General features: G+C 35.1%; 2 protein-coding genes across 2 annotated transcripts; both read left to right on the plus strand.

Annotated features, from left to right (window-relative positions):
- The first annotated feature begins 29451 nt into the window (after positions 1-29451).
- On the plus strand, positions 29452-48781 carry LOC139889550 (pleiotropic drug resistance protein 2-like). The gene is made up of 20 exons (XM_071872495.1): positions 29452-31306; positions 31658-31775; positions 32276-32523; positions 33187-33250; positions 35391-35938; positions 36274-36362; positions 36451-36535; positions 36631-36921; positions 37062-38053; positions 38347-38507; positions 38607-38710; positions 38837-39002; positions 39091-39254; positions 39566-39898; positions 46309-46599; positions 46755-46838; positions 46924-47057; positions 47162-47389; positions 47731-48157; positions 48387-48781. The coding sequence occupies exons 1-20, from the start codon at positions 29759-29761 to the stop codon at positions 48654-48656; spliced, it is 6345 nt and encodes a 2114-aa protein (XP_071728596.1). The 5' UTR covers positions 29452-29758; the 3' UTR covers positions 48657-48781.
- Positions 48782-52026: 3245 nt separating this feature from the next.
- On the plus strand, positions 52027-53173 carry LOC139889551 (uncharacterized). Its single transcript, XM_071872496.1, has 4 exons — positions 52027-52195; positions 52521-52631; positions 52747-52827; positions 53099-53173. Exons 1-4 carry the CDS (start codon positions 52058-52060, stop codon positions 53171-53173), a joined length of 405 nt encoding a protein of 134 aa, XP_071728597.1. The 5' UTR covers positions 52027-52057.
- Positions 53174-72089: the final 18916 nt, after the last annotated feature.

Below are 72089 nucleotides of genomic sequence, written 5' to 3' on the forward strand. Positions count from 1 at the left end.
GAATTAAGAAACTCGAAACGATATATATAACGATTATCGTTATAACAACGTCTTACTAATTACATATGAATCATATTAAGATATTGTTACACTATGTTTAATCATGATAAATGATAAGTAAACATGTCATTATGTATATTAACAATGAACTACATATGTAAAACAAGACTACTAACTTAAGAATTTCGAAACGAGGCATATATGTAACGATTATCGTTGTAACAACATTTAACTGTATATATATCATACTAAGATATATTAATATATCATAATATCATGATAATGTAATAATTTAACATCTCTTTAGATATAATAAATAATGGGTTAACAACATTTAACAAGATCGTTAACCTAAAGGTTTCAAAACAACATTTACATGTAACGACTAACGATGACTTAACGACTCAGTTAAAATGTATATACATGTAGTGTTTTAATATGTATTCATAAACTTTTGAAATACTTCAAGACACTTATCAAAATACTTCTACTTAACAAAAATTCTTACAATTACATCCTCGTTCAGTTTCATCAACAATTCTACTCGTATGCACCCTTATTCGTACTCGTACAATACACAGCTTCTAAATGTATGTACTATTGGTATATACACTCCAATGATCAGCTCTTAGCAGCCCATGTGAGTCACCTAACACATGTGGGAACCATCATTTGGCAACTAGTATGAAATATCTCATAAAATTACAAAAATATTAGTAATCATTCATGACTTATTTACATGAAAACAAAATTACATATCCTTTATATCTAATCCATATACCAACGACCAAAAACACCTACAAACACTTTCATTCTTCAATTTTCTTCATATAATTGATCTCTCTCAAGTTCCATCTTCAAGTTCTAAGTGTTCTTCATAAATTCTACAAGTTCTAGTTTCATAAAATCAAGAATACTTCCAAGTTTACTAGCTCACTTCCAATCTTGTAAAGTGATCATCCAGCCTCAAGAAATCCTTATTGTTTACAGTAAGATATCATTCTAAATCAAGGTAATACTCATATACAAACTTTGATTCAATTCCTATAACTATAACTATCTTAATTCGAGTGATAATCTTACTTGAACTTGTTTTCGTGTTATGATTCTACTTCAAGAACTTTCAAGCCATCCAAGATCCTTTGAAGCTAGATCATTTCTTGTCACTTCCAGTAGGTTTACCTACTAAACTTGAGGTAGTAATGATGTTCATAACATCATTCGATTCATACATATAAAACTATCTTATTCGAAGATTTGAACATGTAATCACTAGAACATAGTTTAGTTAATTCTAAACTTATTCGCAAAAAATGGTTAATCCTTCTAACTTGACTTTTAAAATCAACTAAACACATGTTCTATATTTATATGATATGCTAACTTAATGATTTAAAACCGAAAAACATGAAAAACACTGTAAAACCGGATATACACCGTCGTAGTAACACCGCGGGCTGTTTTGGGTTAGTTAATTAAAAACTATGATAAACTTTGATTTAAAAGTTGTTCTTCTGGGAAAATGATTTTTATTATGAACATGAAACTATAACCAAAAATCATGGTTAAACTCAAAGTGGAAGTATGTTTTCCAAAATGGTCATCTAGACGTCGTTTTTTCGACTGAAATGACTACCTTTACAAAAATGACTTGTAACTTATTTTTCCTACTATAAACCTATACTTTTTATGTTTAGATTCATAAAATAGAGTTCAATATGAAACCATAGCAATTTGATTCACTCAAATCGGATTTAAAACGAAGAAGTTATGGGTAAAACAAGATTGGATATTTTTTGATTGCTGTAGCTACGGGAAATATTGTAACAATTCTATACAAATCATATCCTAGCTAACTTATATTGTATTATACATGTATTCTAATGTAATCTTGGGATACCATAGACACGTATGCAAATGTTTTGACATATCATATCGACCCATGTATATATATTATTTGGAACAACCACAGACACTCTATATGCAGTAATGTTGGAGTTAGCTATCCAGGGTTGAGGTTGATTCCAAAAATATATATACTTTGAGTTGTGATCTATCCTGAGACATGTATACACTGGGTCGTGAATTGATTCAAGATAATATATATCGATTTATTTCTGTATATCTAACTATGGACAACTAGTTGTAGGTTACTAACGAGGACAGCTGACTTAATAAATTTAAAACAGTAAAACATATTAAAAATGTTGTAAATATATTTTGAACATACTTTGATATATATCTACATATTTGTTATAGGTTCGTGAATCGACCAGTGGCCAAGTCTTACTTCCCGACGAAGTAAAAATCTGTGAAAGTAAGTTATAGTTCCTCTTTTAAAATCTAATATTTTGGGATGAGAATACATGCAAATTTATAAATGTTTTACGAAATAGACACAAGTAAATGAAACTACTTTATATGGGTGAATGATCGAAGCCGAATATGCCCCTTTTTAGCTTGGTAGCCTAAGAATTTGGGAACAGACCCCTAAATTGACGCGAATCCTAAAGATAGATCTATTGGGCCTAACGAACCCCATCCAAAGTACCGGATGCTTTAGTACTTCGAATTCGTTTATATCATGTCCGAAGGATTTCCCGGAATGATAGGGGATATTCTTATATGCATCTTGTTAATGTCGGTGACCAGGTGTTCACCATATGAATGAATTTTATCTCTATGTATGGGATGTATATTGAAATATGAAATCTTCTGGTCTATTATTATGATTTGATAATATATAGGTTAAACCTATAACTCACCAACATTTTTGTTGACGTTTTAAGCATGTTTATTCTCAGGTGATTATTAAGAGCTTCCGCTGTTGCATACTAAAATAAGGACAAGATTTGGAGTCCATGCTTGTATGATATTATGTAAAAACTGCATTCAAGAAACTTATTTTTGATGTAATATATTCTTATTGTAAACCATTATGTAATGGTCGTGTGTAAACGGTATATTTTAGATTATCATTATTTGATAATCTACGTAATGCTTTTTAAACCTTTATCGATAAAATAAAGGTTATGGTTGTTTTAAAAATGAATGCAGTCTTTGAAAAACGTCTCATATAGAGGTCAAAACCTCGCGACGAAATCAATTAATATGGGACGTTTATAATCAATATGAACGGGACATTTCAAATGTTGTCATGGAGTGTGCTTGAATTTGGTGGATTGATGAAAAGTGAATTAGGTAATGCTAAAGAAGCCATTCGTTGGGCTACTGATTATTTACTTAAAGCTACTGCAGTTATTTATGTTCAGGTACATTTACAAAATCTGTACATAAACTTCATTTTATTTTGTTATGTTATACATTATTATTATTTGTATTGCTATACTATATATATATATGTGGTTTTAATTTTAAAGATTTTTTGTTATTAAAATAAAATAAAAAGGTCGGTCACGCCACTAAGGACCATGCATGTTGGGAGAGACCTGAAGATAAGGATCAAAATTTTTGCCCGTTGACCAATATTTCGTGAGCAAGCTGCTGCTCTTTCTAATCTTCCTGGCCGAGTTTGATCTTCTTTTCATTTGTTGTATACCCATTTGGTTACTGTGAAGGGGTGTAATGACAGCCCATGGTTGTATTCTAACAAATCATTGAAGTAAAATGGATCATTTTTATGTAGAAGGTGTCAATCTGGGTTATGGGATCATATGTAGGTTTTAAAAAGGATCACTTTTTGTACATTTTAAGTGATATGTAATAATAGGATCTTATGTACATAGAAGGTGTCAATTTGGGTGAAGGGCTCTATTAGTTACAAGGCTTACTTTTTGGTACATCATGTAAGATTCAAAAGTTTAAAGTGAATAAAATGTTTGGTTTAAAAAGTTTATTATGTAGATTTCTTCGTCAACCCGTAAATATCATTACAAAAAATTTCTTTAAAAACCCGTGAATTCACAGGTCTTTGCACTAGTAATATCCATTTATATGATGATGTTAGACCAATCCCAACCATGACGCATTCCTCAACACTTCATCAGTGCCACGTCAGCTTTCTCTCTCCTTCTTCCTCACCACTTCCTCCCATAACACTCACATAACACACCATTGCCAACCATGACATACTTCCTCCCAATCACATACCCCAAAAATTAATTAAATAAGTAATGTACAAGTTGTTTATGCTAAAGTACAAGTAAATAAAGCAAAGAAATAAAGAAATAGAAATTGAATTCGTGCTGGCAAGTTTTTTCACCATGACAAATTGAAGGGCGAATCTTGTGAGGGCTTGATGAGGGCTTGGGAGGGTTTGACATTGCCAATGGAGCCCTCGGAGGACATGCTTGATGACATGGTGGAGGACTCACCACTGGGATTGGTCTTACAAAAACACAAAATAAGAATTTGCATGGTGAAATATAAAATGAACATTCATATAAATAATAATTTGTATATAAATGTCCATGTTACAATCAATAAAAAGGCTAAGATACATTTTATATAATTTCTTTAAACCAAATTAAAAATAAAACTACTTAAAATATCCTTTCTTTCTCATTTTATAGAGGCGTTCATTCTTCCGCATTTTTAGATACATTTTTTCGTTCTTTGTATACACCCTTCATAAAACTGATAAATGTTGGTGACAAACGCAAAGTCGCACCTACGAGTTGGTTGGAGACGTCGTCAGTGACATTGTTGCGGAGCGGGGTTATGACGAAAAGTGGTGTCCCAGTTAAGAATATTGTGTGTGGAGCGGAATATTGTCTATTCTTATTATCACAATACAATTAAACAATGCATATATAGAAATTTTAAATATTACTTTTAAAACAATTAAAAATATCTGTTATTATCATTATCATCATATCCCTTAATCAATAACTTATGAGGTCTACTTTATATTATATTAAAACAAAAATCATGTCTGTTAAAAAAAATGGTTAAGGATATCAAATAATTTTATACTTTTATTTTTGTTCTAATGTATGCTATATATTCAGAAAAATACTAGTATGTCACATACTTTCAAAAAATGTTCTAATGTAGGCTATTCGGGATCGGTTAACAGCGTGTGCAGTCTTTGAAGCTAACGAACGTTAACAAAGTTGAGATTTAGGCATTTTTAGGATACGATTTCTTCATGAAGTTGTTCTAATCTCATCACCTAACACTTGTGAACTATAATCAAGACCACCTGAAAATTTGAGAAACGGTCCAATTGAATTGTTGATCAAAATCTCATAAACTTTGACAATTTGATCTGCAGTTCAAAAATGAATTCTAACACAATCTGATGCAACATGAAGCTTGAAGGAGTAATTAGGAAGATGAAACTCTAATCAATTCGATCTATGAATGTTTCTTGTTAACGTTTGTTAGCCCTAAAGACTGCACACGCTGGTAACCGATCACAAATAGCCTACATTAGAACACTTTTTGAAAGTATATGACGTACACTGGTATTTTTCTGGATATATAGCTTACATTGAAACAAAAATAAAGTATAAAGTTATTTGGTTGCCTTAACCTTTAGAAAAAACTACATACTTAACAAAGGAGCAATATCAACAAGACTATAACTACAAGGACTATAATTTTGAAAGCATGTCAAACTTGAGTACCAAAATGTAAATTTCAACAATATTTGATGAATCGTGGATAAAAACTCCAAATCTATATATCCTTTTTTGTTAAGCATTTACGTGACGAGTATATTACTCCATCCGCCCCATATTAATAATTCAGTATTTCATTTTGGAATGTCCCAAATTAATAGTTCACTTTCATAAATATAAAAGAATAAGAAGCTTAAGTTCTATAATGTTTTTAATGTATGTGGATAGGATTAAAGGAGAAAAAAAGGTAAGGGTAAAACTGAAAAGTAAACATAAAGTATAATACCTTTATGACATTTTCTTAAACTGTGTATTTTTTGTGTGTGCACTATTAATATGAGACGGAGGGAGTATTAGATTTCATGACGTTATATTCGTTAACCCCGTTAAGTTAAGCACGTGATAGTAACATGATTGGAATGTAACGACCCAACTTCGTTTTACCAAAAACACGTCTAAATTTTTTTTTTTTTAAACAACAGACCATCTGGACGGCGTCCAGACCTCTAGACGGCGTCCAGTAACAAAGGACAGGACGATGTCCAACAATCAAGATGGCGTCTAGTAACACTAAAATGTTCTGTGACTGAACACACCCAACCCACGTTATACTGGACGGCGTCCAGCAGACCTGATCAGCTCCATTTCATTCCAGACCACACTTAACACTTTAAATCAACAACCAAAAGCTTTGTAACAACCCAATCAAGTTTTACATCAATCAAGACGTTAAATAAAAGTGTTTACACCACATATACGGGTTAAGAAATATACGGGTTAAGACTCCATAACCCAACCCAATACCAAGAGCATAATCTCGGGGACTACCAAATCCCCAATCAGCGTCCATATCTCCAAAAGCTACCCCCGTTGAGCCCAAGCGCTCCTATGCATCTAGCCTAACAACTAGCTAGCTTCATAATCACAATACCTGTAAAAAAAGTAAACAACGAGAGGGGTAAACATAAAGCTTAGTGAATGCAATAATTATACATATACATATATAACCTACTTACTTGCAATCACTTACACAATTACCGCATACACGCTAGCAATATAATTAGCATACCATCGCAAAGTATAATGCTAAATCTCCAATACGCAAGCTAGCACAAACAATAGCATATAACTCGAACAATATAATATGCTACACTACAGCACATAACCATGGTTAACCAATCGTACAAAGGGAACGGTTCTCGCGAATGAACCGCTAGCCACGCAGACGCCACTAGTATGCATCACTAGTCCCTTGGGTGGTATCGCATACCCGAACTTAAAACCCACACTTCACGCCCGTACACACACATGATGATGAGGTATCGCATACCCGAACTTTAAACCCTCATCCCACGCCAACACGATGTGGTATCGCATACCCAAACATAAAACCCACATCCTATCTCACACAAGTAAATACATTACATACACACATGTATAATTATTCCACTCACCTTGGAATGCCCGCACAAGTCATGTATAACATGATCTCCGTCCTCAAATCCGAACAAGTAACCACCTATATCACACATAGGTACAATATACACATAAATACACATTCTCTAAAAGAGAACCCGAAACAAGCATTCCCTTAGTCGAGGGATCAAACCTTGCTCACCAAAACCCGCCCATTTAACACCTAATGGACACAAACCAATTACCACTTCGGGTGGTAATTCAAACCCACTCTACAAGTACAATTTAACACTTAAAGCACTTGATCTTACAAAACCAACCCTTAAGTGCAACTTGACCCAAATTGCACTTAACCATTAAAACAAGTCAAGTTCGACCCATAAGCACCATTACTAGTGATTATGTCATAAAATCACCAATTTAACACTTGACACAAAAGTTTGACTTCCCATTGACCAAATTAGGTTTAGCTCACTTTGACTTGTCAAATTACACCCAAAACACCTATAATCATTAACAACTAGTGATTGTGTCTCAAAATCAAACATTTGACACCAAAAATCAAGAACACTTAACCCATTTCAACATAAAACCCATTTTGACCCATATTAGGGTTTACACCCCAAAATCAAGTCAACACAACACCAAAATCACTAGTACACAAGTTCTCTAAGGTTTAACCAACTCATGCAAGAACCAAACATACAATTTTATCAATCGAAACCCTAAGTCACCCATTTAGGCTTACTTACATGAATCTTACCCAAAAACCCCCAAATTTCACAATAAATGAGTTTATAACTCTAACTAACACAAACCCTAACTCAAACAAGAATCAAACATTACAATTCGGATTAGGGTTTACCTCAAGCACTAAAAAAAGCTCTAGTAGCTAGAAACACCAACAAGCACCAAGAACCACTCTAATTTGGGCAAAAATCACCACATTCATCACCATTTGAAGCTTCCTCTCTCTAGAACTCTCCAATCTCTCTCTCTCTAAGATGTGATGAGAGAGTTGTGGATGTGAAAATGATCCAAAAGTGGATCTAAAACTGATATTAAAGCCACAAATCAGTCCATAAGTGAAAAGACCAAAGTACCCTTTTTAATTTAAGTAAAATGCAGCTCCTGGCCCGTCAGGCCAGTTGGACGGCGTCCAGAATGGCTGGACGGCGTCCCAATGAACTGTGACTGAAACTTAAACTTGTTTTGGTCGTAACTTTCAAACCGTAACTCCGTTTTTGATGAATCAAATATCGTTGAAAACGTAATAAGATTTACTTTCCAATGGTAAGGTTTTAGAACACTAACTCAAACTTTATTTAGGGTCCAAATATACGCTTAGATGCCTCGTAATTCGAATGACGCCCAAAATAACGCATAACAGAAAAACGGGGTGTTACAACTCTCCCCCACTTAAATTGGATCACGTCCTCGTGATCCACACCCACACTAGACGTTAAGCACTTCTTGTAGTGACCCGAACTTTTCCATGTTTATATATATTAAATGAAATTGATATTTACATGATTAAGTATTTCCAACATGTTAAGCAATCAAACTTGTTAAGACTTGATTAATTGAAATAGGTTTCATATAGACAATTGACCACCCAAGTTGACCGGTGATTCACGAACGTTAAAACTTGTAAAAACTATATGATGACATATATATGATTATATATATAGTTAACATGATATCATGATAAGTAAGTATCTCATTAGTTATTTTAACAATGAGTTATATACATAAAAATGAGACTATTGAATTTAAGAAACTCGAAAACGTTATATATAACGATTATCGTTATATCAACGTCTTACTAAGTACATATGAATCATATTAAGATATTGATACACTTGGTTAATTATGTTAAATGATAATTAAATATATCATTAAGTGTATTAACAATTAACTACATATGTAAAAAAAAGACTACTAACTTAATGATTTCGAAACGAGACATATATGTAATGATTATCGTTGTAACGACATTTAACTGTATATATATCATACTAAGATATATTATATATCATAATATCATGATAATGTAACAATTTAACATCTCTTTAGATATAATAAACATTGGGTTAACAACATTTAACATGATCGTTAACTTAAAGGTTTCAAATCAACATTTACATGTAACGACTAACGATGACTTAACGACTCAGTTAAAATGTATATACATGTAGTGTTTTAATATGTATTCATACACTTTTGAAAGACTTCAAGACACTTATCAAAATACTTCTACTTAATAAAAATGCTTACAATTACATCCTCGTTCAGTTTCATCAACAATTCTACTCGTATGAACCCGTATTCGTACTCGTACAATACACAGCTTTTAGACGTATGTACTATTGGTATATACACTCTAATGATCAGCTCTTAGCAGCCCATGTGAGTCACCTAACACATGTGGGAACCATCATTTGGCAACTAGCATGAAATATCTCATAAAATTACAAAAATATGAGTAATCATTCATGACTTATTTACATGAAAATAAAATTACACATCCTTTATATCTAATCCATATACCAACGACCAAAAACACCTACAAATACTTTAATTCTTCAATTTTCTTCATCTAAGTGATCTCTCTCAAGTTCTATCTTCAAGTTCTAAGTGTTCTTCATAAATTCTATAAGTTCTAGTTTCATAAAATCAAGAATACTTCCAAGTTTGCTAGCTTACTTCCAATCTTATAAAGTGATCATTCAACCTCAAGAAATCTTTCTTATTTACAGTAAGATATCTTTCTAATATAAGGTAATACTCATATTCAAACTTTGGTTCAATTTCTATAACTATAACAATCTTATTTCGAGTGATGATCTTACTTGAATTTGTTTTCGTGTCATGATTCTGCTTCAAGAACTTTCAAGCCATCCAAGGATCCTTTGAAGCAAGATCCATTTGTTGCTTTTCTAGTAGGTTTATCCACAAAACTTGAGGTAGTAATGATGTTCTTAACATCATTCAATTTATACATATAAAGCTATCTTATTCGAAGGTTTAAACTTGAAATCACTAGAACATAGTTTAGTTAATTCTAAACTTGTTCGCAAACAAAAGTTAATCCTTCTAACTTGACTTTTAAAATCAACTAAACACATGTTCTATATCTATATGATATGCTAACTTAATGATTTAAAACCGGAAAACGCGAAAAACACCGTAAAACCGGATATACGCCGTTGTAGTAACACAGCGGGCTGTTTTGGGTTAGTTAATTAAAAACTATGATAAATTTTGATTTAAAAATTGTACTTCTGGGAAAATGATTTTTATTATGAACATGAAACTATATCCAAAAATCATGGTTAAACTCAACGTGGAAGTATGTTTTCCAAAATGGTCATCTAGACGTCGTTCTTTCGACTGAAATGACTACCTTTACAAAAATGACTTGTAACCTGTAATTCCGACTATAACCTTATACTTTTTCTGTATAGATTCATAAACTTAAGTTCAATATGAAACCATAGCAATTGGATTCACTCAAAACGAATTTAAAACGAAGAAGTTATGGGTAAAACAAGATTGGTTATTTTTGCTTGTTGTAGCTACGTGAAAATTGGTAACAAATCTATATTAATCATATCCTAGCTAACTTATATTGTATTATACATGTATTCTAATATATTATGTAATCTTGGGATACCATAGACACGTATGCAAATGTTTTGACATATCATATCGACCCATCTATATATATTATTTGGAACAACCATAGACACTCTATATGCAGTAATGTTGGAGTTAGCTATACAGGGTTGAGGTTGATTCCAAAAATATATATAGTTTGAGTTGTGATCTAGCCTAAGACATGTATACACTGGTTCGTGGATTGATTCAAGATAATATATATCGATTTATTTCTATACATCTAATTATGGACAACTAGTTGTAGGTTACTAACGAGGACAGCTGACTTAATACACTCAAATCTTTAAAACATAATAAAAATGGTTGTAATTATATTTTGATCATACTTTGATATATATGTACTTATTTGTATAGGTTCGTGAATCGATCCGTGGCCAAGTCTTATTTCCGAGGAAGGAAATATCTGTGAAAGTGAGTTATAGTCCCACTTTTAAAATCTAATATTTTTGAGGTGAGAATACATGCAGGTTTTATAAATGATTTACAAAATAGACACAAGTACGTGAAACTACATTCTATGGTTGAATTATCGAAATCGAATATGCCCCTTTTTATTAAGTCTGGTAATCTAAAAATTAGGGAACAGACACCCTAATTGAAGTGAATCCTAAAGATAGATCTATTGGGCCTAACAAACCCCATCCAAAGTACCGAATGCTTTAGTACTTCGAAATTTATATAATATCCGAAGGGTGTCCCGGAATGATGGGGATATTCTTATATATGCATCTTGTTAATGTCGGTTACCAGGTGTTCACCATATGAATTATTTTTATCTCTATGTATGGGATGTGTATTGAAATATGAAATCTTGTGGTCTATTGTTACGATTTGATATATATAGGTTAAACCTATAACTCACCAACATTTTTGTTGACGTTTAAAGCATGTTTATTCTCAGGTGAATATTAAGAGCTTCCGCTGTTGCATACTAAAATAAGGACAAGATTTGGAGTCCATGTTTGTATGATATTGTGTAAAAACTTCATTCAAGAAACATATGTCGATGTAATATATTTCTATTGTAAACCATTATGTAATGGTCGTGTGTAAACAGTATATTTTAGATTATCATTATTTGATAATCTACGTAATGTTTTTAAAACCTTTATTAATAAAATAAAGGTTATGGTTGTTTTAAAAATGAATGCAGTCTATGAAAAACGTCTCATATAGAGGTCAAAACCTCGCAACGAAATCAATTAATATGGAACGTTTATAATCAATATGAAGGGGACATTTCAGTTGGTATCCGAGCGTTGGTCTTAGAGAACCAGAAAATTGCCTTAGTGTGTCTTATCGAGTTTGTTAGGATGCATTAGTGAGTCTGGACTTCGACCGTGTTTTTCTTCAAAAATGATTGCTTAACATTTTTTGTTGGAAACTATATATTATTAACATGTAAATATTATGTGATATATTAATCTCTTAACGTGTTTGATATTGTGTGATAGATGTCTACCTCTAGTACAAATCCCATTGATTCACCTAATAATAATGAAGAGTCGAATATATTTTGGGAAGATTCACAAATTCCCGAAGAGGAACCGGAAGAAGAAGAACCGGAAGAGGAGGAACCGGAAGAAGATGAACTAGAAGAGGAGGAATCGGAAGAGGAGGAACCAGAAGAAGAGGTTCCAGAGGAAGAAATATTGATACCTATAGTAAATCGATTAAATAAAAGAAAATCCTCAACCAACAGACCAAAGTTAATAATGGTTAATGGTGTTTTCGCCGAGGAAGCAAAATATTGGGAAGATTACCAATTTTCTGATGAATCGGATCCCGATGAGGATTCCGATGATGTTATAGAAATTACCTCGACTCAATTTAATAAAGTGAAAGAAAATAATAAGGGAAAAGGTATAAAAATAGAGAAACCCGATTCCAACCCCGATGAACGTTATATGTATCGACAACATCCGTATTTCCTAAAATGTAACAATGACCCGGGAACCTCTAAACCACCAGGTTTTTCTAAACCATTGTGGAAAACAACGGCTCGTATTAGAGGAACACCATATATTCCTAGAAAATTAGGAAAACGAACCAAGTCCGAAGAAGAAGAAACCAGTGATTCAGATTAGAAGGTTATAATCATGTTGTGTATTATATGTATTGTAATGTGCTTGTACTTTTATGTTCTATGTAAAAATATTGTTTGTTAATTATCTTTTACGAATCTAATCCTTGTCTATTTTACAGTATAAAAACAAAATGGATGTTAAGGGTAGACAACCGAATATTTTAGAAGACCTACCAGAGGATATGATTGAGGAAATCTTGTCTAGAGTCGGTCAGAATTCATCAGCACATTTAGTTATGGCGAAATTAACTTGTCAAACATTTGAAAGACTTTCCAGAAATGCCTTAGTTTATAAAAGACTTTCCTTTGATAGGTGGGGTATATCACATTGGGGAGACCGTAAGTTACACAGTGTTTTCTTTAAAGCGTTAAATGCGGGGAACCCAAATGCAATATTACGCTACAGGTTAAGAACCTATTTTGACTCAACATATCCCAACATAGGATTTCGTGAATTAGAAAGAGCTTCTAACATGCAACATAAAGAAGCATGTTATGCTTACGGGTTAGTGATGTTCGCTTCTTACCAAAGTGAGAAAAAGAACATTGGATTGCAACTTTTAAATAAAACCTTCCCACAAGTGACGAATTCAGTATTAGGGGTGAGAAACAAGGTTTTTAGATTATTACGGGGCTGTTGGACATTACGAAACCCTCGTCCTTTTGACAACATTACAACATGCTGCCTAGCCAATGGTCATAACGGTTATTTTTCACAAGTCCAAGGATGGGAAGTCGTCTTAGTAAAACCAGAATGCATGACTTGTTTCTGGACTTATGAATTATGTATCTTTATTTCCTTTGCTGAACAACTTGCTTATTAACTAGATTTATCTTCAAAACTGTCATGTATCATAGTGTACTATATTTCATGTTATATGTAATATAGCGAAGTTGTAAGTTTGAAGAATATTTGTATGTGATATATTATTATAATCAGTTTTTCATATGGAATTGTAGTAGTTGAATTGTATATTAGCTACTAAGTATGAACTTAACGGGTAGGTAGTACCCGAATTTAAACTTATAAAACGCTAATATGAAGAAAAAGCTTTTATAAATGAGTTCATATTATGCTACGAGATACTATTGACTACTCTTAATATTCTGTATGATTAAATTGTTTCATTTGACTATTTTGAAGGAAATGGCACCGACTACTCGACACACCTTGAATATGAGCGAAGAGGAATTTCGTGCCTTTCTTGCTTCAAACATAGCCGCAGTACAGGCCACGCTACATACCAACAATAACTCTGAATCTAGCAATACAGCTAACGGCACAAGAAATCGTGTAGGATGCTCCTACAAGGAATTCACTGTCTGCAAACCTTAAGAATTTGATGGGACCGAAGGACCAATCGGATTGAAACGGTGGACCGAGAAAGTTGAATCGGTGTTTGCCATAAGTAAGTATGCTGAAGGAGACAAAGTGAAGTACACTATGCATACCTTCATAGGTATTGCGTTAACATGGTGGAATACCTATCTAGAGCAAGTGGGACAAGATGCTGGTTACGCGCTACCGTGGTCAGCATTCAAGCACTTGATGAACGAGAAGTACCGTCCCAGAACCGAGGTCAATAAGCTCAAGTCAGAACTTAGAGGGTTATGAACACAGGGATTCAATATTACTTTGTACGAAAGATGATTGACAGAATTGTGCCTATTGTGTCTGAGAGCGTTCGAAGATGAGGAAGAGAAGATCGACGCGTTTGTGAAAGGGTTACCGGAGAGAATCCAAGAAGATATAAGTTCACACGAGCCTGTCTCCATACAAAAGGCATGTAGAATGGCTCACAAACTAGTGAACCAGATTGAGGGAAGAATTAAAGAACATGCGGCCGAAGAGGCCAACGTGAAGTTAGTCAAAAGAAAGTGGGAGGAAAACGGTGATAAGAGTCACCAAAACAACAACAACTATCCCAACAATCGCAACATCAATCGCAACTACAACAAATGGTACAACAATAACAACAACAACTACAACAATCATCCCAACAACAATAACAACAGCAACAACAACAACAACAACAACAACAACAACAACAATCAGAAGCAGCTATGCCAAAGGTGTGAAAAGTATCACTCGGGGTTCTGCACCAAATTTTGCAACAAGTGTAAAAGAAATGGTCATAGCGCGGCAAAGTGTGAGGTCTACGGACCAGGGGTTAACAGAACGAAAGGAACAAATGGTGTCAGAACGAGTAATGGCGGAGCAAGTAGTGTCGGAGCAAGTTATGCCAATGTAGTTTGTTATAAATGTGGAAAACCGGGCCACATTATTAGAAATTGCCCGAACCAGGAGAACACGAATGGACAAGGCCACGGAAGAGTTTTCAATATTAATACGGCAGAGGCACAAGAAGACCCAGAGCTTGTTACGGGTACGTTTCTTATTGACAATAAATCTGCTTACGTTTTATTTGATTCGGGTGCGGATAGAAGCTATATGAGTAGAGATTTTTTTGCTAAATTAAGTTGTCCATTGACGCCGTTGGATAGTAAATTTTTACTCGAATTAGCAAATGGTAAATTAATTTCAGCAGATTATATATGCCGAAATCGAGAAATTAAACTGGGTAGCGAAATATTTAAGATTGATTTGATACCAGTAGAGTTAGGGAGTTTTGATGTAATAGTTGGCATGGACTGGCTGAAGGAGATGAAAGCAGAGATCGTATGTTACAAAAATGCAATTCGCATTGTACGAGAAGAAGGAGAACCCTTAATGGTGTACGGAGAAAAGGGCAACACGAAGCTACATCTTATTAGTAATTTGAAGGCACAAAAACTAATAAGAAAAGGTTGCTATGCTGTTCTAGCACACGTCGAGAATGTACAAACTGAAGAAAAGAGCATCAATGATGTTCCCGTCGCAAAAGAATTTCCCAATGTATTTCTGAAAGAATTACCGGGATTACCTCCACATCGATCTGTTGAATTTCAAATATATCTTGTACCAGGAGCTGCACCAATAGCTCGTGCTCTTTACAGACTCGCACCCAGCAAGATGAAAGAACTGTAAAGCCAACTGCAAGAACTATTAAAACGTGATTTCATTCGACCAAGCACATCACCATGGGGAGCTCCTGTTTTGTTTGACAAGAAGAAGGATGGTACATTTAGGTTGTGTATTGACTACAGAGAGTTGAATAAACTTACCATCAAAAACCGTTATCCACTACCGAGAATTGACGACTTATTTGATCAACTACAAGGCTCGTCGGTTTATTCAAAAATCGATTTACGTTCTGGATATCATCAAATGCAAGTAAAGGAGGATGATATTCCAAAAACTGCTTTTAGGACGCGTTATGGTCATTATGAGTTTATGGTTATGCCGTTTGGATTGACTAACGCACCAACTGTGTTCATGGACCTTATGAACCGAGTGTGTGGGCCATATCTTAACAAGTTTGTCATTGTTTTCATCGATGACATACTTATTTACTCAAAGAATGATCAAGAGCACGAAGAACATTTGAGAAAAGTGCTAGAAGTATTGAGGAAAGAAAAATTGTACGCTAAGTTTTCAAAATGTGCATTTTGGTTGGAAGAAGTTCAATTCCTCGGTCACATAGTGAACAAAGAAGGTATCCAGGTGGACCCGGCAAAGATCAAAACCGTTGAAAAGTGGGAAACCCCAAAAACACCGAAGCATATACGTCAATTTTTAGGATTGGCTGGTTACTACAGAAGATTCATCCAAGATTTCTCCAAAATAGCAAAACCCTTGACTGCATTAACGCATAAAGGGAAGAAATTTGAATGGAAGGATGAACAAGAGAAGGCGTTTCGGTTATTGAAGAAAAAGCTAACTACGGCACCTATATTGTCATTGCCTGAAGGGAATGATGATTTTGTGATTTATTGTGACGCATCAAAGCAAGGTCTCTGTTGTGTATTAATGCAACGAACGAAGGTGATTGCTTATGCGTCTAGACAATTGAAGATTCACGAGCAAAATTATTCAACTCACGATTTGGAATTGGATGCTGTTGTTTTTGCATTAAAGACTTGGAGGCATTATTTATATGGGGTCAAAAGTATTATATATACCGATCACAAAAGTCTCCAACATATATTTAATCAGAAGCAACTGAATATGAGACAGCGCAGGTGGATTGAATTGTTGAATGATTACGACTTTGAGATTCTTTACCACCCGGGGAAGGCGAATGTAGTAGCCGATGCTTTGAGTAGAAAGGACAGAGAACTCATTCGAGTAAAATCTATGAATATAATGATTCACACTAACCTTACTACTCAAATAAAGGAGGCGCAACAAGGAGTTTTAAAAGAGGGAAACTTAAAGGATGAAATACCCAAAGGATCGGAGAAGCATCTTAATATTTGGGAAGACGGAACCCGGTATAGGGCTGAAAGAATTTGGGTACCAAAATTTGGAGATATGAGGAAAATGGTACTTAGAGAAGCTCATAAAACCAGATACTCAATACATCCTGAAACGGGGAAGATGTACAAGGATCTCAAGAAACATTTTTGGTGGCCAGGTATGAAAGCCGATGTTGCTAAATACGTAGGGGAATGTTTGACGTGTTCTAAGGTCAAAGCGGAGCATCAGAAACCATCAAGTCTACTTCAACAACCCGAAATCCCGGAATGGAAATGGGAAAACATTACCATGGATTTCATCACTAAATTGCCAAGGACTGCAAGTGGTTTTGATACTATTTGGGTAATAGTTGATCGTCTCACCAAATTAGCACACTTCCTGCCAATAAGAGAAGATGACAAGATGGAGAAGTTAGCACGACTGTATTTGAAGGAAGTCGTCTCCAGACATGGAATACCAATCTCTATTATCTCTGATAGGGATGGCAGATTTATTTTAAGATTCTGGCAGACATTACAGCAAGCATTAGGAACTCATCTAGACATGAGTACTGCCTATCATCCACAAACTGATGGGCAGAGCAAAAGGACGATACAAACACTTGAAGACATGCATTTCGGAAACAGTTGGGATCGACATCTACCGTTAGCAGAATTTTCCTACAACAATAGCTACCATTCAAGCATTGAGATGGCGCCGTTTGAAGCACTTTATGGTAGAAAGTGCAGGTCTCCGATTTGTTGGAGTGAAGTGGAGGATAGACAGATTACGGGTCCGGAGATAATACAAGAAACTACCGAGAAGATCATCCAAATTCAACAACGATTGAAAATCGCCCAAAGTCGACAAAAGAGCTACGCTGACATTAAAAGAAAAGATATAGAATTTGAAATTGGCGAGATGGTCATGCTTAAAGTTTCACCTTGGAAAGACGTTGTTCGATTTGGTAAACGAGGGAAACTAAATCCAAGGTATATTGGACCATTCAAGATTATTGAACGTGTCGGACCAGTAGCTTACCGACTTGAGTTACCCCAACAACTCGCAGCTGTACATAACAATTTTCACGTCTCGAATTTGAAGAAATGTTTTGCTAAAGAAGATCTCACTATTCCATTAGACGAAATTCAAATCAACGAAAAACTTCAATTCATTGAAGAACCCGTCGAAATAATGGATCATGAGGTTAAAAGACTTAAGCAAAACAAGATACCAATTGTTAAGGTTCGATGGAATGCTCGTAGAGGAACTGAGTTCACCTGGGAGCGTGAAGATCAGATGAAGAAGAAATACCCGCACCTATTTCCAGCAGATTCGTCAACACCTCCAACTGTTTAAAATTTCAGGACGAAATTTATTTAACGGGTAGGTACTGTAGTGACCCGAACTTTTCCATGTTTATATATATTAAATGAAATTGATATTTACATGATTAAGTGTTTCCAACATGTTAAGCAATCAAACTTGTTAAGACTTGATTAATTGAAATAGGTTTCATATAGACAATTGACCACCCAAGTTGACCGGTGATTCACGAACGTTAAAACTTGTAAAAACTATATGATGACATATATATGATTATATATATAGTTAACATGATATTATGATAAGTAAGTATCTCATTAGGTATTTTAACAATGAGTTATATACATAAAAATGAGACTATTGAATTTAAGAAACTCGAAAACGTTATATATAACGATTATCGTTATATCAACGTCTTACTAAGTACATATGAATCATATTAAGATATTGATACACTTGGTTAATTATTTTAAATGATAAGTAAATATATCATTAAGTGTATTAACAATGAACTACATATGTAAAAATAAAACTACTAACTTAATGATTTCGAAACGAGACATATATGTAACGATTATCGTTGTAACGACATTTAACTGTATATATATCATACTAAGATATATTATATATCATAATATCATGATAATGTAACAATTTAACATCTCTTTAGATATAATAAACATTGGGTTAACAACATTTAACATGATCGTTAACTTAAAGGTTTCAAATCAACATTTACATGTAACGACTAACGATGACTTAAAGACTCAGTTAAAATGTATATGCATGTAGTGTTTTAATATGTATTCATACACTTTTGAGAGACTTCAAGAAACTTATAAAAATACTTCTACTTAACAAAAATGCTTACAATTACATCCTCGTTCAGTTTCATCAACAATTCTACTCGTATGTACCTGTATTCGTACTCGTACAATACACAGCTTTTAGATGTATGTACTATTGGTATATACACTCTAATTATCAGCTCTTAGCAGCCCATGTGAGTCACCTAACACATGTGGGAACCATCATTTGGCAACTAGCATGAAATATTTCATAAAATTACAAAAATATGAGTAATCATTCATGACTTATTTACATGAAAACAAAATTACACATCCTTTATATCTAATCCATATACCAACGACCAAAAACACCTACAAACACTTTCATTCTTCAATTTTCCTCATCTAAGTGATCTCTCTCAAGTTCTATCTTCAAGTTCTAAGTGTTCTTCATAAATTCTATAAGTTCTAGTTTCATAAAATCAAGAATACTTCCAAGTTTGCTAGCTTACTTCCAATCTTGTAAAGTAATCATCCAACCTCAAGAAATCTTTCTTATTTACAGTAATATATCTTTCTAATATAAGGTAATACTCATATTCAAACTTTGGTTCAATTTCTATAACTATAACAATCTTATTTCGAGTGATGATCTTACTTGAATTTGTTTTCGTGTCATGATTCTGCTTCAAGAACTTTCAAGCCATCCAAGGATCCTTTGAAGCAAGATCCATTTGTTGCTTTTCTAGTAGGTTTATCCACAAAACTTGAAGTAGTAATGATGTTCTTAACATCATTCGATTTATACATATAAAGCTATCTTATTCGAAGGTTTAAACTTGAAATCACTAGAACATAGTTTAGTTAATTCTAAACTTGTTCGCAAATAAAAGTTAATCCTTCTAACTTGAATTTTAAAATCAACTAAACACATGTTCTATATCTATATGATATGCTAACTTAATGATTTAAAACCGGAAAACGCGAAAAACACCGTAAAACCGGATATACGCCGTTGTAGTAACACCGCGGGCTGTTTTGGGTTAGTTAATTAAAAACTATGATAAATTTTGATTTAAAAGTTGTTCTTATGGGAAAATGATTTTTATTATGAACATGAAACTATATCCAAAAATCATGGTTAAACTCAACGTGGAAGTATGTTTTCCAAAATGGTCATCTAGACGTCGTTCTTTCGACTGAAATGACTACCTTTACAAAAACGACTTGTAACCTGTAATTCCGACTATAAACTTATACTTTTTCTGTATAGATTCATAAACTTAAGTTCAATATGAAACCATAGCAATTGGATTCACTCAAAACGGATTTAAAACGAAGAAGTTATGGGTAAAATAAGATTGGTTATTTTTGCTTGTTGTAGCTACGTGAAAATTGGTAACAAATCTATATTAATCATATCCTAACTAACTTATATTGTATTATACATGTATTCTAATATATTATGTAATCTTGGGATACCATAGACACGTATGGAAATGTTTTGACATATCATATCGACACATCTATATATATTATTTGGAACAACCATAGACACTCTATATGCAGTAATGTTGGAGTTAGCTATACAGGGTTGAGGTTGATTCCAAAATATATATATAGTTTGAGTTGTGATCTAGCCTGAGACGTGTATACACTGGGTCGTGGATTGATTCAAGATAATATATATCGATTTATTTCTATACATCTAATTATGGACAACTAGTTGTAGGTTACTAACGAGGACAGCTGACTTAATACACTCAAATCTTTAAAACATAATAAAAATGGTTGTAATTATATTTTGATCATACTTTGATATATATGTACTTATTTGTATAGGTTCGTGAATCGATCCGTGGCCAAGTCTTATTTCCGAGGAAGGAAATATCTGTGAAAGTGAGTTATAGTCCCACTTTTAAAATCTAATATTTTTGGGATGAGAATACATGCAGGTTTTATAAATGATTTACAAAATAGACACAAGTACGTGAAACTACATTCTATGGTTGAATTATCGAAATCGAATATGCCCCTTTTTATTAAGTCTGGTAATCTAAAAATTAGGGAACAGACACCCTAATTGACGCGAATCCTAAAGATAGATCTATTGGGCCTAACAAACCCCATCCAAAGTACCGGATGCTTTAGTACTTCGAAATTTATATAATATCTGAAGGGTGTCCCGGAATGATGGGGATATTCTTATATATGCATCTTGTTAATGTCGGTTACCAGGTGTTCACCATATGAATGATTTTTATCTCTATGTATGGGATGTGTATTGAAATATGAAATCTTATGGTCTATTGTTACGATTTGATATATATAGGTTAAACCTATAACTCACTAACATTTTTGTTGACGTTTAAAGCATGTTTATTCTCAGGTGAATATTAAGAGCTTCCGCTGTTGCATACTAAAATAAGGACAAGATTTGGAGTCCATGTTTGTATGATATTGTGTAAAAACTTCATTCAAGAAACATATGTCGATGTAATATATTTCTATTGTAAACCATTATGTAATGGTCGTGTGTAAACAGTATATTTTAGATTATCATTATTTGATAATCTACGTAATGTTTTTAAAACCTTTATTGATAAAATAAAGGTTATGGTTGTTTTAAAAATGAATGCAGTCTTTGAAAAACGTCTCATATAGAGGTCAAAACCTCACAACGAAATCAATTAATATGGAACGTTTATAATCAATATGAACGGGACATTTCACTTCTCCCTCGAACATTTCCGCTTCCAACGCGGAGTGACACATGTAGTAATCACGCATTTGAAATCTCTCTTCGTACACTAACGCATCATATTACAACAACCGTACTTCACAATCGTCCTAAAAATAGAACAATTCACCGACAATCATCGTCGTCACGCCTCACGATCCTACGAAACACAACCAAGTCCGACATCCATAACATTTTCTGCAAATCTGAAGATCTCACCACACGCTAATAATCACCAACGTGCACTACCGCAACAAGCGATATCTCATACTCTCGAAGTCCAGAATTCCCGCTTAGGAAAATACGAAAAACACCATTATCCCTTCAAGTTCTCTCGGTTACAACCCGCAACAAGCTACATCCATAGCTATATCACCCAACGCGATCTACTAAAATTCACTACGTCGTGAACCATGTCTTGCATTAATCCAAATCGAGAAGGATTCATGCTTCCTTAAAACACCGTACTTCATCGGTTCATAAACGTACTACCCAAAAGGTCATTCCTTCAACGAAGAAATTTCGATACCCCGAAATAATCACTTTAGGAGCACCACCTTCCCATCAATCGATCCGCACACGACCATCCGTCACTGGATTAATCCAGGACGACAATAATACACCACGTGCTGAACAATATATCAACACTCGATACAGGGTTCCTCCTCTAAAACCTACCACACAACCACACAAGACGGCTTCCTAGTACTAGCATGGAGACTAATCATATACTAGAATCCCGTCAATGGCGAATTATCATCACAAAATTTCCGCAATTCGCCTCACAACCCACAAAATATTCACCAACACCGGGTGAACCTTCCTATCTAGACCGTCCGTTAAGGATGGCCTCGACATTTCAATGCAACCTACGGGTCACATCACTAGGGTACACACTCTCGCAACCAAATAACATCCGCGTGTCTCTATGTGAGACAATCAGAACCGACACTTTCCGCCTCACAATCGTCCATAAAGTGGAATAATCCACTGACAATTTCCAAGTTCACATTCCCAACATGGAAAACACAGTATCCTTCGCGACATCGAACTCGTACCCATTCAATAATACTATCTGAGTTTCACGACAACCCAAATTTCCACTATGAGAGTACCCACAACGACAGCCTCATTCTCTCACTTCGGGATTTCAAACTTCACATTTGGTCTCATAATGCACATTGGTACAACACGACCACCTTACATAGAAAGTCTTACACTTCCTTCGATCCCATCATCACAATCTTCACGCATAACATTCCAGAATTGTAACTCACAATCGTAATGCACGATCTCGAGTCGACATAAAAAACCCGTCACTCTTCCTCGTTAGGAACTCTGAATACCTATTGAGGCTTAGCACGGTACACTCCGACATTTCACTATACATAACACCACCAGAGTTTCCTCGGGTGGCTGTAAAAACTCCCACACTTAGGATTCATCTCCACATTCTCACAACCAAGATGATAACATCCCGCGAAGATTACCATTCCACAACACACACATGATCATTTTCATCATTGATCATAATTACCGAATCACCGCAAATTTACTTTAGGCTCTCAGAGCCATCATACACAATCACTGGAGATGTCGTACACGCGACGACATCGCACCTTCATACCACAAATCACAACTAATAGCCCTTCATCGTTCGCAAAGCGAACTCCACCCAAGTCTTACATACGCCTCTAAGCCTTGGAATATGTCTCTCCGCTTAATTAGTCGTTCATCGCAGTCGAGATCACCCGACCTTCCACTCAACGAACCATTATCCGCAATTGCTCACTCTCATGGAGAAGAGTGACCATTCCGATACAATAATTGCGTTGACCACAATATCAACACTTCATCATAACCTTAGGCCTAACCGACCATTAAGTCCATCACCGGTTCACCGGTCATCTTTACCCGTCTATCACTTAAGAATAACAAGATTCGCTCATCCCTCACTTCATAAGAAGTGTTTACCGCAATGCTCTTAGACTTCGACTTTCACAACCGTCGAATTACTATCACCCGTCGATCACTATTGTAATCTACGCTGCTTCCAAGGGTATCTCACGGGAACCCTAAGCACAAAGTGATCACACCACTACCGGAGTTGAACATTACACCAGCAGGTATAAAGAGGCACCTGATGCAGTGTCATGCATACTCCCACCACAATCAACCGAATTTTAGAAACTCGATCGTTAGGTTCCATACACCCGATGTCACCCATCTCTCCATAATAATGACCCGAAGTCATACCTACCCGACAAACCTCACGGTTTATTGTCTTATCGAAAGTTCCTAACGATCACACGCTACCCTCAATTTCTACAAGGCCAACAATATAGCCTCACGAAACCTTTCATCTAACACTAAAGAGATGCTTGAAAACACCAAGTCTTACACCCTTCCGCACATCGACACATCCACCACTACAAGGGATATTTCGTTAGGAATGTTACCCTATAATCCACAACACGCTAACATACTAATGCAATCACCGTCATATGGGTCCCACTCCCATGAGTTCAATTCCAAGGCGACTCACAACTAGAATCCTTACACGGTTCTCTAACCACATACTCTTTCGAGTGTAACCCAATACCACAATCATTAGACTTGTTACGTCCCATTACGGGATTCAAGTCCTCGTCGCACACACATACACACTAATTGGTTATCCTAGTTACGATGGGTAACTACAACCAATGACAATCTCAACAGTGCACCCACTACTTAGGGTGACTAAGCACGCACCAAACTCGTGAGTTTGCTCACTCACCTTAGCTAACTGAAACCACCGTAACACTTCCCGACTCACAAGGAACTCGATGTGACAACAAGCACATCACTCAAGACCACTATATCCTAGGAATCTATAAAAGATTCCTAATTCATCCCGAATCTACCCCAACCATGCCACGTTTCCTCCGTTCGGTACTCGTCATGTCATGCTTGGTATCAAGATACACTTTCGTAATAATGGTGATCGGTCACTATTACAAATGTGTACCTTACCATTTTCACATGGTTTCGCAAAGTACTTTACCCGGACTTACGCAACATTCACACAAAATAACACGCGATAACTCCTAGTACCCGAATGACCAAAGTCCTTACCGTGAACTTGATCACTCAACCGCCAAATATCTGAATCTCCCCGATAGATTTGTCCTTAGGAAACCACACCGAATAGATACCTGTATATATACACCAATATACAATATAATAATAAATGTACACAAGTACCCCGCAATGACAAGTCAACCTAAAACCTAGGTGACTCACTAAAACAACGTTCAAGTTCGCCTACTTACATTAGGCACTAGCAATCTAAGGCACTAATTAACTCACGAAATAAGTCCCCACATTGGACAAGCACAAGTCCTAGTTAGTCTCCTACTCTAAGGCACTAACAAATCTCAATCCGACCCGTATTCCTACAAGTCCCGCAAATAACGCATCACTGTCAATAAGTCTAAGACTAGGCACCTACTCCAAGGTCACTTAATTCCCTTAGACTATGCTCTGATACCACTTGTAACGACCCAACTTCGTTTTACCAAAAACACGTCTAATTTTTTTTTTTTTAAACAACAGAACATCTGGACGGCATCCAGTAACAAAGGACAGGACGACGTCCAACAATCAGGATGGCGTCAAGTAACACTAAAATGTTCTGTGACTGAACACACCCAACCCACATTATACTGGATGGCGTCCATCCCATCTGGACGGCGTCCAACAGACCTGATCAGCTCCATTTCATTTCAGACCACACTTAACACTTTAAATCAACAACCAAAAGCTTTGTAACAACCCAATCAAGTTTTACATCAACCAAGACGTTAAATAAAAGTGTTTACACCACATATACGGGTTAAAACTCCATAACCCAACCCAATACTAAGAGCATAATCCCGGGGACTACCAAATCCCCAATCCGCGTTCATATCTCCAAAAGCTACCCCCGTCGAGCCCAAGCGCTCCTACGCATCTAGCCTAACAACTACCTAGCTTCATAATCACAATACCAGTAAAAAAGGTAAATAACGAGAGGGGTAAGCATAAAGCTTAGTGAATGCAATAATTATACATATACATATATAACCTACTTACTTGCAATCACTTACACAATTACCGCATACACGCTAGCAATATAATTAGCATACCATCGCAAAGAATAACAGTAAATCTCCAATACGCAAGCTAGCACAAACAATAGCATATAACACGAACAATATAATATGCTACACTACAGCACATAACCATGGTTAACCAATCGTACAAAGTTAACGGTTCTTGCGAATGAACCGCTAGCCACGCAGACGCCACTAGTATGCATCACTAGTCCCTTGGGTGGTATCGCATACCCGAACTTAAAATCCACCCGTCACGTGAAATGTGGTATCGCATACCCGAACTTAAAACCCACACTTCATGCCCGCACACACACATGATGATGAGGTATCGCATACCCGAACTTTAAACCCTCATCCCACGCCAACACGATGTGGTATCGCATACCCGAACTTAAAACCCACATCCCATCTCGCACAAGTAAATACATTACATACACACATGTATAATTATTCCACTCACCTTGGAATGCCCGCACAAGTCATGTATAACATGATCTCCGTCCTCAAATCCGAGCAAGTAACCACCTATATCACACATAGGTACAATATACACATAAATACACATTTCTAAAAGAGAACCCGAAACAAGCATTCCTTTAGCCGAGGGATCAAACCTTGCTCGCCAAAACCCGCCCATTTAACGCCTAATGGACACAAACCAATTACCACTTCGGGTGGTAATTCAAACCCACTCTACAAGTACAATTTAACACTTAAAGCACTTGATCTTACAAAACCAACCCATAAGTGCAACTTGACCCAAATTGCACTTAACCATTAAAACAAGTCAAGTTCGACCCATAAGCACCATTACTAGTGATTATGTCATAAAATCACCAATTTAACACTTGACACAAAAGTTTGACTTCCCATTGACCAAATTAGGTTTAGCTCACTTTGACTTGTCAAATTACACCCAAAACACCTACAATCATTAACAACTAGTGATTGTGTCTCAAAATCAACATTTGACACCAAAAATCATGAACACTTAACCCATTTCAACATAAAATCCATTTTGACCCATATTAGGGTTTACACCCCAAAATCAAGTCAACACAACACCAAAATCACTAGTACACAAGTTCTCTAAGGTTTAACCAACTCATGCAAGACCCAAACATACAATTTCATCAATCGAAACCCTAAGTCACCCATTTAGGCTTACTTACATGAATCTTACCCAAAACCCCCAAATTTCACAATAAATGGGTTTATAACTCTAACTAACACAAACCCTAACTCAAACAAGAATCAAACACTACAATTCGGATTAGGGTTTACCTCAAGCACCAAAACGAGCTCTAGTAGCTAGAAACACCAACAAGCACCAAGAACCACTCCAATTTGGGCAAAAATCACCACATTCATCACCATTTGAAGCTTCCTCTCTCTAGAACTCTCCTCTCTCACTCTAAGATGTGATGAGAGAGTTGTGGATGTGAAAATGATCCAAAAGTGGATCTGAAACTTATATTAAAGCCACAAATCAGTCCACAAGTGAAAAGACCAAAGTACCCCTTTTAATTTAAGTAAAATGCAGCTGCTGGCCCATCAGGCCAGTTGGACGGCGTCCAGAATGGCAGGACGGCGTCCCAATGAACTGTGACTGAAACTGAAACTTGTTTTGGTCGTAACTTTCAAACTGTAACTCCGTTTTTGATGAATCAAATATCGTTGGAAACGTAATAAGATTTACTTTCCAATGGTAAGGTTTTAGAACACTAACTCAAACTTTATTTGGGGTCCAAATATACGCTTAGATGCCTCGTAATTCGAATGACGTCCAAAATAACGCATAACAGAAAAACGGGGTGTTACATGGAACTTAACGAACTATTTATTTTCATTAAATTAACTGATAAATTTATAACTAAAATGTGAATATAGTGACTAATCATGCAGCAAATAACTGAGTGTGACCATTTAAGCTAAAATGTAAAAATTCGGGACTATTTTAGCAATTTTTGTCATATAACTTTTTTTTGTCGAAAAAACGAAGAACTTTTATAAATAGAAAATGATTTCATCCAAAAGATGAAAACCCTTTAAAATATACAAACGAAAGAACTTCCGAGTTTAACAAACCATAAACTAAACTAAAGCTCACACTCTAAACACGATACAGTCAAGAGCAAAGTGTGACAAATCAACCTAAAACCAACATATACAATAGAAAAAAAATAGAGGGTAACCAATCTTCCAGACGAGCACCAGATTTGATACCATATAGAACACTCAAAAAGCAAACAACATGAAATATTAAATCTCGAACATCAAACATCCTTCGTGAATTCACTAAAAAATATTCTTTCGGCATCTTGTACTGGTCTATTCTTTTTCCTTTGCTTTCTAGATTTAACTTTCTCTTTAGGCGGATCACTTAGAGCTAATTAGAGTTGCTTTAACCGGTTCAACAGCCATTTTGCACATCATCTTTTCGAACGCCGTAAACACCTCTTTGAACATCGATTTTTTCCCTTTATCCGCCTCCTCAAACATAGGTTTCTTACCATTAAGTTTATCGAATTTAAGTGCGACGGAAGCGAACGAATTTGGCTCCTTAACAACACTAACACTAGTTTGCCTTAAAAAAAAAACACTAACACAGTAGCACTAGAACCGGGTCCCAAAGACAATGGACCCGAGTCCATACACGACCTAGGAATAGAAACATCGCAATCGATGGGCCTATCCCTACAATAGTCCACTTTCATGATATATTTACTATAAAATCTCAGTTCAATTGAGTTGTAATCTATTGCATCCATTAATTTGATTGAAATCAAAGGGCCAAAGCGCGACATGTGGCCCGAAAATCACATGTGATTGGAAAAAAGTTTCAAAATTTTTTTTTTTCAAAATTTTATTTTTTCCGAATTTTTTTTTTTTACAATCACATGTAATTCTGTATGTCAATCACATGTGATTGTAAACCCAATCACATGTGATTATGAATGTCAAATCTAATCACATGTGATTGTACAATTCAATCACATGTGATTGTGCAGAATGTGATTGTAAAAAAAAAAAATTCTTAAAATAAAGTTTTCGAAAAAAAAAGATTTAAATTTTTTATTAATTTTTTCAAAAAATAGAATTGAATTTTTTGTTTTTCAATCACATGTAATTTTTGCGTCATATGTCGCGCTCTCGTTGATCCCTTGAATCTCAACTTAATTTATGGATTCAAATGAATATCCATCCATTTCAATTAATGAAACATAAAGATTTCTTTTAACACGGAGTACTAATTTTTCTATTTTTTCTGTTTAATTTTTGCATCTTTAATTTGCATTCTTTCTTCATAAAATAAAAATAAAAATATAAGATAAACTCAGTAATAACAGTTACCCTAGGGATTCTGATCCAACGGCCAAAACTTATTCATCTTCTTCGCATTTACCCCTCTTCCATAACCGCCGCCACATCTCATCACTTTCTTCCACCATCACCTTCCACTGGTACGTTAAACCAATATATACATATATCTATATCTTTATATCTATCTATCACTAATATCTATTTAATTCTATTTATGTATATATTTAATTTATAGTTTCAGCGAGTAGGAAATTAGTTAGGGTTATGAATTGACCTAATTTTGAGACAGTGAGATAGAATTAGGGGAAATAGTGTGAGAAAGGTGCCGGTGCAGATGCCGTTGGTGGAGATGAGGAGGAGGACTAGGGTTTTTGGTGCTAGGGTTTTGAGGTCAGGGAGACGGTTGTCTACTACACCCGAGGTTATTAAACATATGCGAAAAGCGCCTTTAGCTGTTGCGAATGTAGAACATGATTGGATTGAGTTGTTAGATCATGGTGGTGTTGGTGGTGGTAGTGGTGGTGATGTTGAGGTTAAGAGAAACGGATGGTGTAAATCTGATGAAGAAATTGATAAGAATGTTTTGGATATTGATGGTGGAGAATCACGTAAAGTCATGTTTGTTGATTCGACGAAAAATGATTTGATTGAGAATGGTGAACATGATGGTGATCTTGGAACGAAAAGTAGTCAGTGGGGATTGGTTTATACTAGGAAGCGGAAGAGGAGTCCGTCTAGTAATAATAATTATTTTGATAATTTAGATAAAAAATTTGGGATGAAGTTTTCTAGGAAGGAGTCCAGAAAGACTGTTGTTACCGTACAGACGCTGTCTGATTTACTTCAAAATGTTCCGTTCGAGCCTTCTCTGAAGTCTAAATCTAGAAAAAGGAAGAGACGGAAGGTTATAGTTTCTAAACGGACGCAGTTAAATGTACCTAATTTGCGGCCAAGGAATAGAACTACCTTTAACTGTGGTATTCGAAAGAGACGAAGTTCTTTGAAGTCAAGAAAACAAAGAAAAAGTATTGGACCATTGAAATCCAGTGGTGGTCTTGCGGACGGCGCTATGTTTTTGCCTATAAAGTCTAACCCTGAGATTTTTAAGTCGATACGAAGTAATTGTTGTAAAGAAGTTAAAGAAGTAAATCATGATATAGACTCAGCGAGTTGCAATGCGAGTATTTTGGTGATAGAATCAGACAGGTGTTATAGACAAAATGGAGCTGTTATAACCCTTGAAATGCTGGATCCTAATCAGTGGTTTCTTCTGGTTAAAAAAGACGGGGTTGAGAGGTTTAGGGTTGAAGCTCGAAACGTAATGAGACCCTGTTTTTGCAACCGAGTAACTCATGCCATAATTTGGGCTGGTGGTGATGAAAGCTGGAAGCTTGAATTTCCTGATAGGCAAGATTGGGTTATTTTCAAAGAATTGTACAGAAAATGTTATGAACGAACTGAAATGAAGGCTTCATTAGCGAGTATGATACCTGTGCCTAGGGTGAATGAAGTACAAGGGTATGCAGAGGAGAAATATCTACCGTTTAATTTGCCTGATTCATATATCCGTTTAAGAGGCGATGAAGTTTCTAGATTGCTGGTAAAGAGTGATCCAGTGTATGACATGGATTCTGAAGATGATGAATGGTTGAATAAGTTTAATGTTGAATGTGATACACTAGTTGATAATGATACTTTTGAGAAAATAATCGATGCTTATGAAAAAGGGATCTATGTTAGTCCAGATGATTATTCTGATGTGACATTAGCTGTTGATCGTTGTCTGATGCTGGCATCGAAGGAAATTTTGGAAGTTGTTTATGATTATTGGATGACTAAACGGAAGAAGAAGAAGCATTCAGCTCTTATTCGAGCGTTTCAGGTAAAAGTTAGTCTAATGTATAATATTGCTGTTTGTCTTCTGTAATGCATGCAATCTAGTAAAGGTGGTAAAGTGGTTGGGTCATGTGGGTTGGCTAATGGGTCACTGTGCCAAACAGGGTAGTTATGTATTTGTTGCGTGAGTTCAACCAGGACACTATACGTCCAATGTCATTTATTTATTTAAATAGTCAAATGTGATTCCAACTTTTGTATTATTTCAGTAGTGATAGCAATAGTAATAGTAATCTATTTTGAACTTTTATGAGATGAGTACTGACTATTGTGACGTTTCTGATGTGTCATATTTGAAGTTTACTTATCTAACAAGTGTGGTTGGTTTTCGTGGCAGTTTTACAAACCGGGAAAATCTGGACAGCCTAATTTCAACGCTGTTTTGCGCAAGAAGAGATCATTTAGGCAACGTGGAAACCAAGCCGGAAGAGGAAAGCAGATTACTTTCTTGAAAGGTTTGTTGCTTCGTCTACCTGGACTTCTAACTTGAATTTATTTGTTAGTAGTCATTTCATTGTGCCTCCCAAAATTAAAAATTATTTGCCGGTATTCTCAAGGTTGCATAACGCTACTCGGGAAGTAGTTGGTTGAGACTTTTAGGGAGTACTCCCGGGAGTACTTGGATGTTGACAAAGTTTGATTTCAGTCATTTTAAACGAGTTTTGACCAAATTTGACTAGTTTTTGGAGTACTACAGAGTTTTAACCGACTTTTGAATGAATTTCCAGAGTAATCTCGAGTTCTGGCCGAGTTTTGACTGAGTTTAACCGAGTTTGACCGAGTACTCGCCAAGTAAGTTCGAGTTCTGCAGCACTGAGTAATCTAATTGCAATTTACATATGCAAACCTTGTCCAGCATAATCATGGATGTTTTGATAACCTTAAATTGTTGTTTTTAACCTTGTTTTTCAATTACATATCGACTATTTTTAAATTTAAATGATGTTTATGGCAGCATTATGTGATAAGAACGTGGTGGAAGAGGCTGAGAATGTCACCATCAAAGTTCAAGAAACTGTAGCAGCTGCAAACAGGGCTGAAGTGGGTGCAATTATGAAGCGTCAAAGAGCTCAGCTACTAATGGAGGTTGCAGACCTACTAACTTACAAGGCGGCCATGGCACTAAAATTTTCAGAAGCAAGAGCATCATCTGGATCAGTGGATGATACTATTGATGGAACTCTTTTTTCGTGGCTAGCTCGGGTTTGACTGATTTTTACCAATTGAAAGGTGGTTGTTCTATATAAGCATGTGGGATGGGGAATGATGCAAGCTAACCTGTTGGAAGTTTTTTGCATGTTGGCCATGAAAGCTGGTTGGTAGTACTGTAACTGCTGTACAGATCTTGATTTCATGTACATTCTGCATCCTTAGTGGTACCTTCTTACTAACCAAAAGCTGTACAGTTGGAGATTTGGTTTAGTTTAGTTTGTTAATATCGAGAAAAGAAATTAAAGAAAAAGAAGACTAGGTATAACTTGGTTGGGTCTATTACTGCATGGCTGTTTGGGCTCCATTTACTCTGGTTCTTATCGTCTCGCCTGCAGAGTTATTTCACTTCTAATTGCTTGTACTAACTTAGCAGACTTCTAACAAACTTATATGAGGGAATTAACTAGTATATCTAAACATTAATAATCCTGTAAATTAGGGGTAGCAAACTAGCAATCAAAAGATACTTTGGGTTTTTGTCTGTTGCTGTTTGTGCACTTTACCTTCATATATTTGAGTGTGTTTTTATTATGTTTAGTATTAGTATACTTGAAACTAAAAACCTGGGATTTAGTTGTTATCACACATGCGTTCATACTGTAGATGGGGGACATCGGACTGTTTATACTCGTAATGTTCCCTTTACCTCTGCAGTCTCTGCTGTCTAGGCTGCTATCGTTGGGCAAGATTGCAAGAATGTCAATCAGGTGTGGTTTAGGTTTACGTTTTACAAACAGGCACATAATAGGATTTTAGGTTTACGTTTTAAATAAACTAGAAAATGTGTTCAATTTGTGATTTTCAGGAAATTCTTTCAAGAAAAAGGAGTATATAATTTATAATTTTCCACCTTTCTTTTCTAGAAAATGAGAACTACAGAGTATCAATTATATTTGAATGTGTTTTATGAATTTTGAAATGACAAAACTCCTAACAGAAAAAAATAATTAAAGATAATATTCGTAAACGCGGAATGAACTTTTGTTTATCTTTAATCAAATACCATAAAACTAATAAATTATCTATTCGAGATACTCATGTGAAACACCATATTTTATAACGTGGCTCACAAGCATCCATTGAGACAAACTTGATCTTCTGGATCAGAATTGTAAAGTCCTTTTCCACATGGAGTTGAAGAATCACCTTAATTTTTTGAATATACTTTGATGGTAATCATCGGATACTCAGTAAAGTGAACAATTGGCTCTCGAGTCAACAACAACCGTTGATTTATTGACGATTTGACTGTCGTTTAGAGCCTAAATTGAACTTTAAACATGTTTAAAACCTATGGAAATTTAATTCTACCATTTTCATGACGTCTCACACTTTTTTTTCAAATTTACTTATTGACCGGAGGTCCATTCGGTACCAATCTCTCTATTCATACAACATTGATTGAGAGAGAAGACTTTCTCTACTGTTAGAGTGTTTCACTCACTTTTTTGGCCATGAATTCTGGAAAAATGCCAATAGTAAGCAGAGGAGAAAAGACCCGGGTGGAGAAATGACTTCTCTTTCTTCTAGAATAGGGTAATGATTGTCTACATCTTACCTCCCCATACCACACTTTTGTGGAATTGGGTTTTGTTGCTGTTGTTGAGTAAAGTGAATAGATTCTAAGTATTTTTTTTTTTAATTCAAATTTACGCCACCAGGTAATCAGATATTGTGCATTTGCGTTCAAACATTGGTAGTGATATATGCAACATTGTTTTTAATATATCCACTAACATTTGGGGCTATTACATTTTTTCTGTAATACCCTCAAATTGTGTAACACATTTTTAAGGATAGTTTACTAAATTTGTGTGGATCTATCAAAATCATTGTTGGAAATATCAACTCTATTTGATCCAACTTATGTATGAAATTCATCGTTCATATGGTACGATGTAATCAGCGTTCAATGACAGTGAACTCTTTGTAATAATCAAGAAGATTTGAAGCTCAAACCTAATACTTTACAAGATACCAATTAACACCTATTATACTAAACCTTTGACTAGACAATTTTTTTTTCTTTCATTTTTTTCACATTTAAATATTAGACTCTACCAAAAAAGAAAAGAACTCTTCATCTTCATCCATTTGTTTGAATCTTGTTTGACGGATTAAGGACAAAAAACTGGATAAAGTGGCAAAAATATAACAAAATATCATATGCGTTGTCACATAAGATGTGCACAGTTTGTGTTGGTGATAATACAATTTCGAGAATAAAATGTGTGATGTTGATCGTACACAAGTCATGTTCAACAAAAAGTTAAAAAATAAAATAGTAGAAACTTACGTAGTTACATATTTACACCTTGAAGATGTAATAGTTTAGTTTGATGTATAAGTAATTTTGTTTTACCATTCAATTTGCTAATTTGGAGTTTCAAGTTCTCGATCGACTAATTGACCTCTTAAACATGTAAACACATAAGTTTTTCCCTTTTTAGCTTATTGAGTAAGACAGTATTTTTACTCATATGTACGCAGTCTAACCTGGTTAACTCCGTTTTCGACCTTTTCGAAACCTATGTTCATAATTTTGAATTCTTGATAGTTTAATTGACTATTTGACTATTCTACCTTCCATACTCTATTTTGGTCAACAGTATTGATAGCAAGAATCCTAAAACATGACAAAACCAGGTATAATAACAATAGTATATCTATATCTATGTATTGTATGCTGATTTTTGTCATGTATCTAGTTAGTTTACCTAGTAATCACCATTTAAAGTCACTATAAAAACACAAATTCAGATGTACTAAAAATATCACGTTTTTCCTCTAGAAATACATACAGTTTATATATATATCCTTTATGTTCATATAAAAAGTTTCTTGATTTCCATCTGAAGTTCTAAAAATGGCTTCAGCATTGGCTGGAGATGACTTGATGCGGACCATGAGCCGTAACATGAGCCGTAATATGAGCCGCAACTTGAGCCGAAGAGGTAGTCTAGCCTCTGGGAGCACTAAGGGTTGGGGCACGGCTGGTATCCGTGAAGTGTTGACCACACCGGGTGTTGACGTGTTTCAAAAAGATGGAAGAGAAGATGATGAAGATGAGCTCATGTGGGCTGCTATTGAACGACTCCCGACTTATGATCGGTTAAAAAAGGGATTCTTGACTAACTTTTTGGATAATGGGAAAGTTATTCGAGAAGAGATTGATGTTGCGAATCTTGGACCCGAAGAAAGACAACATTTGATGAAAAATATACAACAAACGATTGATAATGACAATGAACGCCTTCTTGAACGACTTAGAGACCGTGTTAATAGAGTTGGAATTGATATTCCGAGGATCGAAGTTAGATATGAGAATTTGTCGATCGAAGGGGTTGCATTCGTGGGTAGTAGAGCACTTCCAACCTTGCTCAATACTACTATCAATTCGTTTGAGGTAAGTTCTTGAAGAGTTTAAAAAACAATTACAGAATTAGAGGTGCCAAAATGGGCAGATTGTGAAACCAGTTATAATACTCTTTTAGCGAATTATGATTCCCTTGAGGGAATTTCTTGAAATGTTAATATACAATTACAGAGCTGTCAAAATGGGTGGGTCGAGTAACCAGTTATATACTCTTTTAGCGAGTTATGACTCCATTGAGGCATTGACCCATTTGACTAGATAAAGCATGACCATTTCTGTTCATTTATAAGCATTACATCCTTCTTGAACTTCTTGATCTTATTGTTTTTATTTTTTTAAATTTCTTTTTAATCGTATATTTTTAGAATATTCTTGGATTCTTGAGGCTTTTCCCATCGAAGAAAAGAGTTGTCAAGATCCTTCATGACATATCCGGAATTGTGTCACCATCTAGGTAAGAAATTCGTGCAAATCCGTACGTTTCTAGGTCCAATTTCACTTGTTTCAATTTACGATACTCACGAAATTGATTATTTTCCTAGAATGACTCTACTTCTTGGGCCTCCGGGATCAGGAAAGACCACATTGCTAAAAGGACTAGCCGGAAAGCTAGAAAAGGATCTAAAGGTAACCTTTTTAACAATAATAGTTTATACAACTTAACTTTGGTTACTTATAGAAACTCATTTTTGGACACGAATTGTATTATTGTATATGCGTAGGTTACGGGAAAGGTAACATATTGTGGTCATGAAATGAATGAATTCGTTCCTCAACGGACATGTGCTTATATTAGCCAAAACGACTTACACCACGGTGAAATGACTGTGAGGGAGACCATCGATTTTTCTGGACGTTGTTTAGGAGTTGGGACACGATACGAGATGTTGGCTGAGTTGTCAAGACGAGAAAAGGCCGAAGGAATTAAACCAGATCCTGAACTAGACGCCTTCATGAAATCCATAGCGATATCTGGACAAGAATCTAGTTTGGTCACCGAGTATGTTCTTAGGGTACGTTTTTTCCTTGGGTAGTGATATATTCACCATCTTCCACCATGAATATGCATTAAGATGTTGTAGTGTACAACATGTTAATGCACAGTTATTTGATATTTGCACTTACTAATTACTAGATTGTTGTTATCATATAGCTACTTGGATTAGATATTTGTTCAGACACACTCGTGGGAGACGAGATGAGACGTGGAATATCTGGAGGACAGAAAAAGCGTGTAACCACCGGTGAAATGCTTGTGGGACCCGCGAAGGTTTTTCTCATGGACGAGATCTCAACGGGTCTAGACAGTTCAACTACTTTTCAAATTGTAAAGTACATGAGACAAATGGTTCATATTATGGACATTACAATGATCATTTCGCTTCTTCAACCTGCACCCGAAACTTTCGAACTCTTTGATGACATCATCCTCCTATCAGAAGGTCAAGTAGTCTACCAGGGCCCACGAAAAGACGTTCTTGAATTCTTTGAACACGTCGGATTCAAATGCCCCGAAAGAAAAGGAGTTGCAGACTTCTTACAGGAAGTCACATCAAGAAAAGATCAAGAACAGTATTGGTACAATAAAAGTATCGCTTATCGATATGTTTCTGTTGACGATTTTGTTCATTTTTTTCAAAATTTCCATACGGGTCAAAAGATCGCGGGTATACTTCATGTTCCTTACGAAAAGTCTAGAGCACACCCGGCCGCATTAGTGAATCATAAGTACGGAATATCGAACAAAGAACTCTTCAAGGCATGTTTATCTAGAGAATGGCTTTTAATGAAGAGAAATGCATTTGTGTACATTTTCAAGACTACACAAATCACTATCATGGCTTTATTTACTTTCACCGTGTTTTTTAGAACGACAATGAAATATGGTAGTCTTGATGACGGTGGAAAGTTCTACGGGGCGCTGTTTTTTAGTTTGATTAACGTTATGTTTAACGGGATGGCAGAACTTGCATTAACGATCTTTCGGTTGCCAGTGTTTTATAAGCAACGGGATTCGTTGTTTTATCCTGCTTGGGCTTTTGCGCTTCCGATTTGGCTTCTGAGACTTCCTCTTTCGCTTCTTGAATCCGGGATTTGGATCGTGCTTACTTATTACACTGTTGGGTTTGCTCCTTCTGCTAGTAGGTATGCATTTCTTGACTTTTGTGTAGTTTGACTCTGACTATTGACTATCTTTCAGGTCAGTCTTTCTACTTCAAGAATTCAATTTTCAGATGATTTTTATGATTTAAATTATATGTTTTCATTCATTGTTTTATGATTTAACTTCAAGAATTCAATTTGTACGAAAAAATTAAAACTTTCCAAGTTGAATCATCCTCTGTTTGACTTCTAGAAGTCAACCTGAAATTCTTTTTGGATCAAATGATGTACCGAATATTACAAATTTTAGTGTTTTTGTAATTGTTATGTTACAGTTTCTTCCGGCAACTGTTGGCATACTTGGGTATACATCAAATGGCTTTAGGTCTATTTCGTTTCATCGCTGCATTAGGAAGAACACAGGTTGTAGCCAACACTCTTGGCACATTAACATTGTTGTTGGTTTTCGTTCTCGGTGGATTTATTATCGCTAAAGGTTAGTAGTTAACTTTCAATTCGTACATGAATATATTATTCAACTAAGATATCAGTTATCTTGATATTGTACTAATGTACTCTTTTTTTTTTATGCTAGATGACATCCAACCATGGATGCAATGGGCATATTACCTTTCTCCCATGTCGTATGGACAAAATGCTATCGTTCTTGTTGAGTTTCTTGATAAAAGATGGAGTGCGGTAAGTTTAAACATATTAATGATCTGAAGATGTTATTAATCGATGTAGAAAAATGTAAACAGCTTTAAGTTGAAGTATTTTAGCATTTATAGTTATAAACATATTTTGGTTAATGATATTGTGCAGCCAAGTTTTAACGCACAGAATCGAGAATCAACAGTCGGGAAAGAACTTTTAAAGTTTAGAGGAATGTTTACCGAAGGACATTGGTACTGGATTTGTGTTTTAGCGCTCTTTGGATTCTCGCTCATCTTCAACCTATGTTTCGTAATAGCCCTTACGTACTTGACCCGTAAGTCAACACTAATCTCCTTGGATATATGAATCCATACTTGCATTTTAAACGTATTTGACTGTCTTTTTTGAACTTTGAAATGCAGCCATGGTGGATGCTAAATCGATTACAGATGATAAAGATGAGAAGAATAAAAAGTTGGTGAAAATGGCAACTGAATCTGAACCTTATAGAAAAGGAATGGTGTTGCCTTTCAAGCCGTTGTCTCTTGCTTTCGATCATGTGAACTACTATGTCGATATGCCTGCTGTAAGTCGTATTTGCATTCGATAATGTTATGTTTTTGATTATATGTTTAGGTTAAATGGTATATGTTTATATACATACCACTGGCAACGACACATATTTTCTAAGAGTAAAACATGGTAGCGATTCATACACCGCTAAATATACTTTATATGTTGTACTGTACAACCACATAAAACATGCGAGTATCACCTTATCAATTCCTTTAGCCTAAACACGTCACCCGAACACTAATAACATGCTATCTATATTACAGCTAATTATCTAATTCTAATTATCTAATCTGGTGTGGTCTTATGTTTGTTACTCATTAGGAAATGAAAAGCCAGGGTGTAGAGGAGGATCGTCTGCAGCTATTACGAGACGTGAGTGGCGCATTCAGGCCCGGGGTTCTGACAGCTTTAGTTGGAGTAAGTGGTGCCGGAAAAACGACGTTGATGGATGTGTTGGCGGGAAGAAAAACCGGAGGATATATCGAGGGATGTATTAGCATATCGGGTTACCCGAAGAACCAAGAGACTTTCGCTCGTGTCAGCGGCTATTGCGAACAAAACGATATTCATTCACCTCATGTCACTGTTTATGAATCTCTCTTGTATTCTGCTTGGCTTCGATTAGCTTCAGACGTCGATGAAACAACACGAAAGGTACCTAGAAAGATGCTATATTTTTTAACTACTAAGCGTATATATAAGAATTACACCGACAATCCTTATCTTTTAAAAATCACACCGATAGTCCCTGAGGTTTTCACGAAATTACACCATTCGTCCTTATCTTTTAAAAAATCACACTGATATTCCTGATTTACCTAAAAGTGTACGTTGATGGTCCCTGATTTACTGACTGATTATCGTTAGTGTCATTGATTAGTGACTACATATTGTTGGAGGTTTTATTGAGATTTCGTGTAGGGTAAAATAATCGATAGCCGGATAAATCACTGAATCGTGGTATCACTTTCCGAAAGTAATTATTCGACCCTTATTGCCTGGGTTACATGAATATTACTTTGGGATAAGACAGAGATTAGTTCTTGTTATTGGCAGTAAACAAGAACTCTTTTGCATAAGAGTATTAAGGTGTTTTTCGTATATCTTATTCTCATAAATGATAGTCTCTATTTATAGGCACCCAAAAACAAGTATTATTCCACGATGGAGATGTTTCACTAACTAATTTCGTTTTCAAATCTAAAACAAATCCTTTACATAAAGTTGTTTGTTTTATTTCAAACATCCTAATCAAGGAAATCGTTTTCAAATCTAAAACAAATCATTTACATAAAGTTGTTTGTTTTATTTCAAACATCCAAATCAAGGAAATCGTTTTCAAATCTAAAACAAATCCTTTACATAAAGTTGTTTGTTTTATTTCAAACATCCAAATCAAGGAAATCGTTTTCAAATCTAAAACAAATCCTTTACATAAAGTTATTTGTTTTATTTCAAACATCCAAATCAAGGAAATCGTTTTCAAATCTAAAACAAATCCTTTATATAAAGTTGTTTGTTTTATTTCCACCTAGTGCAAGAATAATACTTCCGTAATCACTCAAATTTGTGATAATGGAAAACCATTTTCGGGTCCGGGCAATCTATCACTTAATGGGTGTACACTCCGTACCTCCTAACCCATTTACAAGTATAGATTAAATCCCTCAATTACACTAAATTTCTAACAATCCTCCCCAATTTAGTGCAATTCGTTTCATGAGAATTAAACAAATTAAAACAAAAACTCATGCATAAATGAAAATATCTTGAAGATTGAATTTTCACCTTAGTACATTACACATTCCAAATATTCGAGAATCAGGGTGTTCTAAGAATTGAACCCTTCAACCCATTTTGAATAACTGAAAATAACATACACATAAGTTTTCAAATACTCTAAAGCTATCCTGACACTTTACAAGCCATGTGTCCATATCCTTTCATGAATGTATCCAAAGCTAAAAGTCCAAGCTTTGTTGAAGCGGCAAAACTTCACATTCACATAGGTAGTTCACTTCAGTCATGCACCTGCTCTTGCACTTTTTCAAATGAACTATTAAGAAGCTAGACTTCAACCTGACCTTCAGCAGGTCCGAGTACATACCTTACCTTGGGATGATATAAAATTTATGTACTCCAAATTTCTAAGTATAAGCCTTCCGCATTGAATTCAACTTCTAATTTTCATCAGAAGGGAATTGGGTATCTTATAATTAGAAATTTATGTGGACTTTAAACCCATCCCCACAGCAGACTTGTCAACCAAGTCTCTTGCCAATCCCTTCGTCAAGTGATCAGCTAAATTCTGTTGTGACCTTACGAACACTATAGAAATCACCCCATTCATGATGAGTTCACGAATCATACTATGTCTGACACCTAAGTGTCTAGACTTTCCATTGTACATCTGGCTATAAGCTTTTGCCAATGTCGCAGCACTATCACAATGGATAGACATGGGTGCTATAGGTTTAGGCCATAATGGTATCTCATGGATCAAGTTTCTAAGCCATTCTGCTTCTTTACCAGCAGCAGCTAAAGCAACAAACTCAGATTCCATCGTTGAGTTGGTAATACATGTCTGCTTTTTAGAAGCCCATGAAATAGCACCTCCCCCAAGCAAGAACACCCAACCACTCGTTGAAGAATGATCTTCAATATTGGTTATCCAACTCGCATCAGAATATCCTTCTATTACAGAAGGAAATCCACTGTAAGATAAACTATATGCCATAGTTTTCTTTAAATACTTCAGTACCCGCCTAATTGCTTGCCAGTGATGAGTACTAGGATTACTAGTATATCTACTCAGTTTTCCCACAGCAAAAGCAATATCTGGCCTTGTACATGTCATGGCGTACATCAAACAGCCAATCACCTGAGAATACTCAAGTTGTGATACAGCTTTACCTTGGTTAGGCATAAGCTTCTCACTTGGATCAACAGGTGTACTCACAGGAGTACATTCAAAGCAATTAAACTTTCTCAACACCTTCTCAATATAATGAGATTGAGAAATTGAAATTCCTTTGCTTTCACGTTTGATCCTAATACCAAGGATAACGTCAGCCTCCCCCATATCTTTCATGGAGAACTTTGATGACAAAAATTCTTTTGTTAAATCAACTTGACTTTGGTCAGTCCCAAAGATTAACATGTCATCAACATATAGACAAATTATAACTCCTTTACCAGAATCATCAAATTTGCTATACACACATTTATCTGCTTGGTTCAATCTAAAACCACTAGATAAAACTACTTCATCAAACTTCTGATGCCATTGCTTAGGTGCTTGTTTCAAACCATATAAGGACTTCACAAGTTTGCACACCTTGCTTTCATTTCCTGGCATGACAAAGCCCTGAGGTTGGTTCATATAAACCTCCTCATCCAAATCACCATTCAAGAATGCTGTCTTCACATCCATCTGGTGAATAACCAGATTGTGAATTGTAGCCAAAGCAATCAGCAGTCTAATGGTAGTGATACGTGCCACAGGAGCATAAGTATCAAAATAGTCAATTCCAGACTTTTGTCTAAAGCCTTGAATGACTAACCTTGCCTTGAACTTTTCAATAGTTCCATCCACCTTCATCTTCTTTTTGAAGATCCATTTGCAACCCAAAGGTTTGCAACCGGGAGGTAGATCAGCTAACACCCAAGTGTTATTGCCCATGATGGAATCCATCTCATCATTAATTGCCTCTTTCCAGAATGCAACATCCTGAGACCTCATTGCTTCATCATATGTTTTAGGATCATCATCAACATTGAAACAATATGAATATTGGGTAGAAACATCATCCCTAGAACCTTCAACTAAGTATAGTTGAAAATCTGGTCCGAATGATTTAGGTTTCCTTTCTCTTTTGCTTTTCCGAAGCTCAAGTGACTGATCAACAGCCTTTTCAGAGACTTCATCATTACAATCCTTATTGATTCCATTGTTACTTGGAATCATATCCTTTGGTCTAGGTATAGATGAAAATCGATTTTCATCAAAGATTGCATCCCTTGAATCAATCACAGAATTGATTGAGACAAATTCATTAGGCTCTATTACATAGAACCTATATGCCTTGGAATGTTCAACATATCCAATAAAAATGCAATCTATACCTCTTTCACCTAAACTTTTCTTTTTGGGATCAGGCAGTCTTACAACCGCCCTACAACCCCATACACGAAGATAATTCAAGTTAGGTTTCCTTTTATTCCAAAGTTCATAAGGTGTAATCTTGTTTCTTTTGTTAGGAACTCTATTAAGCAAATAACAAGCTGTTAACATAGCTTCCCCCCAAAATCCTTCACTTAAACCCGAATAGGATAACATGGAATTAACCATTTCCTTAAGGACCCTATTCTTCCTTTCAGATATACCATTTTGTTGTGGAGTATAAGGAGCTGTGGTCTCATGGATAATACCAACGGATTGGAAATACGATTGGTCAATGTATTCACCTCCCCTATCTGTTCTAAGTCTTTTAATCAAAGCCTTTTGTTGTAATTCTACTTCAGTTTTAAATATTTTAAATTTATCTAATGCTTCATCCTTAGTATGTAACAAATAAACATAGCAAAATCTAGAAGCATCATCAATAAAAGTCACAAAATATTTCTTGTTTCCTAAAGTAGGAGTAGCATGCAAATCACATAAATCACTATGTATTAATTCCAAAATTTCAGTATCACGATGTACATTTTGAAATGGTTTCTTAGTGATCTTTGTTAACATACACGTTTTACACTTTTCATTGTTCATGTCAAAAACCGGTATTAATCCATCTTTAGACATATCTTGCATTCTTTTAAAGTGTATATGTCCTAGTCTAGCATGCCAAAGTGTAGAATTATTTATGCTAGAAGTAGATATAAAAGCAAAATTAACATTCAAGTGATTAATGTTAAGTCTAAACATTCTATTGCATAAATAACCAAAACCAACAAACATACCATGTTTTGACAAAACAAACTTATCAGATTCAATCACTTGTTTATAACCACAACAATTTAACACACTACTGGAAACTAAATTTTTTCTTATTTGTGGTACATGCAAAACATCAAACAAACAAATAGTTTTTCCAGAACTAAAACACAAATCCACACTTCCACGTCCATGAACAGAGGCTGTTGACTCATTTCCCATATGAAGAATTGATCCATCAGTCACGGACTCGTAAGTCTTGAACCAAAATCTATCCTTGCATACATGGGTGGTGGCTCCCGAGTCAACCCACCACGCGACATCATCATCCTGCACAAAATAAGCCTCAGATATATATGAAACATAATAATTCTTATTTGAATTATTAAATATATTCTGACCTTTCGAGTTGTGGTTGTTTAAACCATTTCCCGAACCGCTTGTGCTAGATCCTTTGGCATTATTATTACCAAAAATAACCTTGCAATCCTTTTTTATGTGTCCAGTTTTACCACACTTCCAACAAGTCAATTTAGACTTCTTGTTCGGATTAGCCTTGTTATAACCTCGATGTTTACGTTTGCCCTTTTTGTCATTATTACTAGTGAACTTTTTATGTTCCACCATATTGACAACAGACGTACCAGCAACTTCGTTGCTCTTTGGCTTGTCATTATCCTGCAACCTGAGGGATTCCTCAATACGCAGATGACTACCCAACTCAACAAGAGTTAACTCCTCCTTCTTATGTTTCAAAGAATGTTTAAATTCTTTCCAAGATGGAGGTAGTTTATCAATTATGCTTGAGACTTGAATAGACTCATCCATGTTCATCTTATGTTGTGTGAATTGACCAAGTATACGAATGAGCTCATTGTATTGTTCCAAGACCGGTCTAGAATCGACCATCTTGTAATTATTAAAATTACTAACAAGGAACTTTTTACTAGAAGCATCCTCAGACATATACTTGGTTTCTAAACAGTCCCATAGTTCTTTAGAAGATTCAACATTTAGGTAAATATCAAAAAGGGAATCAGCCATACCATTGAGGATTAAACCTCTAGCGATGTAGTCATCGTTCTCCCACTTGCACCTTTTCCGAATTTGTTCAATAGTGGCATCATCACCATGATCTTCAGGAATTGGTGTGCTGAGTACGTACACCACACTCATGCTGCTCAGAAAGAAGTGCATCTTCTTTTGCCATCTCCTAAAATCAATTCCCTCAAACTTATCAAGTTTGGAGAAATTCGCCGTCATGTGTTTCATCGTAGCCGCCATCGATTATAACGAATAATTACTTTCGATTGTTGGAGGTTTTATTGAGATTTCGTGTAGGGTAAAATAATCGATAGCCGGATAAATCACTGAATCGTGGTATCACTTTCCGAAAGTAATTATTCGACCCTTATTGCCTGGGTTACATGAATATTACTTTGGGATAAGACAGAGATTAGTTCTTGTTATTGGCAGTAAACAAGAACTCTTTTGCATAAGAGTATTAAGGTGTTTTTCGTATATCTTATTCTCATAAATGATAGTCTCTATTTATAGGCACCCAAAAACAAGTATTATTCCACGATGGAGATGTTTCACTAACTAATTTCGTTTTCAAATCTAAAACAAATCCTTTACATAAAGTTGTTTGTTTTATTTCAAACATCCTAATCAAGGAAATCGTTTTCAAATCTAAAACAAATCATTTACATAAAGTTGTTTGTTTTATTTCAAACATCCAAATCAAGGAAATCGTTTTCAAATCTAAAACAAATCCTTTACATAAAGTTGTTTGTTTTATTTCAAACATCCAAATCAAGGAAATCGTTTTCAAATCTAAAACAAATCCTTTACATAAAGTTATTTGTTTTATTTCAAACATCCAAATGAAGGAAATCGTTTTCAAATCTAAAACAAATCCTTTATATAAAGTTGTTTGTTTTATTTCCACCTAGTGCAAGAATAATACTTCCGTAATCACTCAAATTTGTGATAATGGAAAACCATTTTCGGGTCCGGGCAATCTATCACTTAATGGGTGTACACTCCGTACCTCCTAACCCATTTACAAGTATAGATTAAATCCCTCAATTACACTAAATTTCTAACACATATGTGTTGTGAAACTCAGATGTTTGTAGAGGAAGTAATGGAACTTGTCGAACTAGGTCCGATAAGAAATGCGCTTGTAGGACTTCCAAGTGTGGACGGTTTATCAACCGAACAGAGAAAAAGGGTGACTATAGCGGTTGAGCTCGTTGCTAACCCATCAATCATATTCATGGATGAGCCAACGTCTGGTCTAGATGCTAGAGCGGCTGCTATTGTGATGAGAGCGGTTAGGAACACGGTGGACACAGGTCGAACCGTTGTATGCACCATTCATCAACCAAGCATAGACATTTTTGAATCGTTCGATGAGGTATGATTGATCAATCGATCCCTTTTACTGTTTCTTGATGATTTTGAATGGTTCTTGATTATTAGGGTTTAATTAAAAACTGAAAAAATCGCAACTTTATGGTTCTTGATCATTCGGGTTTGCTTAAAAACTGAAAAAATCGCAATTTTATGCAGTTGTTCTTGATGAAACGAGGAGGACAAGTGATATATGCTGGACCTCTTGGACGATATTCACATCTTCTTGTCGAGTATTTTGAAGTTAGAATCAAACTATCTTTTTTTATATCCATTTTGATGTTTTAATTCGATAAAAATTCTTACTTTTAAACCTTTTAATTTACAGTCTATTGATGGTGTTACCAAGATCAAAGAAGGAAACAATCCGACAACATGGATGTTAGATGTCAGTTCAACAGCGGTTGAAGTTCAATTAGGAGTTGATTTTGCTGAAATATTCGCGAATTCTGATCAATACAAGTAGCAAAATCCTTCAAGATTTTTGTTTTAACATATTTTACTTATCTTGTAAACAAATTTAGATTAGATATTTATGTTGTTCTGTTTCATGGATGATTATTCAGGAGGAATGAAAAGCTTATTCAAGAATTGAGCACACCACCACCAGATTCTCAGGATCTGCATTTTGCTACACAGTTTTCACAACCGTCTTTCGAACAATTCAAAGCATGTTTCTGGAAACAACATTGGTCGTACTGGCGGAACCCTCAGTACAATGTGGTTCGATTCTTTATGACAGCAGTCATCGGTCTTATTTTCGGGGTCATCTTCTGGGATAAAGGAACCAAAATGTAAGTTTGAGTTTTACTATATTACAAAGTCAAACTTATAACTAGGGATTTATTTCAAGATTCAAAATAAATCTTGAGAAATGTCAACAATTAAGTCAAACTTCCCCGAGTAGCCTGAAGAGTCTGTTTACCTCGTTTGTTTGAATAATTAAGCCTATTTTGCTATATATAAAAAAGTTTTTTGACCTTAAGTCAAACTAGTCTGAGTTTTTTTGAAATCTTCCACAAAACTTTTCAGATTTTAGTCTGGAAATCCAGTGATTTGACTTGAAAAGTCAACGTATGCTATATTCTTCAGCATTATAAACAATTAACCAACAATACAACTCTACTTGACACAGATCAAAACAACAAGATCTGTCAAATCTGATGGGAGCCATGTACGCAGCTGTCTTATTTCTTGGTGGGACAAACACATCAGCGGTTCAATCAGTCGTTGCTATTGAACGAACAGTTTTCTACCGTGAAAAAGCAGCAGGAATGTATTCTGCATTACCATATGCTTTTGCTCAAGCCTTAGTAGAAACTATATACGTTGGGATACAAACTTTTCTCTACAGTCTTCTGCTTTTTTATATGATTGGATTCGAATGGGAGTTTGGCAAGTTCTTATGGTTCTATTACTACGTCTTCATGTGCTTCGTATACTTCACATTATATGGAATGATGCTTGTTGCTCTTACTCCAAGTTATCAGATCGCTGCAATCGTTATGTCGTTTTTCCTCAGCTTTTGGAACCTCTTCTCTGGTTTCCTTATCACAAGAAATGTGAGTGTTTCCTTATTCGCCAACAAAATTTTGTTTTTAGGCACAATTTATTTATTCTAATATACGCGACCTAACTGAGTTATCTTGCAACCGTTTCTGACACCATCCAAAAATAAATTCAGCAGCAAGTATTTTTTTTATTTACTTTTTTATTTTATCTTTTTACTTTTTAGAAGTATTGATGCATCATGAATATGTAATCATATTTAATATTGATCAACTTATGTAGCAAATTCCAATATGGTGGAGATGGTACTATTACGGTTCACCGGTGGCGTGGACAATTTACGGGCTTATAACATCTCAATTAGGTGACAAATCGACCCTCGTTCAAGTGCCTAAACACGGGCTTGTGGAAGTTAAACTATACCTAAAGGAATATCTAGGATACGAATACGATTTTCTTCGATACGTTGCTCTAGCTCATGTTGGTTGGGTGCTCTTATTCTTCGGTGTATTCGTATATGGTATCAGAGCCTTAAACTTCCAAAGAAGATGATTGAAATTTGAATTTGATTTTTGAGTTAACTTTTGGATACTTTTTGATTCGTGTGATTATGGGGATAATTATGGTCATTGTTCCATAATAATTTTAATATCAATATCAACTGTTGTATGCTTATTCGTGGTAATAAAATTGGTATATTTGATGTCTAGTAATGTTCGTTTAATGTATTGTATGTATTATTTATTTTGAGTTTACAATTACAGTTATAAGTTTTATAACAATCATATTGGACAACCGAATAAGCTAACATGTCTTTCCTATTTTACTACATGGTTTAGAAAAACGGTTGAGGCGTACGCCTCGAGGCGCGCCTCGGTACGTTTTTGAAAAATCTCGATTTGGAACGTACGCCTCGATGGTGTTTTAGAAACGTACGCCTCATATGCCGAGGCACTCCGATTTTTGGCTGAGGCGTGCGCCTCATTTTGTCGGAAAGAAGAAAAGATGAAGAAAGAAAACAGGAAAAGGAAAAATAAGAGAAGAGAAGAAAAAAAACAAACTAACCTTTTGGTGGTTGGAGAAGATGAAGAAGCCATGATTTTAGGGTTTTTAAGTTAATAAAGGTGTGGTTCTTTTAAATATGATCTTGGAAGATATCACGTTGATTTATATAGTTATATTTTTATTTTCTTTATATTATATCAAATGACAATAAGAGTTCATGGACTTTTAGTAAACTTAAATAACAAGAACAAACTTGATGATCACTCTTGAACCTTTAATAGAATGACAATAACAGTCTGTTAATTATACATTATCGAAATATATCTATTTATGTATTTTTTTTTTAACTCCGCCTCGAACGTACGCCTCGGTTCGCCTCGAGGCGTACGCCTCCCCTCACAAACGAAAAACGCCTCGGGCGCGTTTCCTTTTTTTAAACTTTGTTTTACTATACAAACTAGGTTTGAAACCTAATAAACTTTCATATCTTCGCTCTTGATCTCTTCTTCTGGAAATCATTGACAATTCTCTCATTATCATGATCAGTTTAACCATATCTAATCAAGTCTTCAAATAGATAAGGAATACTCATTTATCCTTTTATTTAAACATTTATGCTTATCTTGATCACCATTTTTGGGTAAAGGGACGATCTCGGTAAAATATATTGAATCAAAACTTTACAAATCGTTCAAAAAAGTGTAGTAGCATACAACCACACAAACCAAATCCAAAAGCTAAACAAAGCTATAGACAAGAATCACAGCCTAAACCGAAACAACCTGAGCAAGCTAAACGAACCGAAGCTCATTGGAACTTCCATAGCAACTGCATATATGCCACCGATCGAGAGCGCTTCCATTTGATAGACATAAGCTTAAGCCGAACATCATATACAAATATACAATCACTGTATACATTTACCAGTGCTACCAATAACTACGAATTCTAGATCAGCCACTGTATACAATCACCTCAAACAACTTGTCAACCGATCTCTCGCAAGCCTTGTATAGACGACTATTTCTTTCTTACCAAAGGAAATAGACGGCTGCTGCAAATAATATTTTAGAAACTATAACCAAAGCAGTCTCCCTGGCCACGATAGGAACAAGAGTAGAGCGAATATCTTTCCAAATATTTCCCAAGATTGGGATCATCCCAAGTCTTTGACATTGCACCCAAAGTTGAGAGGAATACATGTAAGAGAAAAATAAATGTTCATGAGAATCCTGCATTTGGTTACACACAAAACATGACAGTGTCACATCATTATTACGAAGGTGACAAACAAAAACACGTCGATCTTCAAGACAACGCATCTCAAAACGAGACTTTGAAGTTGTGCGAACAACTTCTCCCATGTTCACATCAGTGATTGATTGAGCCACACTACTGTGGAAAAAATTAGTATTAGAGTACAGTTTCTTGCCTTGGTCAGCTAGACCTAACGAACCGTTGAATTCTTCTAACGTCCATACGTATCGTACGCCGTCCAACTTGAAACACACTGTATTATCAATCAGTACGTCTAAATTCAAAATACGTGTAGAATTCACGAACATGATCCGGATAAACCATATCGGTGTTCGTAATAAAATTTTCTAGCTACAAATCTTCAAACATCCAAAACTCCAGCTCTTCTTTCAAATTGACCTTCTCAAAATGAAAAACATGACACAGCTCTCCCTTACTAATTCGATTTGATAAATAGACATTTCGTAAATCAAGGGTTGTAATGTGTATTTTGTGATGGCAATATTTAGCGATAACAATATTTTGTGATAAAACCATTGAATTGTGTGATTAATTTGAACCATAATACTGTGTTTATAATGGAAAAAAGGGTTTCACTGTGTATAAACGGGAGTTAGGAAAATCAAATTTTCAAAAAAAGTTGAAAAAACGGCCTTTGCATGACTGGTTTGCCTGTAAGGCTAACAAACCCTAATTTCCTTGTTTTTCAGCTGCCTGGACCGCCTCCTATGATCAATCTGGCCATGCGAAGGCCGGTTTTGTGTTGTGTACAAACCAGCGTTGTGAATGCTGGATATATTTATTTTCTAAATTTCATGCACGGACATACTTAAATTGCATATTTGATGCTATTTAACACTATTCCGTGGGATGTCTAGATTTTCCAGATTTCAACGATTAAAAACTTTACCTTTCAAAAACCATACTATAGTTTAAACTCATCATAGTATAAACTATAAGTTGGATTTGATCATTGTTTTCTCCAACATATTGATTAAAGTGGAGCCAATAAAGTTGAGCATGCTTCAAGTAACGGTATGTTTGGTGATGGCAAATAAAAGCAGTTGTATCCCATATTAGTTCAATTCTCTAATTTGGTAGTTAAGAATCGCTCATTATGTACCAACTTGATACTATGGGGTATATTCACTCATTTAACAAAAAACAACATGCAAGAATCAAAATTGCATATTGTTATAATTATAATTATTGTAAAATATCGGTTTCATAATCACAAGTAACCCATAAACTGTTTAAAAAACAAAGAAAAAGCTAACTTGTGCCCTTCAACACATGTTAAGAATTATTTTAAAAAGATTTACTTTCTACAAATAATAAGGCTTATCTTATGCCCTAAGAGCACAAGTTAGCCAATCCCACAAAGCACATCTAACACGTGTGTGAGTGACAAATGAGAGCATTTGATGTCGATATCGCCGTTAAAAAAAATTATGCTTGAAATTTTTTATGGACTTACTTCTCTTCAGATTGTTTACAAGAAAAGCAAGATGAGAGAGTTTTAAAGCAAAAGCAACAAAAGGGTACAAAAAAGGAATGGATGTTGAAGGATACAACAAATGTAGAAACTTTCAAGGACTATTATACAAGGAACTAAAGGTGCAAGAAATAAAATGAAAAACTTAGCAACTATGGGAAGCAGTGTATCGGTTGACGAAAACGATGAAGAAGAGATGTCGAAGTTGGCTTTTGCATCGTATCAGGCGAGAGAAGAAGAGATCGAGAAGAAGAAAAAACAAGTTAAAGAGAAGGTTGAGTTGAAACTAGGTCGGGCAGAAGAAGAAACCAGACGTTTGGCTCAAGTTTGGGAAGTAAGCCTACAAAAACCAAGTACCAAAAATAAACTAGCTCTTTGCTGTATATAATACTATAAGTTTTAAAAAAAAAAAAAAAAAAGTTTTGCTAATGTATGCCTATAAGGTAATGCACCTTAACTTATGTCGGGGTCATACGTTAGAAAAACTTATTTAGAGAAGAAAAAATAAACACAACATTTTCATAACTCACTCTTACAAATTGCAGTTTTATTTTTAGCAAGTCATTTTGCATGTGAAAGTGAAGATAGATAATTAAAAGTATGAACCATGATGCATTACAATGATCTAAATGTTGTTCTATATGTATGAAACTTATCAGGAGCTTGAAGTTTTGACAGATCCAATGAGGAAAGAAGTAGCAACGGTGCGAAAGAAGATAGACGTGGCTAACCGTGAAGTGAAATTATTGGGACAAAGCTGCCAGAAGAAGGTATGCTAATCTGTCAGCCAGCCTTTCTTAATGCATTCTATAATGAAAGTTAAAAAGATGATTAATTAATTTTTATCTATTTCTATTTATTAATTATTTATAACCTGAAAAACAGGAGAAAGAGTATAAAGAGATATTGGAGGCATTCCACCAAAAGAATAATGAAAAGAATCAGCTTATCTCCACATTAATAGAGGTAAATTTAATACCAAATTACATTCTCATTCTCAAGTAAGCTAAACCAGTGTTGATTGAGTTAGATAACAGGTTAAAATGGGTTGACCCATTTGAAAAAATTGAGCTAGCTTTGAAACTGCTATCTTTTAAGTCTTGGCTGACACGAAATGGGGTTGACCCATAAACACTTAAACAATAGCTTTTCTAATAAATAGATAAGGCGTTGGTTATGAGCTTCTTATCCATATTCAACAACAATTAATTGATGTTGTATTTAACATTTTCTACAGTTAGTGAAAGAAAGTGAGAAAGTGAGGATGACGAAACTAGAGGAACTCAGCAAGAACATAGATCCGTCTTCCTGATTAGTGATAATCTGCGTATTAGAACAATATATCTGGATTTACTTGTTTAATTTCTCTTATTCCGCTCACACATTCTTCTTTTTTAGTAAGTGAACATTGTAAAGATTTTTTATGTTTTGTGTTATTGTGTATCTTGTGCTACTACTAATATAATTCAGTTATAATAACTAGCAAGTGGAAGAAAAATGTCTGACAATATTACTCGATTGCATACCTCGTGAATCCATTATTATAATTTTTTTTTTTTTTCTTGAACAGCGATTTTTTTGGCATCAGTAGATCATTTCTTTCAACGACCCTCATCATTTGCACGTAACACACACGTTCGGGCGGAAACCCGAACCCGATTGACGGTACCCGGGAACACATCCATTCGGGCAGTGGTTCCGGGTAAGGGTCCATGAACGAATCCGGTAAAACCTCCCTATAGGGTCAATATATACCACCATTATTGGTGTTCAATTGGTTTAAAGAAAATCATGTCATCCCTAAGGATCGAACCCACGACCTCTCCCTGTCTCCTGACACAAAGTACATGGGGAGAACCGTTGGGCTATGCCCGCAAGTTCCCTCGTGAATCCATTATGGTTTGAAAGATGATATATGCATTTCAGTACAGTTATTTACCAGAAACATATACGGGATAACGTTAATTATATACATTTAGAGGTGGCTAAATGGGTGGTTCGAGAATTATGGTATGGTTCAAAATGGTTAGACTTTTTTTGACACATTTTTTTATATGTCCACTATGATTAAACGATTATATTATATAATTATATTTATTCGAAGAGAATTTAACTTCTGAATAATATAGTTTAGAATGTTTTATTCATTGAAGGTAAACTTTGGGTGACCAGCGACCAGTTTGGACATATTCCTTTTACTAATCCTCTTAATATAATCTTTTGATCCGTAAGAGATCAAAAATATTTTTTAAGCCACCCATTCAAAAGTATATGGGTCGAAATTGCCACTTATTGACCATACTAACACTTGTAAACAAAGACGCATGTAATCTGTAAATATGATAGCACATTTTGTTCTTGTCCAAATTAAATCAAAGTAATTCCTTTAATTAATAACAAAAATTATAAGTTAAGCTTAACCCATTTTGGAATGAATAAACTAATAAAAACATGACTCCAAAATTAAAACGTCACATAGGAAGGGTAATACCTTCTGGAACTATTACTAGTAGAAACAATTCATAATAAATTAATAAAATCAAAATTTGGAAGAAAATTTATTGGTTTAATTTACCTTCGAGGTTGAGGAATAGGTCCGGTAAAATCGGGAGGTGAAGCTCGAACCCAGTAATGCATGGGTGGAGATCCGAATGTGTTCGGTAATCCGAGATCCGAATGTGTTCGGTAATCCGACCGTATGAACCATAATTATGGGTTTTGATTGGTTCCATTCGATTTGACCATCTTAGTTGCTTTGGCCTTGACCCTAAATTTTGAATAGTAAAACAAATCTACTGGGGCTTGAAAAAAGAAAAAAAAAAAAAACCTAATTTTCTTTTGTCCTTCGTTTCATACCATTTGTTACCTAGATAATTTTTAACGGTGGCATGAAGTGAAATTTTATTTTATACATTTTAAAAGAGAGTTAAAAATATGACTATAACGTAACTTGTCAATGTTAAATATGAAGAGCATTACGATGGGTCTTAAATTTTGACAAAATTTTGAATGATGTGATTAAATATGATTGAAAATTAAATATAAAATAAATAAATTCATAAAATTAAAATGAGTATATAATTGTTTCACTAGTTAAAAGACCCGTGAATTCACGGGTTTGTTTAAATGATATTAATTCATAGGTAATAGCGCACCACTTTGACCCAAAAATACGGGCAACTTATTGGAATTGATAGTTTGTGGAGAAGCACCATCACAAGTTTGGTAAGGGTTAAAATGGGTAAGGTCAATATGACTCACATGTCCAAAATTATCTCTAGTGATATAAAGGAACGAAACTGACACCAAAATTATCTCTTATACTGATATATAAAGAAACAGTAACTGACAATATACATAAACACTCACCAAATGTTATTTGATCAAATCTTCTAAGTTGACTTAATATAAACTACATTACTAATTACTAATAAAATGTAGGGATATTCCTTTCGTTTTATTAAACAATTCTGGGACATTTTTCAATTTGATATTTGCAGGGATATTCGGTCGTTTTTTGCCAATTATTCGATGCCTTGTGGTGCTAAATCGGCTTTTATTTCGCTTATTCCGAAAGTAAAGAATCCGGTCCTTATTACAGATTTCAGGCCAATTTCGTTGGTTGGTTTTTTCTATAAAGATTGTTACGAAGATCCTCACGAATCGTTTACTGTTCGTAATTGATAAGATAATTAGTCCTGTTCAGTCCGCATTTATTTCAGGGCGTCAGATTCTTGATGGTCCTCTTATGTTGAACGAGATTATTTCATGGTTTAAAAAATCAAATAGGAAAATGCTCCTTTTTCAAGTGGACTTTGAGAAAGCATATGATTCTGTTAATTGGGATTACTTATTATTCATGTTATCTTCTTTGGGTTTTGGTAACAAGTGGTGCGCGTGGATCAAAGGCTGTCTTTTTTCGGCTAAAACTTCTGTTTTAGTAAATGGTAGTCCGACCCGAGAATTTCCTATTAAGAGAGGTGAAATGTCCCGTTCTTATTGATTAAAAACGTTCCATATTAATTGATTTCGTTGCGAGGTTTTGACTTCTATATGAGACGTTTTTCAAAGACTGCATTCATTTTTAAACAAACCATAACCTTTATTTCATCAATAAAGGTTTAAAAAGCTTTACGTAGATTATCAAATAATGATAATCTAAAATATCCTGTTTACACACGACCATTACATAATGGTTTACAATACAAATATGTTACAACAAAATAAGTTTCTTGAATGCAGTTTTTACATAATATCATACAAGTATGGACTCCAAATCTTGTCCTTATTTAAGTATGCGACAACGGAAGCTCTTAATAATCACCTGAGAATAAACATGCTTAAAACGTCAACAAAAATGTTGGTGAGTTATAGGTTTAACCTATATATATCAAATCGTAACAATAGACCACAAGATTTCATATTTCAATACACATCCCATACATAGAGATAAAAATCATTCATATGGTGAACACCTGGTAACCGACAATAACAAGATGCATATATAAGAATATCCCCATCATTCCGGGACACCCTTCGGATATGATATAAATTTCGAAGTACTAAAGCATCCGGTACTTTGGATGGGGTTTGTTAGGCCCAATAGATCTATCTTTAGGATTCGCGTCAATTAGGGTGTCTGTTCCCTAATTCTTAGATTACCAGACTTAATAAAAAGGGGCATATTCGATTTCGATAATTCAACCATAGAATGTAGTTTCACGTACTTGTGTCTATTTTGTAAATCATTTATAAAACCTGCATGTATTCTCATCCCAAAAATATTAGATTTTAAAAGTGGGACTATAACTCACTTTCACAGATTTTTACTTCGTCGGGAAGTAAGACTTGGCCACTGGTTGATTCACGAACCTATAACAATATATACATATATATCAAAGTATGTTCAAAATATATTTACAACACTTTTAATATATTTTGATGTTTTAAGTTTATTAAGTCAGCTGTCCTCGTTAGTAACCTACAACTAGTTGTCCACAGTTAGACGTACAGAAATAAATCGATAAATATTATCTTGAATCAATCCACGACCCAGTGTATACGTATCTCAGTATTGATCACAACTCAAACTATATATATTTTGGAATCAACCTCAACCCTGTATAGCTAACTCCAACATTCACATATAGAGTGTCTATGGTTGTTCCGAAATATATATAGATGTGTCGATATGATAGGTCGAAACATTGTATACGTGTCTATGGTATCTCAAGATTACATAATATATAATACAAGTTGATTAAGTTATGGTTGGAATAGATTTGTTACCAATTTTCACGTAGCTAAAATGAGAAAAATTATCCAATCTTGTTTTACCCATAACTTCTTCATTTTAAATCCGTTTTGAGTGAATCAAATTGCTATGGTTTCATATTGAACTCTATTTTATGAATCTAAACCAAAAAAGTATAGGTTTCTAGTCGGAAAAATAAGTTACAAGTCGTTTTTGTAAAGGTAGTCATTTCAGTCGAAAGAACGACGTCTAGATGACCATTTTAGAAAACATACTTCCACTTTGAGTTTAACCATAATTTTTGGATATAGTTTCATGTTCATAATAAAAATCATTTTCTCAGAATAACAACTTTCAAATCAAAGTTTATCATAGTTTTTAATTAACTAACCCAAAACAGCCCGCGGTGTTACTACGACGGCGTAAATCCGGTTTTACGGTGTTTTTCGTGTTTCCAGGTTTTAAATCATTAAGTTAGCATATCATATAGATATAGAACATGTGTTTAGTTGATTTTAAAAGTCAAGTTAGAAGGATTAACTTTTGTTTGCGAACAAGTTTAGAATTAACTAAACTATGTTCTAGTGATTACAAGTTTAAACCTTCGAATAAGATAGCTTTATATGTATGAATCGAATGATGTTATGAACATCATTACTACCTTAAGTTCCTTGGATGAACCTACTGGAAAAGAGAAAAATGGATCTAGCTTCAATGGATCCTTGGATGGCTCAAAGTTCTTGAAGCAAAATCATGACACGAAAACAAGTTCAAGTAAGATCATCACTTGAAATAAGATTGTTATAGTTATAGAAATTGAACCAAAGTTTGAATATGATTATTACCTTGTATTAGAATGATAACCTACTGTAAGAAACAAAGATTTCTTGAGGTTGGATGATCACCTTACAAGATTGGAAGTGAGCTAGCAAACTTGAAAGTATTCTTGATTTTATGAAACTAGAACTTTTGGAATTTATGAAGAACACTTAGAACTTGAAGATAGAACTTGAGAGAGTTCAATTAGATGAAGAAAATTGAAGAATGAAAGTGTTTGTAGGTGTTTTTGGTCGTTGGTGTATGGATTAGATATAAAGGATATGTAATTTTGTTTTCATGTAAATAAGTCATGAATGATTACTCATATTTTTGTAATCTTATGAGATATTTCATGCTAGTTGCCAAATGATGGTTCCCACATGTGTTAGGTGACACACATGGGCTGCTAAGAGCTGATCATTGGAGTGTATATACCAATAGTACATACATCTAAAAGCTGTGTATTGTACGAGTACGAATACGGGTGCATACGAGTAGAATTGTTGATGAAACTGAACGAGAATGTAATTGTAAGCATTTTTGTTAAGTAGAAGTATTTTGATAAGTGTATTGAAGTCTTTCAAAAGTGTATAAATACATATTAAAACACTACATGTATATACATTTTAACTGAGTCGTTAAGTCATCGTTAGTCGTTACATGTAAGTGTTGTTTTGAAACCTTTAGGTTAACGATCTTGTTAAATGTTGTTAACCCAATGTTTATAATATCAAAAGAGATTTTAAATTATTATATTATCATGATATTATGATGTACGAATATCTCTTAATATGATATATATATACATTAAATGTCGTTACAACGATAAACGTTACATATATGTCTCGTTTTAAAATCATTAAGTTAGTAGTCTTGTTTTTACATATGTAGTTCATTGTTAATATAATTAATGATATGTTTACTTATCATAATATCATGTTAACTATATATATAACCATATATATGTCATCATATAGTTTTTTTTTTTTTTACAAGTTTTAACGTTCGTGAATCACCGGTCAACTTGGGTGGTCAATTGTCTATATGAAACCTATTTCAATTAATCAAGTCTTAACAAGTTTGATTGCTTAACATGTTGGAAACATTTAATCATGTAAACATCAATCTCAATTAATATATATAAACATGGAAAAGTTCGGGTCACTACAGTACCTACCCGTTAAATAAATTTCGTCCCGAAATTTTAAGCTGTTGAAGGTGTTGACGAATCTTCTGGAAATAGATGCGGGTATTTCTTCTTCATCTGATCTTCACGCTCCCAGGTGAACTCGGGTCCTCTACGAGCATTCCATCGAACCTTAACAATTGGTATCTTGTTTTGCTTAAGTCTTTTAACCTCACGATCCATTATTTCGACGGGTTCTTCGATGAATTGGAGTTTTTCGTTGATTTGGATTTCATCTAACGGAATAGTGAGATCTTCTTTAGCAAAACATTTCTTCAAATTCGAGACGTGGAAAGTGTTATGTACAGCCGCGAGTTGTTGAGGTAACTCAAGTCGGTAAGCTACTGGTCCGACACGATCAATAATCTTGAATGGTCCAATATACCTTGGATTTAATTTCCCTCGTTTACCAAATCGAACAACGCCTTTCCAAGGTGAAACTTTAAGCATGACCATCTCTCCAATTTCAAATTCTATATCTTTTCTTTTAATGTCAGCGTAGCTCTTTTGTCGACTTTGGGCGGTTTTCAACCGTTGTTGAATTTGGATGATCTTCTCGGTAGTTTCTTGTATAATCTCCGGACCCGTAATCTGTCTATCCCCCACCTCACTCCAACAAATTGGAGACCTGCACTTTCTACCATAAAGTGCTTCAAACGGCGCCATCTCAATGCTTGAATGGTAGCTGTTGTTGTAGGAAAATTCTGCTAACGGTAGATGTCGATCCCAACTGTTTCCGAAATCAATAACACATGCTCGTAGCATGTCTTCAAGCGTTTGTATCGTCCTTTCGCTCTGCCCATCAGTTTGTGGATGATAGGCAGTACTCATGTCTAGACGAGTTCCTAATGCTTGCTGTAATATCTGCCAGAATCTTGAAATAAATCTGCCATCCCTATCAGAGATAATAGAGATTGGTATTCCATGTCTGGAGACGACTTCCTTCAAATACAGTCGTGCTAACTTCTCCATCTTGTCATCTTCTCTTATTGGTAGGAAGTGTGCTGATTTGGTGAGACGATCAACTATTACCCAAATAGTATCAAAACCACTTGCAGTCCTTGGCAATTTAGTGATGAAATCCATGGTAATGTTTTCCCATTTCCATTCTGGGATTTCGGGTTGTTGAAGTAGACCTGATGGTTTCTGATGCTCAGCTTTGACCTTAGAACACGTCAAACATTCTCCTACGTATTTAGCAACATCGGCTTTCATACCCGGCCACCAAAAATGTTTCTTGAGATCCTTGTACATCTTCCCCGTTCCAGGATGTATTGAGTATCTGGTTTTATGAGCTTCTCTAAGTACCATTTCTCTCATATCTCCAAATTTTGGTACCCAAATCCTTTCAGCCCTATACCGGGTTCCGTCTTCCCGAATATTAAGATGCTTCTCCGATCCTTTGGGTATTTCATCCTTTAAATTTCCCTCTTTTAAAACTCCTTGTTGCGCCTCCTTTATTTGAGTAGTAATGTTATTATGAATCATTATATTCATAGATTTTACTCGAATGGGTTCTCTATCCTTCCTGCTCAAGGCATCGGCTACCACATTTGCCTTCCCCGGGTGGTAACGAATCTCAAAATCGTAATCATTCAATAATTCAATCCACCTACGCTGCCTCATATTCAGTTGTTTCTGATTAAATATGTGTTGAAGACTTTTGTGGTCGGTATATATAATACTTTTGACCCCATATAAGTAGTGCCTCCATGTCTTTAATGCAAAAACAACCGCGCCTAATTCCAAATCATGCGTCGTATAATTTTGTTCGTGAATCTTCAATTGTCTAGACGCATAAGCAATCACCTTCGTTCGTTGCATTAATACACAACCGAGACCTTGCTTTGATGCGTCACAATAAATCACAAAATCATCATTCCCTTCAGGCAATGACAATATAGGTGCCGTAGTTAGCTTTTTCTTCAATAACTGAAACGCTTTCTCTTGTTCATCATTCCATTCAAATTTCTTCCCTTTATGCGTTAATGCAGTCAAGGGTTTTGCTATTCTGGAAAAGTCTTGGATGAACCTTCTGTAGTAACCAGCTAGTCCTAAAAACTGGCGTATGTGTTTCGGAGTTTTCGGGGTTTCCCACTTTTCAACAGTTTCTATCTTTGCTGGATCCACCTTAATACCTTCTTTGTTCACTATGTGACCGAGGAATTGAACTTCTTCCAACCAAAATGCACACTTTGAAAACTTAGCGTACAATTCTTCCTTCCTCAATACTTCTAACACCTTTCTCAAATGTTCACCATGTTCTTGGTCATTCTTTGAGTAAATAAGTATGTCATCAATGAAAACAATGACAAACTTGTCAAGGTATGGTCCACACACTCGGTTCATAAGGTCCATGAACACAGCTGGTGCATTAGTTAAACCAAACGGCATGACCATAAACTCGTAATGACCGTAACGTGTTCTGAAAGCAGTCTTTGGAATATCATCTTCTTTCACCCGCATTTGATGATACCCGGAACGTAAGTCAATCTTTGAATAAACAGACGAGCCTTGTAGTTGATCAAATAAGTCGTCGATTCTCGGTAGTGGGTAGCGGTTCTTGATGGTAAGTTTGTTCAACTCTCGGTAGTCGATACACAACCTGAATGTACCATCTTTCTTCTTGACAAACAAAACAGGAGCTCCCCACGGTGATGTGCTTGGTCGAATGAAACCACGCTCTAAAAGTTCTTGTAATTGGCTTTGCAGTTCTTTCATCTCGCTGGGTGCGAGTCTGTAAGGAGCACGAGCTATTGGTGCAGCTCCTGGTACAAGATCTATTTGAAATTCAACGGATCGATGTGGGGGTAATCCCGGTAATTCTTTCGGAAATACATCGGGAAATTCTTTTGCAATGGGAACATCATTGATGCTCTTTTCTTCAGTTTGTACTTTCTCGACGTGTGCTAGAACAGCATAGCAACCTTTTCTTATTAGTTTTTGTGCCTTCAAATTACTAATAAGATGTAGCTTCGTGTTGCCCTTTTCTCCGTACACCATTAAGGGTTTTCCTTTTTCTCGTATAATGCGAATTGCATTTTTGTAACAAACGATCTCCGCTTTCACTTCTTTCAACCAGTCCATACCGATTATCACATCAAAACTCCCTAACTCTACTGGTATCAAATCAATCTTAAATGTTTCGCTAACCAGTTTAATTTCTCGATTCCGACATATATTATCTGCTGAAATTAATTTACCATTTGCTAATTCGAGTAAAAATTTACTATCCAAAGGCGTCAATGGACAACTTAATTTAGCACAAAAATCTCTACTCATATAGCTTCTATCCGCACCCGAATCAAATAAAACGTAAGCAGATTTATTGTCAATAAGAAACGTACCCGTAACAAGCTCCGGGTCTTCCTGTGCCTCTACCGCATTAATATTGAAAACTCTTCCACGGCCTTGTCCATTCGTGTTCTCCTGGTTCGGGCAATTTCTAATAATGTGGCCTGGTTTTCCACATTTATAACAAACTACATTGGCATAACTTGCTCCGACACTACTTGCTCCGCCATTACTCGTTCCGACACCATTTGTTCCTTTCGTTCTATTAACCCCTGGTCCGTAGACCTCACACTTCGCCGCGCTATGACCATTTCTTTTACACTTGTTGCAAAATTTGGTGCAGAACCCCGAGTGATTCTTTTCACACCTTTGGCATAGTTGCTTCTGATTGTTGTTGTTGTTGCGGTTATTATTGTTGTTGGGATGATTGTTGTAGTTGCTGTTGTTGTTGTTGTTGTTGTTGTTGGGCCGTTTGTTGTAGTTGCGATTGATGTTGCGATTGTTGGGATAATTGTTGCGATTATTGTTGTAATTGCTGTTGTTGTTGTATTGGTGATTCTTATCACCGTTTTCCTCCCACTTTCTTTTGACTTGCTTCACATTGGCCTCTTCAGCAGTCTGTTCTTTAATTCTTTCTTCAATCTGGTTCACTAGTTTGTGAGCCATTCTACATGCCTGTTGTATGGAGGCGGGCTCGTGTGAACTTATATCTTCTTGGATTCTTTCCGGTAATCCTTTCACAAACGCGTCGATCTTCTCTTCCTCATCTTCGAATGCTCCCGGACACAATAGGCACAATTCTGTGAATCGTCTTTCGTACGTGGTAATATCAAATCCTTGGGTTCGTAACCCTCTAAGTTCTGTCTTGAGCTTATTGACCTCGGTTCTGGGACGGTACTTCTCGTTCATCAAGTGCTTGAATGCTGACCACGGTAGTGCGTACGCATCATCTTGTCCCACTTGCTCTAGATAGGTATTCCACCATGTTAACGCAGAACCTGTGAAGGTATGCGTAGCGTACTTCACTTTGTCCTCTTCAGTACACTTACTTATGGCAAACACCGATTCAACCTTCTCGGTCCACCGTTTCAATCCGATCGGTCCTTCGGTTCCATCAAATTCCAAAGGTTTGCAGGCAGTGAATTCTTTGTAGGTGCATCCTACACGATTTCCTGTACTGCTAGATCCAAGGTTATTGTTGGTATGTAGCGCAGCCTGTACTGCGGCTATGTTTGAAGCTAGAAAAGTACGGAATTCCTCTTCATTCATATTCACGGTGTGTCGAGTAGTCGGTGCCATTTCCTTCAAAATAGTTAAATGGAACAAGTTAATCATACAGAATATTAAGAGTAGTTAATAGTATTTCGTAGCATAATATGAACTCATTTATAAAAGCTTTTTCTTCATATTAGCGTTTTATAAGTTTAAATTCGGGTAGTACCTACCCGTTAAGTTCATACTTAGTAGCTAATATACAATTCAACTACTACAATTCTATATGAAAAACTGATTATAATAATATTTCGCGTTCAAACTTTTATACAATATTTTACAAACTTACAATACTGCTTATTTTACATAAAGCATGAAATATAGCACACAATAACTTTGATACAAGATAGTTGTGAAGACAATTCTAGCTAGTACACAAGTCGTTCAGCAAAGGCAATAAAGACACGTAATTCATACGTCCAGAAACAAGTCATGCATTCTGGTTTTACTAGGACTACTTCCCATCCTTGGTCTTGTGCAACATAACCGTTATGGCCGTTGATAAGACAGCGTGTTGTAACGTCATCAAAGGGACGAGGGTTACGTAATGTCCAACAGTCCCGTAATAATCTAAAAACCTCATTTCTTACCCCAATTACCGACTCCGTCACTTGTGGAAACGTTTTGTTTAATAGTTGTAGCCCGATGTTCTTGTTCCCACTTTGGTGAGAAGCGAACATTACTAATCCGTAAGCATAACATGCTTCTTTATGTTGCATGTTAGCCGCTTTTTCTAAATCACGAAGTCCAATATTCGGATATATTGAGTCAAAATAATTTCTTAACCCGTTGCGTAAAATAGCATTTGGGTTCCCCGCAATATATGCGTCAAAGTAAACACATCGTAACTTATGGGTTTCCCAATGTGATATCCCCCATCTTTCAAACGAAAGTCTCTTATAAACCAAGACATTCTTGGAACGTTCTTCGAATGTCTTACAAACTGATCTCGCCTTAAATAGTTGTGCCGAAGAATTCTGGCCGACTCTAGACAAGATTTCATCAATCATGTCTCCGGGTAGGTCTCTTAAAATATTGGGTTGTCTATCCATTTTGTGTTTTTAAACTGTAAAATAGACAAGAGTTAGATTCATAAAAAAAAATACTTATTAATACAAGCAATTTTTACATATATCATAAAGCATAAGAACACTATATTCCATATATTACACCACACGAATACAACTATCTTATTCCGACTCGCTCGTTTCTTCTTCTTCGGTTTTGGTTCGTTTTGCCAAGTTTCTAGGGATATATGATGTTCCCCTAATACGAGCCGTCGTTGTCCACATTGGTTTAGAAAAACCTGGTGGTTTAGAGGTTCCCGGGTCATTGTTACAACTTAAGGACTTCGGGGGTTGACGATACATATAAAGTTCATCGGGGTTGGAATTAGATTTCTCTATTTTTATGCCCTTTCCCTTATTATTTTCTTTTGCCTTTTTAAATTCAGTTGGGGTAATTTCTATAACATCATCGGAATTCTCGTCGGAATCCGATTCATCGGAGAATTGGTAATCCTCCCAATATTTTGCTTCCTTGGCGGAAACACCATTGACCATAATTAACTTTGGTCGGTTGGTTGAGGATTTTCTTTTACTTAACCGTTTTATTATTTCCCCCACCGGTTCTATTTCTTCATCCGGTTCCGATTCTTCTTCCGGTTCCGATTCTTCTTCCGGTTCCGACTCTTCTTCCGGTTCCTCTTCGGGAACTTGTGAATCAGTCCACAAATCATTCCAATTTACATTTGACTCTTCATTATTATTAGGTGAGTCAATGGGACTTGTTCTAGAGGTAGACATCTATCACATAATATCAAACACGTTAAGAGATTAATATATCACATAATATTCATATGTTAAAAATATATAGTTTCCAACAAAAATGTTAAGCAATCATTTTTAAAGAAAACACGGTCGAAGTCCAGACTCACTAATGCATCCTAACAAACTCGATAAGACACACTAATGCAAATTTTCTGGTTCTCTAAGACCAACGCTCGGATACCAACTGAAATGTCCCGTTCTTATTGATTAAAAACGTTCCATATTAATTGATTTCGTTGCGAGGTTTTGACCTCTATATGAGACGTTTTTCAAAGACTGCATTCATTTTTAAACAAACCATAACCTTTATTTCATCAATAAAGGTTTAAAAAGCTTTACGTAGATTATCAAATAATGATAATCTAAAATATCCTGTTTACACACGACCATTACATAATGGTTTACAATACAAATATGTTACAACAAAATAAGTTTCTTGAATGCAGTTTTTACATAATATCATACAAGTATGGACTCCAAATCTTGTCCTTATTTAAGTATGCGACAACGGAAGCTCTTAATAATCACCTGAGAATAAACATGCTTAAAACGTCAACAAAAATGTTGGTGAGTTATAGGTTTAACCTATATATATCAAATCGTAACAATAGACCACAAGATTTCATATTTCAATACACATCCCATACATAGAGATAAAAATCATTCATATGGTGAACACCTGGTAACCGACAATAACAAGATGCATATATAAGAATATCCCCATCATTCCGGGACACCCTTCGGATATGATATAAATTTCGAAGTACTAAAGCATCCGGTACTTTGGATGGGGTTTGTTAGGCCCAATAGATCTATCTTTAGGATTCGCGTCAATTAGGGTGTCTGTTCCCTAATTCTTAGATTACCAGACTTAATAAAAAGGGGCATATTCGATTTCGATAATTCAACCATAGAATGTAGTTTCACGTACTTGTGTCTATTTTGTAAATCATTTATAAAACCTGCATGTATTCTCATCCCAAAAATATTAGATTTTAAAAGTGGGACTATAACTCACTTTCACAGATTTTTACTTCGTCGGGAAGTAAGACTTGGCCACTGGTTGATTCACGAACCTATAACAATATATACATATATATCAAAGTATGTTCAAAATATATTTACAACACTTTTAATATATTTTGATGTTTTAAGTTTATTAAGTCAGCTGTCCTCGTTAGTAACCTACAACTAGTTGTCCACAGTTAGACGTACAGAAATAAATCGATAAATATTATCTTGAATCAATCCACGACCCAGTGTATACGTATCTCAGTATTGATCACAACTCAAACTATATATATTTTGGAATCAACCTCAACCCTGTATAGCTAACTCCAACATTCACATATAGAGTGTCTATGGTTGTTCCGAAATATATATAGATGTGTCGATATGATAGGTCGAAACATTGTATACGTGTCTATGGTATCTCAAGATTACATAATATATAATACAAGTTGATTAAGTTATGGTTGGAATAGATTTGTTACCAATTTTCACGTAGCTAAAATGAGAAAAATTATCCAATCTTGTTTTACCCATAACTTCTTCATTTTAAATCCGTTTTGAGTGAATCAAATTGCTATGGTTTCATATTGAACTCTATTTTATGAATCTAAACCAAAAAAGTATAGGTTTCTAGTCGGAAAAATAAGTTACAAGTCGTTTTTGTAAAGGTAGTCATTTCAGTCGAAAGAACGACGTCTAGATGACCATTTTAGAAAACATACTTCCACTTTGAGTTTAACTATAATTTTTGGATATAGTTTCATGTTCATAATAAAAATCATTTTCTCAGAATAACAACTTTCAAATCAAAGTTTATCATAGTTTTTAATTAACTAACCCAAAACAGCCCGCGGTGTTACTACGACGGCGTAAATCCGGTTTTACGGTGTTTTTCGTGTTTCCAGGTTTTAAATCATTAAGTTAGCATATCATATAGATATAGAACATGTGTTTAGTTGATTTTAAAAGTCAAGTTAGAAGGATTAACTTTTGTTTGCGAACAAGTTTAGAATTAACTAAACTATGTTCTAGTGATTACAAGTTTAAACCTTCGAATAAGATAGCTTTATATGTATGAATCGAATGATGTTATGAACATCATTACTACCTTAAGTTCCTTGGATGAACCTACTGGAAAAGAGAAAAATGGATCTAGCTTCAATGGATCCTTGGATGGCTCAAAGTTCTTGAAGCAAAATCATGACACGAAAACAAGTTCAAGTAAGATCATCACTTGAAATAAGATTGTTATAGTTATAGAAATTGAACCAAAGTTTGAATATGATTATTACCTTGTATTAGAATGATAACCTAATGTAAGAAACAAAGATTTCTTGAGGTTGGATGATCACCTTACAAGATTGGAAGTGAGCTAGCAAACTTGAAAGTATTCTTGATTTTATGAAACTAGAACTTTTGGAATTTATGAAGAACACTTAGAACTTGAAGATAGAACTTGAGAGAGTTCAATTAGATGAAGAAAATTGAAGAATGAAAGTGTTTGTAGGTGTTTTTGGTCGTTGGTGTATGGATTAGATATAAAGGATATGTAATTTTGTTTTCATGTAAATAAGTCATGAATGATTACTCATATTTTTGTAATCTTATGAGATATTTCATGCTAGTTGCCAAATGATGGTTCCCACATGTGTTAGGTGACTCACATGGGCTGCTAAGAGCTGATCATTGGAGTGTATATACCAATAGTACATACATCTAAAAGCTGTGTATTGTACGAGTACGAATACGGGTGCATACGAGTAGAATTGTTGATGAAACTGAACGAGAATGTAATTGTAAGCATTTTTGTTAAGTAGAAGTATTTTGATAAGTGTATTGAAGTCTTTCAAAAGTGTATAAATACATATTAAAACACTACATGTATATACATTTTAACTGAGTCGTTAAGTCATCGTTAGTCGTTACATGTAAGTGTTGTTTTGAAACCTTTAGGTTAACGATCTTGTTAAATGTTGTTAACCCAATGTTTATAATATCAAAAGAGATTTTAAATTATTATATTATCATGATATTATGATGTACGAATATCTCTTAATATGATATATATATACATTAAATGTCGTTACAACGATAAACGTTACATATATGTCTCGTTTTAAAATCATTAAGTTAGTAGTCTTGTTTTTACATATGTAGTTCATTGTTAATATAATTAATGATATGTTTACTTATCATAATATCATGTTAACTATATATATAACCATATATATGTCATCATATAGTTTTTTTTTTTTTACAAGTTTTAACGTTCGTGAATCACCGGTCAACTTGGGTGGTCAATTGTCTATATGAAACCTATTTCAATTAATCAAGTCTTAACAAGTTTGATTGCTTAACATGTTGGAAACATTTAATCATGTAAACATCAATCTCAATTAATATATATAAACATGGAAAAGTTCGGGTCACTACAAGAGGTCTCCGTCAGGGTGATCCGTTAAGCCCATTTTTGTTCATTATGGTCATGGAGGGGCTTCATCTTGCATTACAACGGGCCATGGAAACGAACTTTATTCGTGGTGTTAAAATTGGGAGGGAGCGTATTCATCTTTCTCATTTTATATACGCGGACGATGTTATAATTCTTTCAGAATGGAACATACAAGAGCTAAGTCGTATTCTACTTATTTTAAAAGTTTTTCACTTGGTATTGGGCTTACAAATTAATGTTAATAAATCTCATGTCTTCGGGGTTGGGGTTGTCTCCCATGACGTCGAGGTTTATGCGGTTGCTGCGGGGGCTAGAGTCGGGTCTTTCCCGACTAATTATCTAGGTGTTCCTATTGGTGCGAACATGAATCGTATCTCAAGTTGGGATTCTTTGGTTGCTAAATTCAGTTCTAAATTAGCTTCGTGGAAGGCTAGTTTAATCTCTTCGGGCGGTAGATTAACTTTGGTGAAATCAGTTATGGGCAGTCTTGGCATTTATCTTATGTCCCTTTTCAAATGCCCAGAAAAGATTTTAAGAAAACTTGAATCTATTCGGGCGAGGTTCTTTTGGGGCGGGAGTGACACCGTTAAAAAGATGCCATGGGTGAAATGGGATAAAATTTTAGCTTCATTCGATCAAGGAGGCTTAAACATTGGCAGTCTCAAAGCTTTTAATATTGCCTTAATCAATAAGTGGCGATGGCGATATTTAAACAACTCAAACGATTTATGGGCCTCTATCATCAAATCGATTCATGGACATTATTTTGAGACCACAGACTGCTCGAGCATATGGTCTAACATCGTTTTTGATTGCATTTCGTCGACTTCAAATGGCCAGCTCACTCATGATGCATTTCTTTTGCAAGTTGGAAACGGTTCGAGTATAAAATTTTGGCACGATGTATGGTGTGGGAGCTCCTCGTTAGCGTCCCGTTACCATCGTTTATTCCATTTGGATGTTAATAAGGACGACTCTATCGCGGATAAATGGTACAATGGCGAGTGGCATTGGGTTTGGTCAAGGGAGATTATTGGTGGTAGAAATGCTCAACTTTTTAATGCTCTTCTCGATGAGGTAAATGTTGTCCAATTTTCGGTTGGAGAAGATTGTTGGAAGTTCACTATCAATTCCGATGGCTTATACACAGTGAAAGCTGCTCGCGAACATATAGACAGGTACAGTCTTCCGTCGAATACGGTTCCTACATTATGGTTTAAATTTGTCCCGCGAAAGCTTAATATCTTCTTGTGGAGGTTTCGTTTAAATTCTCTTCCGGTTCGTTGGAATCTTTCCGCGAAAGGCATTGAGATAAACTCCGTTGTTTGTCCGGTATGTGCGAATGGGGTGGAGACTATGAACCATTTATTTTTCGGCTGTAATTTTGCTTTAGAGGTATGGCTTAAATTGCGGTTATGGTTAGATTGTTCGATGCCCTCTTTTTCTTCATGGGATACATTTATTGTCTGGCTAGAAGGTGTTCAATTGTCGGCTTTAAACAAGAATCGGATCGTCGCGGCAGTGATTACTCTTCTTTGGGCTATTTGGAGATTTCGGAACGGGGTCGTGTTTAACGAGGCGTTTTGTAGTAAAAGTAGTATTTTTGATGTAATTAGATTATTTTCTTTTCGCTGGATAAAAAATAGAGGTCATTTAGTTTCTAATTGGAACTCATGGCTTTCTACGCCTTTGTATTTTCTCCCTTAGCGCCTTGCTAGGGAGCGTTTTATTTTTATAAATTTTTTGGCCGTTAAAAATAAAAAAATAAAATGTATCTACAAATGAGTCAAATTAACTGAAAACTAAGATCACAATTGTTAAATACCTCATCTGTTGATGAAACGCTGTAGAACCATATAAAATGCACAAAATATGAAAAACTAAAGCATTAAAATGATTGAAAATAGAACATTAATATTCACTTGAGAAAAAAAATAAAATTTTACTAATCCTCACACACAAATACATCTTGAATATGAGCAAAAAAAAAAAAGGCTAAAACCTTAAATAGTTTAAAATAGTGTCAATCGATCTTGAGATGTATGTTTCTCATCAACAACAAACGTGACGATTTTTTCCCATTTATAAGCCACAACCTATACATGACCAGAAATTACATATAATCAGTTGACAAAAAGAAAATGTTATTTGTAAAAAACTTACCTGAAGATCAGTATTGAACTTCTCTTATCTTCTAACAAATAAAAACACTTTTCATGTGTATAAAAATAAGAGAAAAGATATGCACAATTTTGGTTGACAGACTATATGGACGATATGAACATATCAGAAATTTACATGGCAAAAGGATGATGCACCCTCAGGTTCAGGTGAGATATCAAAGTAAAGTTGATCTACTGTGACCAAAGAACAGAAGTTCCCATATATACCACAAGTCATGCCAAACCAAACCATAACTACCATTCTAAGAGTAAACGACTATAACACGCAAATAATAGATGAGATATACCACGTCGTCGTCAGTCTCTTCATCATCCTCAATAACACATTTATCACACCAATTTCCTCTTAAATGATCTCTTATCATCCTCATCTATATCATTCTCGTCAACGATCTCTATAATGTCACCCAAGGCCTAAACGCAAGATTATATATCCAACATAATTGCAGATTGGCCCAGTAGAGATCAAACAAATTTGTTCTAATCAAAACCTACAAATCAAAAATGCATCATCAACCTTATTCTGTTGCATAATCTATTAGCATAAAATAAATTGAAGAAAAATGGTACCAAGTCATTAACCCATGGTAAATATAGCTCTTCTCACCATTACTTTCTTAGAACCCGTGATCCAGCAAACCCTGTTAACAAACATTACTTTGTTCAATACTAAACAAAAAAAAAAACTTTTTTCATGAAAGTAATGAAAGTTGAAACACAATCAGAAGCACACTACTCAATATATCAAACAAAGAGCTCAAAAAAAAGTTACATGATTAATTTTCCTTTCAAGAGATAGAATACCAAAAGGTTCATCTTCATAATAGTCTTTGATATAAAATACAAATTTTGTCCTATAATTGGAACATATAAACTCGGGGGAGATCTCGGGAGATTTACAACACTGCACTCACTACACCAATAGATT

Source organism: Rutidosis leptorrhynchoides, chromosome 2 (genome assembly GCF_046630445.1).
Source record: "Rutidosis leptorrhynchoides isolate AG116_Rl617_1_P2 chromosome 2, CSIRO_AGI_Rlap_v1, whole genome shotgun sequence".
Classification (NCBI taxonomy): Eukaryota; Viridiplantae; Streptophyta; class Magnoliopsida; order Asterales; family Asteraceae; genus Rutidosis; species Rutidosis leptorrhynchoides.

What these genes read in the sequence shown, in the direction of transcription:
- LOC139889551 (XM_071872496.1), top strand. Translation starts at nt 52,058, where the DNA reads ATGTCGAAGTTGGCTTTTGCATCGTATCAGGCGAGAGAAGAAGAGATC. An exon ending in GACAAAGCTGCCAGAAGAAG is followed by an intron (nt 52,632 to 52,746) that starts GTATGCTAATCT and finishes CCTGAAAAACAG; the next exon opens with GAGAAAGAGTATAAAGAGAT. An exon ending in TTATCTCCACATTAATAGAG is followed by an intron (nt 52,828 to 53,098) that starts GTAAATTTAATA and finishes CATTTTCTACAG; the next exon opens with TTAGTGAAAGAAAGTGAGAA.
- LOC139889550 (XM_071872495.1), top strand. Translation starts at nt 29,759, where the DNA reads ATGCCGTTGGTGGAGATGAGGAGGAGGACTAGGGTTTTTGGTGCTAGG. An exon ending in TTTGCTCCTTCTGCTAGTAG is followed by an intron (nt 38,054 to 38,346) that starts GTATGCATTTCT and finishes GTTATGTTACAG; the next exon opens with TTTCTTCCGGCAACTGTTGG. An exon ending in TTGATAAAAGATGGAGTGCG is followed by an intron (nt 38,711 to 38,836) that starts GTAAGTTTAAAC and finishes GATATTGTGCAG; the next exon opens with CCAAGTTTTAACGCACAGAA.